General features: G+C 44.9%; 3 protein-coding genes across 5 annotated transcripts; 1 reads left to right on the top strand and 2 right to left on the bottom strand.

The window, feature by feature from the left end:
• Positions 1 to 13,181: 13,181 nt before the first annotated feature.
• On the bottom strand, positions 13,182 to 15,992 carry LOC138647983 (dynein light chain Tctex-type 5-A-like). Of its 2 annotated transcripts, none has more exons than XM_069737412.1 (2): positions 15,855 to 15,992; positions 13,182 to 15,089 (listed from the first exon to the last, which is right to left on the bottom strand). In XM_069737412.1, the coding sequence occupies exon 2, from the start codon at positions 15,080 to 15,082 to the stop codon at positions 14,510 to 14,512; it is 573 nt and encodes a 190-aa protein (XP_069593513.1). In that variant the 5' UTR covers positions 15,083 to 15,089; positions 15,855 to 15,992; the 3' UTR covers positions 13,182 to 14,509. The 2 variants fall into 2 exon arrangements, with proteins under 2 accessions (XP_069593513.1, XP_069593512.1); XM_069737411.1 differs by having other exon boundaries at positions 15,790 to 15,928.
• Positions 15,993 to 22,731: 6,739 nt separating this feature from the next.
• On the bottom strand, positions 22,732 to 38,524 carry DBT (dihydrolipoamide branched chain transacylase E2). Its single transcript, XM_069737407.1, has 11 exons — positions 38,374 to 38,524; positions 36,851 to 36,959; positions 36,553 to 36,628; positions 31,682 to 31,863; positions 29,413 to 29,537; positions 27,827 to 28,070; positions 26,663 to 26,829; positions 25,691 to 25,768; positions 25,409 to 25,600; positions 25,234 to 25,305; positions 22,732 to 23,559 (listed from the first exon to the last, which is right to left on the bottom strand). The coding sequence occupies exons 1-11, from the start codon at positions 38,422 to 38,424 to the stop codon at positions 23,392 to 23,394; spliced, it is 1,464 nt and encodes a 487-aa protein (XP_069593508.1). The 5' UTR covers positions 38,425 to 38,524; the 3' UTR covers positions 22,732 to 23,391.
• Positions 38,525 to 38,877: 353 nt separating this feature from the next.
• Positions 38,878 to 63,155, top strand: RTCA (RNA 3'-terminal phosphate cyclase). Of its 2 annotated transcripts, none has more exons than XM_069737409.1 (12): positions 38,878 to 39,014; positions 41,655 to 41,736; positions 43,137 to 43,237; positions 45,067 to 45,210; positions 47,068 to 47,191; positions 56,043 to 56,101; positions 58,171 to 58,312; positions 59,388 to 59,512; positions 59,847 to 59,905; positions 60,051 to 60,145; positions 60,891 to 60,995; positions 62,214 to 63,155. In XM_069737409.1, exons 2-12 carry the CDS (start codon positions 41,686 to 41,688, stop codon positions 62,304 to 62,306), a joined length of 1,098 nt encoding a protein of 365 aa, XP_069593510.1. In that variant the 5' UTR covers positions 38,878 to 39,014; positions 41,655 to 41,685; the 3' UTR covers positions 62,307 to 63,155. The 2 variants fall into 2 exon arrangements, with proteins under 2 accessions (XP_069593510.1, XP_069593509.1); XM_069737408.1 differs by lacking the exon at positions 38,878 to 39,014 and adding an exon at positions 39,371 to 39,405 and having other exon boundaries at positions 62,214 to 62,450.
• The last annotated feature ends 505 nt before the right edge of the window (positions 63,156 to 63,660 follow it).

Genomic DNA, 63,660 nt, shown 5'->3' with positions numbered 1-63,660 from the left:
TTCTAGGTAGTAGGGCTAAGAATGCTGTCTCAGGGCAATAGGGATAAGAGCGCTGTTTTCCTGACCGCACCTCCAAAAATCATACAATGATCTAATGCCACTAGGCAAAAATATATATAACTGAACATGAGGTTCTTAGTTTAACATTCTGATCAGACTGTATGAAGCCCACTGCCACGTCATGGCAAACCTCATAGTGGGTCCCTATCGCTCTAACCAAGCGGAGCCGTGTGCCGACCACCGCTGCAGCACCAATGAACAGGCAGGGCGGACGGCCTGGTGCCCCACAGCACTCATGCTGCAAAACTGAGTCCCCATGACTCAGAGCGCTGTTATTGGGTAGTAGGGCTAAGCACACTGTCCCTGGGTATTAGGGATAACAGCGCTGTTATTGGGTAGTAGTTCTAAGAGCACTGTCCCCAGGTGGTAGGGCTAAGAGCGCTGTTATTGGGTAGTAGGGATAAGAGCTCTGTCTGTGGGCAGTAGTTCTAAGAGCGCTGTACCTGGGTAGCAGGGCTGTAAGAGAGCTGTCCCTGGGTGGTAGGGCTAAGAGCACTATCCCTGGCTTTAAGATTATGAGTGCTGTCCCTGTGTACTAGGGCTATAAGAGCGCTATCCCTGGGTAGTAAGGCTAAAAGTGCTCTCCCTTGGTAGTAGAGCTAGGAGAGAGCTGTCTCTGGGTAGTAGGGCTAAGAGCAGGGTCCTTGGGTTGTAGGCAGAGGCGTAGCTATGGTTAGGGTTTTGGGGGGGGAACTTATGAGTGGGCCCCTAACCAGGTAACCTTACAACTGGGTGACGCACCCTAATAGTGGATGTAGGAGAACCTCAGCAGATGACCGCACTGTTACTGAAAATAATTTCTATATAAAGACCAACATAGATATTACCGCTATGTGGTCAGTGGTAGATATCGGTCCTATGGAACATATAAGAGATTAAAGCATAGTTATAGATGGTGACTTACAGCTGACGATCTTTCTGATGGAGTCGTTCACTTTTCCCGCCTTTTCCATCTGGCCCAGACCGACATGACAACTTATTTCAGCAACAACTCGGCTACAGAGATTACAACAAGGACCCATTTCACGTCTCATATTTTCAGCCCCATCACCATCTATTCCCAACCTGCACAAACTCCTCATCCTGCTGATTCTCCAATGCTGAGCCGCTGCTGCCGTATGTGTCCCTATTATTGCACCTGATACCCCAATACTGAGCCACTGGTGCTGTATATGTCCCTATTACACCGTGTTCCAAAAGTATTATGCAAATTGGATTTAAGTGTCATAAAGATTTAATTGTTTTGCTTTTCAAATAAACTCGTGGATGGTATTGTGTCTCAGGGCTCAATGGATCACTGAAATCAATCTTAAACAAGTGGGATAATTAGTTTTCCAGGTGATTCAAATAAAAAGAAAAACTACTTAAAAATGATGTTCCACATTATTAAAGGGAACCTGTCACCCCCCAAATCGACGGTGAGCTAAGCCCACCGACATCAGGGGCTTATCTACAGCATTCTGGAATCCTGAAAGATGAGAAAAAGAAGTTAGATTATACTCACCTGGGAGGGCGGTCCGATCCGATGGGCGTCGCGGTCCGGGGCCTCCCATCTTCAGAGGATGACGTCCTCTTCTTGTCGCCACGCTGCGGCTCCGGCGCAGGCGTAATTTGTCTACCCTGTTGAGGGCAGAGCAAAGTACTGCAGTGCGCAAGCGCCGGGAAAGGTCAGAGAGGCCCAGCGGAATAAAGGAATAATGAGGAAGATTTCTGCCAGACAAATTCATTGGATTAAGAGAGCAGCTGCCAAAATAACATTGCAAAGCAGCAAACAGTTATTTGAAGCTGCAGGTGCCTCTGGAGTCCCTTCAACCTCAAGGTGTAGGATCCTTCAAAGGATTGCTGTGGTGCATAAACCTACTATTCGGCCACCCCTAAACAGTGTTCACAAGCAGAAACGGTTGCAGTGGGCCCAGACATACATGAAGACTAATTTTCAAACAGTCTTGTTTACTGATGAGTGTCGAGCAACCCTGGATGGTCCAGATGGATGGTTGGTTGATGAATGTCCACCATGTCCCAACAAGGCTGCAACGTCAGCAAGGAGGTGGAGGAGTCATGTTTTGGGCCGGAATCATGGGGAAACAGCCGGTAGGGCCCTTTAAGGTTCCTGAAGGTGTGAAAATGACCTCTGCAAAGTATATAGAGTTTCTGACTGACAACTTTCTTCCATGGTATAAAAAGCAGAAACGTGCCTTCAGGAGCAAAATCATCTTCATGCATGACAATGCACCAACTCATTGGCTGCTATGGGCATAAAAGGAGATAAACTCATGGTGTGGCCACCATCTTCCCCTGATCTCAACCCTATAGAGAACCTTTGGAGTATCATCAAGCAAAAGATCTATGAGGGTGAGAGGCAGTTCACATCAAAACAGCAGCTCTGGGAGGCTATTCTGACTTCATGCAAATAAATACAAGCAGAAACTCTCCAAAAACTCACAAGTTCAATGGATGCAAGAATTGTGAAGGTGATATCAAAGAAGGTTCCTATGTTAACATGTAACTTGGTCTGTTAGGATGTTTTGGAGTTAAATAGCTTTTGGTTCAGTGAATGTGACCTCCTAATGCTGAAAATTCCACAAATGTGCATTTTCAGTTCTTTAAAACATATCAAATGTTTAGAAATTCTACTGTGCCTAATATTTTGGAACAGTGCATTTTGAGTTTTTATTCATTTTGGAGATTATACTGTTATCATTGGGAGCTTTCTTCAATAAAATTCGATGTATACTCTAACGGGTGATGACTTTTATTAGACTGACTGTCATTTAGGAAAATCCGAGAAAAATATCATTTGCATAATAATTTGGAACATGGTGTACTGCCGCTACTGTATGGCACTATGCGCCTTCTAAATTCTAAAGCAACCCTCTAGAATATAGTAATGCCGGGTGCAAGTGCCCTAGAAAACAGTGCCCATAGTTTGTACCCTAGAAAATAATAATGCCATGTGTGCCCTTTTGTCAGTCACAGTAACCTGAGTTCCCCTATAACAATAAGTGCACAATTTACATTTAATAATGTCCCGAGTCTCTACCCCTGTACAGCTCCCCTATACATAGTATGATGCTCTCTTATACACAGTATAATGCCCCCTCACTGTATACAGTGGGGCAAAAAAGTATTTAGTCAGTCAGCAATAGTGCAAGTTCCACCACTTAAAAAGATGAGAGGCGTCTGTAATTTACATCATAGGTAGACCTCAACTATGGGAGACAAACTGAGAAAAAAAAATCCAGAAAATCACATTGTCTGTTTTTTTAACATTTTATTTGCATATTATGGTGGAAAATAAGTATTTGGTCAGAAACAAAATTTCATCTCAATACTTTGTAATATATCCTTTGTTGGCAATGACAGAGGTCAAACGTTTTCTGTAAGTCTTCACAAGGTTGCCACACACTGTTGTTGGTATGTTGGCCCATTCCTCCATGCAGATCTCCTCTAGAGCAGTGATGTTTTTGGCTTTTTGCTTGGCAACACGGACTTTCAACTCCCTCCAAAGGTTTTCTATAGGGTTGAGATCTGGAGACTGGCTAGGCCACTCCAGGACCTTGAAATGCTTCTTACGAAGCCACTCCTTCGTTGCCCTGGCGGTGTGCTTTGGATCATTGTCATGTTGAAAGACCAAGCCACGTTTCATCTTCAATGCCCTTGCTGATGGAAGGAGGTTTGCACTCAAAATCTCACGATACATGGCCCCATTCATTCTTTCATGTACCCGGATCAGTCGTCCTGGCCCCTTTGCAGAGAAACAGCCCCAAAGCATGATGTTTCCACCACCATGCTTTACAGTAGGTATGGTGTTTGATGGATGCAACTCAGTATTCTTTTTCCTCCAAACACGACAAGTTGTGTTTCTACCAAACAGTTCCAGTTTGGTTTCATCAGACCATAGGACATTCTCCCAAAACTCCTCTGGATCATCCAAATGCTCTCTAGCAAACTTCAGACGGGCCCGGACATGTACTGGCTTAAGCAGTGGGACACGTCTGGCACTGCAGGATCTGAGTCCATGGTGGCGTAGTGTGTTACTTATGGCAGGCCTTGTTACATTGGTCCCAGCTCTCTGCAGTTCATTCACTAGGTCCCCCCGCGTGGTTCTGGGATTTTTGCTCACCGTTCTTGTGATCATTCTGACCCCACGGGGTGGGATTTTGCGTGGAGCCCCAGATCGAGGGAGATTATCAGTGGTCTTGTATGTCTTCCATTTTCTAATTATTGCTCCCACTGTTGATTTCTTCACTCCAAGCTGGTTGGCTATTGCAGATTCAGTCTTCCCAGCCTGGTGCAGGGCTACAATTTTGTTTCTGGTGTCCTTTGACAGCTCTTTGGTCTTCACCATAGTGGAGTTTGGAGTCAGACTGTTTGAGGGTGTGCACAGGTGTCTTGTTATATTGATAACAAGTTTAAACAGGTGCCATTACTACAGGTAATGAGTGGAGGAAAGAGGAGTCTCTTAAAGAAGAAGTTACAGGTCTGTGAGAGCCAGAAATCTTGATTGTTTGTTTCTGACCAAATACTTATTTTCCACCATAATATGCAAAAAAATGATAAAAAAACCAGACAATGTGATTTTCTGGATTTTTTTTTCTCAGTTTGTCTCCCATAGTTGAGGTCTACCTATGATGTAAATTACAGACGCCTCTCATCTTTTTAAGTGGTGGAACTTGCACTATTGCTGACTGACTAAATACTTTTTTGCCCCACTGTATATACCAATCTTTTATTATCACTCAAACTGTTTGATGGCTCCAACACTGTATAATGGCCCCATCACTGTAATCTCCACACTTTATGATGGCCCACTAGATAGCCTCTATATAGTATAATGCACCAGATAGTCCTCAGTATAGTATAATACACTCCCCATAGGCCTCCATATAGTATAATATACTCTCCATAGGTCTCCATATAGTATAATGCACCAGATCACCCTCAATATATATATATAGTATAATGCACTACCCATAGGCCTCAATATAGTATAATGTACTCCCCATAAGCATACTTTATATTGTATAATGAATTCTACATAGACAGACTCTATATAGTATAACACACTCCCCATAGGCAGACTCTATATAGTATAATGCACCCCCCTATAGGCAGACTCTATATTGTATAGTGCACCACCCATAGGCAGACTCTATAGTATAATGCACCCTCCATAGGCATACACTATATAGCAAAATGCATCCCCCCATAGGCCTCGACCAATCAGGGACGGGCACAGCGACGATGATGTCATAAAGGACGTAGACATCCCACGTTTCTGATTCAGCGACGGGCACAGTATCGACGTAGATGTCATAATGGTTGCCATGGCGACGATGATGTCATAAAGGTTGCCTCGACCAATCAGCGACGGGCACAATCTGCCGCGAATTCTGGAATCATCATTGTCCATATACTACGGGGACATGCATATTCTAGAATACCCGATGCGTTAGAATCGGGCCACAATCTAGTATAGTATAATGCAGTTCCCATAGGCGGACTCTATATTGTATAATGCTCCCCTATAGGCAGACTCTCTATTGTACAATGCACCCCCCCCCATTAGGCAGACTCTATATAATATAATGCATCCCCATAGACAGACTCTATATAGTATAATGTATCCCCCATAGGCAGACTCTATAGTAAAATGCAGCCCCCCATAGGCAGACCCTACAGTATAATGCACCCCCCATATGCAGACTCTATAGTATAATGCAGCCCCAATAGGAAGACTCTAATATAATGCAGGCCCCATAGGCAGAATTTATAGTATAATGCACCCCCCACAGGCAGACTCTATAGTATAATGCAGCCCCCATAGGCAAACTCTATAGTATAATGCAGCCCCCGTAGGCAAACTCTATAGTAAAATGCAGCCTCCCATAGGCAGCCTTTATAGTATAATGCACCCCTATAGGCAGACTCTACAGTATAATGCAGTCCCTCATAGGAAGACGCTATAGTATAATGCATCCACCATAGGCAGACTCTATAGTATAATGCAGCCCCCCATAAGCAGACTCTAATATAATGCAGCCCCCATAGGCAGACTTTATAGTATAATGCAGCCTCCCATAGGCAGACTCTATAGTATAATGCAGCCCCATAGGCAAACTCTATAGTATAATGCAGCCTCCCATAGGCAGCCTCTATAGTATAATGCACCCCCTATAGGCAGACTCTACAGTATAATACACACCCATAGGCAGACTCTATAGTATAATGCAGCCCCCATAGGAAGACTCTATAGTATAATGCATCCACCATAGGCAGACTCTATAGTATAATGCAACCCCCCATAAGCAGACTCTAATATAATGCAGCCCCCCATAGGCAGACTCTATAGTATAATGCAGCCCCCAGTAGGCAAAGTCTATAGTATAATGCAGCCCCCATAGGCAAACTCTATAGTATAATGCAGCCTCCCATAGGCAGCATCTATAGTATAATGCACCCCCTATAGGCAGACTCTACAGTATAATGCATCCACCATAGGCAGACTCTATAGTATAATGCAGCCCCCATAGGCAGACTCTATATAATATAAAGCATCCCCCATAGGCAGACTCTATATAGTATAATGCACCCTCATAAAAAAATAAATACATCCAATACTCACCTCTCCTCCTTTGCTCCAAGTGCCCTCACATCTTCGGACAGCAGGCGCCGAGTAGTGACATCATCGCAACCCCTGTCAGTGTCTGCATCAGGGACATCAGATACTGAGAGGGGGATGATGGGAGAGGGAGAGTGACACTCTTTCTCTCATTAATGCTGTCAACTGTATCGGCATCTAGCGGATACAGTTGCACTTGCAATGATTGGCGGGGGCTCACTGCTGGCAACGGGCCCCCCCACCCTAATAGATCCTGATCAGTGGCCATGCGCATTATCCAAATACTGTCATGCTGCTCTGTAGATATATACATCAGGTAAGTCAGTGTAGAAAATAAACATATTACCAGAGTAGCTGAATGGAACACAGCTATATGGATAGACACCAGTCTACCTCCTCACCCCAGCATACGTTTCGCCTTCTGCTTCTTCTTGGGGTGCCCTAGTATTTGGATAATGCCCTTGGCCACTGATCAGGATCTATTAGGATGTACAGTTTTTATCATCTATATTAACCTCAGGCTTCTTTATATTATTTATACTTTGCATATTTAGCATAATCCTTACTTGTATTCCTGGTCATATTGAAGTTGGCAGGTTGGGGCACTTGTGGGTGAGAGGTCACTTGACCTTGATATATGTGTATATTGTTTACTTAAGTCATATACCCTCTAGTTCACCTTGTAGCTCTATAGGACAGTTCAATGTTCCTCCCCCCCCCTTTTGGGCGCTCTTTTTCTTATATATTTTATTTGTATTTTATTCTACATTGTTTTTAAGGGATTAAATAAAGATTGCTTATTTTATTCTATTTCCTGGTTCTCTTCATTCGACTCTTCAGTAGGTTAGTCCGGATTTGGTTTATGCATTGATTTAAAGTGCCAGTTATTTACTATATGGCCACCCTGGATACATTTATTTGATCAATTCATTAAAGACGTTATTTCCAGGTTAAAAGGATTGTCTAGAATTAGAAAGTCCTGGTTATGGGGGACTTTAACTACCCGGATATTAACTGGGAAACAGAAACCTGTGAAACCCATAAAGGCAACAGGTTTCTGCTAATAACCAAGAAAAATTATCTTTCACAATTGGTGCAGAATCCAACCAGAGGAGCAGCACTTTTAGACCTAATACTATCTAATAGACCTGACAGAATAACAAATCTGCAGGTGGTTGGGCATTTAGGAAATAGCGACCACAATATTGTGCAGTTTCACCTGTCTTTCACTAGGGGGACTTGTCAGGGAGTCACAAAAACATTGAACTTTAGGAAGGCAAAGTTTGAACAGCTTAGAGATGCCCTTAATCTGGTAGACTGGGACAATATCCTCAGAAATAAGAATACAGATAATAAATGGGAAATGTTTAAGAACATCCTAAATAGGCAGTGTAAGCGGTTTATACCTTGTGGGAATAAAAGGACTAGAAATAGGAAAAACCCAATGTGGCTAAACAAAGAAGTAAGACAGGCAATTAACAGTAAAAAGAAAGCATTTGCACTATTAAAGCAGGATGGCACCATTGAAGCTCTAAAAAACTATAGGGAGAAAAATACTTTATCTAAAAAACTAATTAAAGCTGCCAAAAAGGAAACAGAGAAGCACATTGCTAAGGAGAGTAAAACTAATCCCAAACTGTTCTTCAACTATATCAATAGTAAAAGAATAAAAACTGAAAATGTAGGCCCCTTAAAAAATAGTGAGGAAAGAATGGTTGTAGATGACGAGGAAAAAGCTAACATATTAAACACCTTCTTCTCCACGGTATTCACGGTGGAAAATGAAATGCTAGGTGAAATCCCAAGAAACAATGAAAACCCTATATTAAGGGTCACCAATCTAACCCAAGAAGAGGTGCGAAACTGGCTAAATAAGATTAAAATAGATAAATCTCCGGGTCCGGATGGCATACACCCACGAGTACTAAGAGAACTAAGTAATGTAATAGATAAACCATTATTTCTTATTTTTAGGGACTCTATAGAGACAGGGTCTGTTCCGCAGGATTGGCGCATAGCAAATGTGGTGCCAATATTCAAAAAGGGCTCTAAAAGTGAACCTGGAAATTATAGGCCAGTAAGTCTAACCTCTATTGTTGGTAAAATATTTGAAGGGTTTCTGAGGGATGTTATTCTGGATTATCTCAATGAGAATAACTGTTTAACTCCATATCAGCATGGGTTTATGAGAAATCGCTCCTGTCAAACCAATCTAATCAGTTTTTATGAAGAGGTAAGCTATAGACTGGACCACGGTGAGTCATTGGACGTGGTATATCTCGATTTTTCCAAAGCGTTTGATACCGTGCCGCACAAGAGGTTGGTACACAAAATGAGAATGCTTGGTCTGGGGGAAAATGTGTGTAAATGGGTTAGTAACTGGCTTAGTGATAGAAAGCAGAGGGTGGTTATAAATGGTATAGTCTCTAACTGGGTCGCTGTGACCAGTGGGGTACCGCAGGGGTCAGTATTGGGACCTGTTCTCTTCAACATATTCATTAATGATCTGGTAGAAGGTTTACACAGTAAAATATCGATATTTGCAGATGATACAAAACTATGTAAAGCAGTTAATACAAGAGAAGATAGTATTCTGCTACAGATGGATCTGGATAAGTTGGAAACTTGGGCTGAAAGGTGGCAGATGAGGTTTAACAATGATAAATGTAAGGTTATACACATGGGAAGAGGGAATCAATATCACCATTACACACTGAACGGGAAACCACTGGGTAAATCTGACAGGGAGAAGGACTTGGGGATCCTAGTTAATGATAAACTTACCTGGAGCAGCCAGGCAGCAGCTGCCAAGGCAAACAGGATCATGGGGTGCATTAAAAGAGGTCTGGATACACATGATGAGAGCATTATACTGCCTCTGTACAAATCCCTAGTTAGACCGCACATGGAGTACTGTGTCCAGTTTTGGGCACCGGTGCTCAGGAAGGATATAATGGAACTAGAGAGAGTACAAAGGAGGGCAACAAAATTAATAAAGGGGATGGGAGAACTACAATACCCAGATAGATTAGCGAAATTAGGATTATTTAGTCTAGAAAAAAGACGACTGAGGGGCGATCTAATAACCATGTATAAGTATATAAGGGGACAATACAAATATCTCGCTGAGGATCTGTTTATACCAAGGAAGGTGACGGGCACAAGGGGGCATTCTTTGCGTCTGGAGGAGAGAAGGTTTTTCCACCAACATAGAAGAGGATTCTTTACTGTTAGGGCAGTGAGAATCTGGAATTGCTTGCCTGAGGAGGTGGTGATGGCGAACTCAGTCGAGGGGTTCAAGAGAGGCCTGGATGTCTTCCTGGAGCAGAACAATATTGTATCATACAATTATTAGGTTCTGTAGAAGGACGTAGATCTGGGTATTTATTATGATGGAATATAGGCTGAACTGGATGGACAAATGTCTTTTTTCGGCCTTACTAACTATGTTACTTACTATGTTACTTACTAACTATGCACTCTCTTACGGTGGCTTCCACCTTTCCCACACACCCCGCCCCAGCAGCAAACATGGCGGAGGAGTTGGTTTTCTCCTGTCAGATAACTGCTCCTTCACTCCAATCCCACTGCCACCCTCTGTTACCCTCCCTTCCTTTGAGGTGCACTCTATGCGCATCTATTCCCCCACCAACCTCCAACTGGCTGTCATTTACCGCCCCCCAGGGCCAGCCACCATCTTCTTTGACCACTTCACCACCTGGCTACTTCATTTCCTTTCTGCGGACATCCCCACTATCATCATGGGCGACTTCAACATACCCATTGACACTTCCCTCTCAGCTGCCACTAAACTTCTATCTCTCACTTCCTCCTTCGGCCTCACTCAATGGTCTTCTGCAGCCACTCACAAAGACGGTCACACACTGGACCTCATCTTCACCCGCCTCTGCTCTCTATCTAACCTCTCTAACTCACCTCTTCCTCTCTCTGACCACAACTTTCTCACATTCTCATCTCTCTCCACTCCATGTCTACAATCCCCACCCCACAAACTTTCACACCCTCGCAGAAATATTAAACATCTTGACCTACATTCATTCTCTGAATCCCTCCTCCCCCTCACAGGCATAAGTTCCATACACAATGCGGATGACGCTGCTGCTCTATATAATACCACAATAGCTGTAGCTTTGGAATCTGCTGCCCCACTTACACATACCAAAGCTCGCAAAATCAACAGACAGCCCTGGCACACCAGCCTGACCAAAGAACTTAGGCGAGCTTCCAGAGCTGCTGAGCGCAGATGGAAAAGATCCCACTCTAACGAGCACTTCATCGCATTCAAACAGTCCCTCACTACTTTCAAGACCACACTTGCCACAGCTAAACAAACCTACTTCTCATCTCTCATATCCTCCCTCTCTCACAACCCTAAACAGTTATTCAACACCTTCAATTCTCTCCTCCGTCCCCCAGCACCTCCTCCCTCCCCACTTATCTCTGCTGAAGACTTTGCCTCATTTTTCAAGCAGAAGATTGATAGCATTAGAGACAGTTTTGGTCAACAACCCCCAGAGCTCTTCCTCCCGATTTCACAGCCCTCCACCTCCAAAACCAACTTCTCCACCATTACAGAAGATCAACTCTCCACTCTACTCTCAAGATCACATCTCACCACCTGTGCACTTGACCCACTCCCATCCCACCTCATCCCAAACCTCACCACAATCTTCATCCCAACCGTAACCCATCTCTTCAACTTATCTCTAACAACTGGTGTTTTCCCCTCAAGCTTTAAACATGCCTCCATCACACCTATCCTCAAAAAGCCCTCTCTTGACCCATCCTCTGTATCTAGCTATCGCCCTATATCACTTCTCCCCTATGCCTCCAAACTACTGGAACAACACGTTTACCTTGAACTGTCCTCCCATCTCTCTTCCTGCTCCCTCTTTGACCGCCTACAATCTGGCTTCCGGTCACACCATTCCACCGAAACTGCCCTAACTAAAGTCACCAATGACCTCTTAACCGCCAAGAGCAAGCGACACTACTCTGTCCTCCTCCTCCTCGACCTGTCGGCTGCCTTTGACACAGTGGACCATTCCCTATTATTACAAACCCTCTCATCCCTTGGCATCGCAGACTTGGCCCTATCCTGGATCTCATCATACCTAACAGACCGGACATTCAGCGTCTCCCACTCACACACCACCTCCTCACCTCGCCCTCTATCTGTCGGAGTCCCACAAGGTTCAGTCCTTGGGCCCTTGCTCTTCTCCATTTACACCTTTGGCCTGGGACAGCTCATAGAATCTCATGGCTTTCAGTATCACCTCTATGCTGACGACACACAGATCTACATCTCTGGACCAGATATCACCTCCCTTCTAACCAGAATCCCTCAATGTCTGTCCACTATTTCATCCTTCTTCTCCGCTAGATTTTTGAAACTTAACATGGACAAAACAGAATTCATCATCTTTCCCCCATCTCACACGACCCCCCCAACGAACCTATCAATTACAGTAAATGGCTGCCCACTCTCCCCAGTCCCACAAGCTCGCTGCCTCGGGGTAATCCTTGACGCTGATCTCTCCTTCAAACCACATATCCAAGCCCTTTCCACTTCCTGCAGACTGCAACTCAAAAATATTTCACGAATCCGTTCATTCCTCAACCATGAATCTGCAAAAACCCTAGTCCATGCCCTCATCATCTCTCGCCTTGACTACTGCAACCTCCTGCTCTGTGGCCTCCCCGCTAACACTCTCGCACCCCTCCAATCTATTCTAAACTCTGCTGCCCGACTAATCCACCTGTCCCCCCGCTATTCCCCGGCCTCTCCCCTCTGTCAATCCCTTCACTGGCTCCCCATTGCCCAGAGACTCCACTACAAAACCCTAACCATGACGTACAAAGCCATCCACAACCTGTCTCCTCCATACATCTGTGACCTCGTCTCCCGGTACTTACCTACCCGCAACCTCCGATCCTCACAAGATCTCCTACTCTACTCCCCTCTTATCTCCTCTTCCCACAATCGTATACAAGATTTCTCTCGCGTATCACCCCTACTCTGGAACCCTCTACCACAACACATCAGACTCTCGCCTACCATCGAAACCTTCAAAAAGAACCTGAAGACCCACCTCTTCAGACAAGCCTACAACCTGCAGCTACCACCGATCGACCAAACCGCTGCATGACCATCTCTACCCTCACCTACTGTATTCTCACCCATCCCTTGTAGATTGTGAGCCCTCGCGGGCAGGGTCCTCATTCCTCCTGTACCAGTTATGACTTGTATTGTTTAAGATTATTGTACTTGTTTTCATTATGTATACCCCTCCTCACATGTAAAGCGCCATGGAATAAATGGCGCTATAACAATAAATAATAATAATAATAATAATAATAATAATGTTACTATGTTACTATGTTACTATGTAAAATAAGGTCAATAAACTGTCCCTGGTATTACAGCTATAAAATAAATTAGAGTACATTTTCTTTATCTTGTATGACATTGCTGCAGTTGTATGCAAAGTAAGATTTTAATGAATATTTCACTACATATAACAATATTTTCCAAAAGTTTGACAAGACTGAGTTTCACAGAACATTTTTTTTTACCCATAACATGAAATTAAGGTTAATAATATAACTTTCAATACAAAATCTTCTATTTTACTCCAATTAGTTGATGCCAAAATTAATACACCCCACATCAAATTACTACTACATTTAGTATTTTATATGACCTCCATGATTTTAAGGACACTACCAAGTCTTTTAAGAATGGAATTAACAAGTTAGTGACTCAGTGCCATATCTACAGTATATTTCTCCGTTCTTCAAGAACAAAATCTTTTATAGCTTGGATACCGGATGGAGAGTGATGCTCAACTTGTCTCTTCAGAATTGCCCATAGGTGTTCTGATCAGGAGACACTTGGCCACTGAATCACTTTCACGCTGTTCCTCTTCAGAAATGCAACGGTGGCCTTAGATGTGAGTTTTAGATCATTGTCATGTTATAAAAGTGCACATCTACCAAGGGCACGGAGTGATGATAGCATCTTCTCTTTGATATAGAGCAGTACATCTGTGAGTTTATGATATTATCAATTAAATGTAGCTTTCCGACACCAGCAGCGCTCATGTAGCCCCACATAAGGGCACTGACACCACTATGTTTCACTGTAGGCACTATGTATTTTTCTAAATTAATTTTTATAAATGCGTACAATCCAGCACAACTGAACAAGGTGAGCGGTTAAGCAATTGATCTCTGTTACCAGATAAATCTTCATTCAAGAACATACTACTCTATGAGGCTCTAATATCCTGCTTTTTCTCTCCTGCAGCACTTGTATACATTTTCCACATGGTTTGCCTAAACTCTAAAACTCCTGCAATATTTGTAATTGAGTTATACATTTTGCATCTGTAGGACTCGTTCATACATCAGTTTTTCTCGTTTTAGAGCTTTCTGTTTTGTTTTTTTTTCACAGATAGCACTTGTGATATTCTTTGGGGCTGTTTACATGTCCAATTTTTCATGGGACTGTTTACATGTCCGAGTGGTCCGTGGAAAATTTTAGAGACATGTCAGATTTTGATTCGAGCGTCGGATGAAAGTCGTAAATCAAGTCTACGGGTCTGTGGACAAATCGGACCGCACTCAGATGCCATCCGAGTGAGGGTTGATTTTCATGACCACTATATAGGAGAAGGTGGAGAAACTTTTTCTTTCCTTTTGCTTCTCGTACAAGAAAAACTGATGCCACTCTGATCACACTCTGATTAGAACAATTGGTCCGCTTTTCTTGTACGTGGAAAATACTGATGTCTGAATGAACCCTTACTCATAATATCCGGCATACACAATGCAGAGTGCAAATAGAGACTGGTTCTGGAACAGATATTCCGCATATGTATCAGAGTTTGGACTCCACACACTTCTGCTGCAGCAGTACATGGTTCCCCCTGATACTGGACCTAGCACTACATAGCAGACAAGCTTGTACCTCTCATACCCAAGGTCCCTCACAGCTGATTTCACTAGCTCTGCAAGCTCCATTGCTCTTCTCTGGCTTTCTGTGGCCTCGTAAGCACAATCTCGCAGCTCTAAATCTAAAATGGACTTTATTACTTTTGTTGCTTCTTCCGAAGAAAAGATTCGACTAGGCCGCGGGTGCAGGTCAAAATCTGGATCCAAAGTGCTGTATTCCACGACTTTGTGCTTTGATTGCCTGCTGGATTTAGCATTATCCTGAGTAACAATTTTCCTTCTCATCCCGGATTCCTGGCACCTCGGGCAGCTGGTGAGCAGAGGGGTCACTGCTAATGATCTCAAGGCTTCACCGTCGCTCCTCTTTGGGTGCGGTTTTGGCTTAGTAAAAATCCAGCGTTTTAGGTCACTTTCATGATCCATTTCTCAACTGTAAAATAAGATTTCAAAGAACTTACTCACATTATTAAAACTGCTCTCAACAAGGCTGCTTAGTAGATTTCATAGTCAATAACATTATCTCAATTGGCAATTAAGTCATTTGGGTCTTGAAAAAGCAACGACTGGAGACATAGTCAACCATAACTTGGTGGCCACCTCAACTAGGCACATACAGCCAAAAATGGTGTATGACCGAGCACACTGTGACCCCTATCTGTATCATTATGATCAATTGCCCCAATGATGCCCACCCCCAACCCCTAAATGCCTTTTTTTTTTTTGCATGGGTTGGGACATAAGCCTCAACGGAGTCACTGATCGCAGTGGCAAACACTTTGTGAACTGAGCCTAATGGATAATTCTGGATCAGAAGGCTTTCAGGATAAAATATCAGTGAGCTCCGCAGATTTCTGTTTAGTTGTGTCTGTAGTATTCACACCCAGAACACATTTCCATCAGTTGGCGACGATCACGTTGTACCACAGCTGAATAAATCATGACTATAAATAATTAGCGTAGATCCGTATATTAGGATAATCTGTCTCCTAGTATGACCTTATACAATCCCTAAACCTTTAGCCATCAGCGATGTAATGATTACTGATATATGATCCTCCGATACAAATATCACTCACGCTACACATAACACCAACCATACAGATGTGCAAATGGTTTACGATTTCACATACCAATCTTATGATCTAATTGCCTTCCCAAAAAAATAATGTCTCCTCTTCGGGTGCCTTGACGTTACCTTCTGCTCCTCAACTTATAGTGAAGTCCCCAAATCTTGAGCCACCAGAGCGCTGTCATTGCAGTCGATCTTTCTTCTTCTTCTGCGTATGGTTTACTCCGGTGTTTATCCACAGTCCTTCTTTGTTGTCCTCATCAGTCCTTGACGTTCTCTGGTACTTTGACTTCAAGCTAGAAATGAATAAAGCTGCCCACTCCCACAACTGGATGCTATTCCAGCATTATGATGTTGCCATGAGACCCGGCGCCCTTCCTCCCCTCCTCTACATATATTGTAGCTCAAAACACACAGTCATGAGGAGTGGACCCTTAAAATAAAGCTTCAGGTCCTACACAAAATCTACCCCCATCCTATGCATTCAGTAAACACAGTTACCATTTATTCCCACACGGCCTCATTTACAAGGCGCTTTACAAGACCATTTATTGTACCCAGTCTGGTACACATTGGCAAAGCCAGCAGGCTGTCAGTCTGGGCAGACATTGTAATTAAGGGAGAGAAATGCTGGAAGGAACGCCATGGGTTTGTAAGCTTATTTACATCTTCACACGTAGGGGGATATTTCTGCACAAATGTGTTAGCCGGGAATTTAGCAGTGGATTCACACATACCTTTGTCGCCATTGTTTTCGGTTAAAAAAAAAAAAAAAAATTTGTGTGTGCTTTTCTAAATGCATTTATTGTAACCTTTCTTTTGTTCCTTTTTTTAAATTAAATTAATGCTTTATTACATGCATTTATTTCCTCCTACAGGAAAAAAATACCATTGTGGAAGAAGAAAAAAAAAACAAAAAACAAAAAAAAAGCTAGCCCATACTGCATTTTCTTTTACAAAATGCAGGAATAAAAAATAAAAAGCACAAGTGAAAAATAAACACCTGAAAAAAAAAACACAAAAAAAACACTAGAATAAGATGTGCTTGATTTATACATGGTGCACACTTCTTAGTAGATTAGGTTCCTCGTGTGCTGTGTGTGCCCAGAAAATCAGATCAATACCAATCATGGGCTGATGTGGGTTTGCACTAGAATTTATGTCACTGTCTGGAGTAATAACACCAAAAAAGCGCTACGCTAAGGACCAGTAAAATATGTACATTTTATATATAACAAAGATAAAAAACATACATATAATAATGCATATAAAATACGGAAAAACAAAAAATGCAGGAACAACCGGCAGGTATGGCTGAACAAGTGGTAATAATGAATATAAAGTTACCTTCAAAATAACAATATCACTATAGTAAATGTAACCACCTGTTGAAAGACCATATAGATATAACCGACAATTCACCCAACGTAGCAGCTGTTAATGATCATGCACCACATGAAGAAAGTGCATATATATCATAACATTATGACTAAGAGCAGAAAAATGCGGCAGCACTCACCCTGTAGTGGTCCAATGCTTTTATTCAAGACATGAGGATTTACAGCTTCACGGTCCGAGGGAGTGCAGGTGAACGGGAGGTGAGCAGGGAACGACGACGGCCGTTTCACGCTGATCAAGCGCTTCAACAGGTCTCAAAGAATATAATCACATAATCACAATATAGCAAAAAGAAGGAACAGAATTACCTGATGTAAGCCACCAGCCAGGGACCCACGACACCCGACGCGCGTTTCGCTAAGGAAAGCTTCGTCCACTGTCTGGAATAAATTATAGCAGATTGCTCAGGCCATATGTGGACTCGCACCCTTCTTCGAAGCTCACTTTCTAGAAAGCCATGAGCAGCTGAGAAACCTCCAAAAAGTTGCAAATAACGGCATAAGTATGGTCTTTGTAATAAATTGCAACTTTTTTTGTACACCAGAAAACCTACCTCCGTGTGTGTACTGCGTTTCATTATTATTTTTTTTTTAATCTGGCTGTAGCCTTTTATGACCAAATATATAAAGAAGAAAAAAATTGTGATGAAAAACAAACAAACACTGCGCTAAGTAATGAGGCACACACAGATAAAAAAAAAAATAGTCTGAGTTTGTTGGATGTAAAATGGACAATTTTTCGTATGCTCATGTGAACCCGGCCCTACCGTCATTGCACCAAGTTTAATTTCAGGTTTTTTTTTTAATGTTCCATGCCATGCTTATTATTTAAAAAAGAAAAAAGCACAGACATTTGGAATTTTTTCCCATGGTGCATTTTAGTGCTTTCTGCGTGTTTTTAGTGCATTGCATGTTTGTTGATTGCATACATTAATGCCTTTTTTTTTTTAAACGGGGTTCTGCGATCATCGAAGGGCATAGTATTTTTAAGTAATCTCTTCTCTAAGCTCTGTGTCAGATCTACGGCGCCAAAAGAGTATTTTCCTTATATTTTTATTGAATTAAAATACTGCACAAGAGGCTTGAGGAACTTGCTGGCGAAGGGTTTCCATGGTGTGCTGGGATTACTGGGAGCTTTACATTTTCCTACAGCTTACACAGACTAATTACCTTACAGTGGGGCACATAGCGACATATGTCACTTCCATACACACTTATAGGATCAGCAATATACACAACTATGAGCATACACAGAGGTCACAGCAAGGACTCCTAGGGCGAGTAGTCACCCAGGAAACCTGTCCCTGCGCTGCTCCGGGTGCTCTCGCCAGTGTCTGCATTCTCTGGTCGCTGCTTAGTCACCACCAGTATCGGCATGGAAAGGAATACACTGTATACAGGACCAGACAAGAATATTCAGTATATATCTAACCAGGCACAGTCAGTGGAAAGATTTGCCTAAGGACTTGCACTTGCTCTCTTTGCGAGGACCTTCTGCACACAAATGGGTCCACCTCCTAAATGTCAAGATCCACAGGCCCCAATTCATCAAGACCAGGACTTTGTATGCTAGCCTTGAAGTTTGCACTGGAGTAAGATGTGTACAAGAGTTGTGGCCCTTAATGAATTTGATACATCTTTCAGGTGCTGCGAGCTACAGCGAGAAATGTACACTAGTGACTTGTGTTTTTTTATGTCGCAATCACACTACTTTTGGAGCAAAATATCATGACATTGTTGGGCTCACTCAAACCCACCTCCCCCATCCATCCCTTGCAAGCTCTGACCACTTTTCAAAAAGTTGGCAGAGTTGGCATAAAAAATGTTAAAAGTTGCAATAAAAAATGTGACCTATTACAGAGATGGAGAAATGAAGTGCAGAACGCTGACAGTGTCACTGTAAGAGGTAACATCAGCCTGCTATAACATATTCCATAACACCCACCGCATCCTCCCTACTAGCAGCCTCCTTTACCCCTGGCACGTGTAATTGTGGCCTCTGTAGTAGTCCTACCTGGATGGCTGGTGCCAGTGGATGTATTCTTGCTACTACTTGTGGTTCCCACATGATTACTGTTTGATGCCTTATTATGGATTTTTTTACTACAATAGAACTTTTTGTTTTTTTTCCCCAAATAATCTTTATTGGATTTTAACAATTAACTGGGCAGGAAGGGAAAAGGAAAAGGGGGGATGAGGGGAGAGGGGAGGGGAGAAAAAGGGAAGAAAAAGGGGAGAGAAGACACTTGAAGTAAGCGATAACAGGTAACCATATTTGTCCAAAGATAAAACAATGTTTGGAAGGTGAATAATTAGGATACATTTGATCACGAAAGAAGGGTGGACTCACTGGCCAGTCCTGAATTACAGACACTTTAAATCAAAGTCCGGATCGCTTTGTGACAATTTCAACTGTAAATTGCTAGGGGAAAACTTCTTCCCAACGAGCCCATTTTTTTGAGCATTTTTTGAGGCTGTCATTATTTAGGGCGAATTTTTGCTCGTAAGTTCTATGGAGGTCAATACGATCTCTGATCTCCTGGAATGATGGAGGTTTAGGCTTTTTCCAATTGTATGCGATGGCATTTTTGGTGACCAAAAGAATATGAATGACCAACGCTTTGAGAGGAAAGTTTGTGTCACTTAATCCCACAGAGAGCAATGCCATCTGAGGAGTCAAGATGAAATTTTTATTCAGAAGTACTCCAATCAGGTCAGAGATTTTAGACCAAAGTGATTTTACAATAGAACTTTTTGAACCACAATTATCTCCTCCCAGAATATGAAAACTGGAGTAAATAGCTTGAAGAATTGACCACAAAAAATACCGTACTAGACATTTATGTTCCTTTATTTTTTTTGCATGAGGAATTTTAATCAGACTTTCCTCAATTTCAGCAGAAAAATGACCAACTGCAAACACAAATCTACTCCGTAAGAGTTCTAACAATAAGGCCGGGGCTATACGGCATCTATGGCCGTGACAAATGTTGTGTGACAAAGTTCTCTATGTATCGCTGCCACATCACAGTGCAGTACAAGTTAGGGTCTCATTGTGACAAGAAAGTACTGAACAGAAGCCCAACAGAAGCTGATTTTTTCTATTTATTTGATTCTCATAGTACCATGAGGATCGCAACACAGCCCCATTCCCTTGTATTCAAGATGTAGCGACAACAGCCAAAGTCAAGGGCAGGCACAGCACAGGCTAATTGGGACGCGCAAATTGGTGCAGATAACCCTTCTATGGGAATATATATATATATTTTTTTTTTTTTCAGGCTTGGTTTCCCCATTAACACGTTGATCAGGCAAACACACAAACCGTGTGAATAAAGGGCACAAATGTTGAAGCGATGCATATTTTTTGGAGACAACAATAGAAACAAGTAAAAAATTTAATTTGTTGGATTATGAAAGAGGTTGTCAGAGACTAAACATCTGAAGTGAAGATGCAGGACCCGGCGGCAGCCATTGAATCTATAGAGCTGCTGCGCTCCATGCCATACGTTACATCCAGAAGACGCCGGGGCAGACTTCAGCCGATTTGTTGGGGCCCTGGCTGTCAGACACCCACTTATTAGTGAGGAGCGAACGTGCATGAATACGGTGTTATCTGAACACACTCGAGTGTCTTTGGTCTGCTCGAAAAGTATGTTCGAGTCCCCACGGCTGTTCGACATCCGCAAAACACGAGGGATTGCCGGTTTGTTAGTGTTAGTGTGGTCACAAGATGGTGCAGGGCTGGAGCGGTGCCAGGAAGAGCAGAAGATAGCGTCTGCTGAGTATATTACCGGGGACTAAAATCAAACGCTGGACTGCTGCTTTAAAATTACTTTGGCACAAAACATGTTGGTCCTTATTCATCAAAGAATTGGCAGAATTCTGATGTAAAGCTGCTTAAAATATATTTTTTTTGTCCAATTTGTAGATGGGGCAAAAAAGTGGTGACACTTGCTTTTTTTTTTTAATGCAAATCCCATCCAATTCCTTTTTTACAGAAATGGTCAAGTACGGACATCAAATTAATCATAATTTAACCCACAAAAGTGACAAATTTACCGTACTTTAAATCAGAGACTGGAGTGCCGTTTCTGAAAACCCATATGATTTTCATCCATATTGTTATCCATGTATCTGTAATTTCCGTCAGACTTACATATTTATACATCATTAATCTTAATTTGTACATGATCGAATACAGTTTCCTAGGTCAATCATTGCAATTCATCCTTAAAAATAAATAAATTGCATGCGATATGGATGTCCTGTGTGGGAGCCAATTTTTATTATTTTATTTTTTGGCTTACTCAGAATGAAATGGGCGACGGTCCACATATGAACAACCCTATTGAATTACATTGGTCTGTGTACTGTATGAACAAGCCCAAAAGCTTGTATACTAGTGATGAGCGGACAATCCTTGTCGAACATCCACAAGACATGCAGCCGCGGGGATTTGAACGGTGTTTTTCGAGCACGACGTTGTTTTTCGAGCATGAGCGTGCTCATAACACCTTATCCGAGCCCGTTTGCTCATCACTTTTCTATACCCAGCAGCTATTCCTGTCACTTCCGCTATAAACCAGCGTGTTCAGATCAGCTGAAGAGGGAGCGTGGCCATCTCTACATTAAATCGGGTAGGACCTGAACCTGGCATTTACAGCAGGCCATGTGGATATTTCATATACACTCAACATTAGAACATCCTCTAATCTAATGTGAATGCTTAGCTTAGTGCTTAAGACCAACATCACTTTTAATGTATTAAGTATTAAAGGGAATGTCAGTAAGAACAACCACCTGCCCCCAAAACTACATATATGGATATGCAAGTCTTTGACATGTAAATCCATAGACACCTTTGTAGCTTCTATCTGTTGCTGCATTCCCAATAGATTAAATTAAAATAATAGATACAAATGAAGAGCCAAGTGCTGTAGGCACGATGAGCGCTTTCTGAGCCTCTGCCTTTTGAGGCAGTTACCCTGCTTAGTTCAGCGTCTGATACCCATGCCCAACCTCAGGAGGCAGCAGACCACGAAACACTGTCATACCCAGAGCACTGAAAGAGGTAGTCTGGGACTTTTATACTGATGGCCTATTAGAATAGATCACCAATATCTGATCCCTAGAGGTATGACAACTGACACCCCTGCCCATCAGCTGTTCTGTGCCGGACAGCAGTGTTCAGCTGTAATACACAGCTGGGTCGACTGTATTGAGGCTGGGTAGTATATATCTGGCCTTTTTCTAACCAATAGGGGGCAGATATGGAGTTGATAGAGGTTCTGCAACTTAGCACATCTGAACACAGCTAGATGTCACACCCCCACCGATCAGATATCCTAAGTACTGGACAAACTCTTGCATATGAATGAAAATACCATTTCTTGGGAATGCAGCAACAGATAGAAGATATAAAGGTGTAGATGGATTTACACTTCAAAAGACCTGCAGGGCCAAATATGCAGTTTGAAGGTTAGTAGGGGACTTCCTGAGATTCCCATTGACCAAATTGTCCAAATAGCTGGAATCTTTCTAATGAAATCAACCCTAGATCGGACGGCCATATAAGCTTTTAAAAACAGACAAAAAAAACAAAACATTTTTCAAACGGTCCCATTTTATTCATTTGCACCAGCAGCATTGAGACATACGGGGACATGGAGTGCAAGTCTCTTTTCGGTATAATTTTGCACGGTTCTACACATTTCCCACAGTATAACAGACACAGGAACAATCAGCACAATGATCGCAGGTTTGGATTGATTGGTCAGCACGTAGTGTAACAGTCTGGGGTGCAATCCTCACACTGAATGACCAAGAACCTCAATGTCTGAGGAGGATCATGTCACAACAATGGCAGTGCTAGGTTTGTCCTGCCGTAAGAATGGGCTCCAGATCTTCCATGGCTGGTTTATAACACTGAGACTTACAGCCAGATGTCCATATTGGAAGAACACAAGAAAAGAGGTAAAACTTACATAGCGTGTTGTCCTGCATGGACTTTGCCTGACGTCCATGTAGCAGATGTCCTTTATGCAACATTTTCGGTGTAAGAACACATACTAAGAGTTAAAACGAACTAACCTCCGAGCAGCGGACAGGTAGTTGTGCTTATGAAATACGTGCCCGTAAAGGCAACCAGATTTAGGTGGCTCCCACTGGGTGGGAAAACGAGTTGAGCTCTTTTTCATAGTGGGAAGAGACCCCAATCCCTGCTGATGGCGGAATAATAAACATCTCCTCATTTCACACATATTTCATTTTAAATCCAGGAGCATGGCGGAAGGATTCTCCAAGTAAGATTTCCATAGGTTAGAAAACCGGGACATCGTCGCACCGTCGATGATCCTGTGATCTGCGGACCAGCTGATGTTGAGGATTTGGGCCTTCACAACCTGCCCCTGGGAGTCAAACCGCGGTACAACCTGTAAGAAGAAAAGTGGGAATTATTAAATATGGATATACCGGTATATTTTCCTTTCCTTTATACAGCCTTATCCACAAGGGAAAAAAGGAAAAATACTATTACAGAAACATAGCAAATATAAAACAACAGTAACGCAGAACCTAAACGATCGCAGGCAGATTAATAGGCAATTAGTGCGTAGCTGGGGGTTGGGGTCCAACATACAGCGAGTGAGGGGACAATGGTGAACACTGCATTCCTGTACAATTGTGGATTAGGATTCCTTACAAGTCTATTCTGCAGTTCCTCAGTTATTCCTCCTGGCAATGTATGAATGTATTAACAACGGAGTGTTACCATTCCCATCGCTGATAAGACGTTTCATATACAGTTTTTTACTAATTGGACATCTTCTTACTGAAGACAAAAATCACAGCACTCGGTTGTCATAAGCAAAAATAACGGGGGAACTGTACAGCAGCGCTCCAGAGAAGAAGTGAAGGAACGCACCAAGTCCCTAGGACCATGTAATCAAAGGGCATTTCTCCACTAAATACAATTTTCACTAATCTTCGAGAACAGTGTCCCCAAAGTCATCTGTATAAATGGATCAAAAGCTCAACTACCTCTCCAGGCAGCACTATGGACTGCCAGGACTGTTCTCGAGATTAGTGGGGGTCTTGGTAGGGGGACCCCAAGTTATCAAACATTCATCTCCTATTCTGTAAATAGTGGGGAAGCTCAACACCACTATTCAAATAACCAAAAACTGAAAAAAAAAAAAAAAAAGGGTATTCATCCATGCTGGCTCTGCCGCTATTCCGGTGAGGCACCCCGACGCTATTCTAAGTAGGAAAAACCCCAGCAAAGCTCAAAGTGAAACAATTAGTCAGAAAACCAGGACTTTACGAATTCCTCTAGTAGTTGTATCTGGAGGAGAAGAGAAGGATTGTATATAAACTAGAAGTGGTGGGAACAGATTCACAGGATCCAGTCCATCGACCACATCAGTAATCTGTGGTAACTGGACGGGGCCAGATAACCACCTCTTGCCTGACCGCATCTGTGGCTCTTCTTTTAATTAGCGGACCTGGCGCCATGTCATCATCGCATGTCCATGTGACATTACAGCAGGCTGACTAATCAAGGGTCGTGGATGCAGTCAGGCACCAGAGACCACAGACTACCAATGTTGCAGATGGACGGAGTCGTGGGAATCAATTCTCTAATACTAGACAGTGTAGGTCACGGCAGGTGGAAATATGATTTTGAACAATCAGGAAGATCACCCCGCTTTAAAAAGCAAATATTTTGGATCTTGAATCCTGCATTTCTAGAACCAGAACTGTAATTTTTCCATTGATATGACTGAAATATAGCTTGGTTTTTTATCTTTTTGCAGGATGAGATTGATTTTCAGCCAAGGCACGTGTATATCCAGCTCATCCTAGGCTGAATGATGACACTGCTGGAGCTCTCCACTTCTGTACCCCACCAGTACGATGCAGTGCGGCTGCTAATAAAGGCAGATGAGATTTTCTAACAGTCATATCAGCATGTGATTTACCAGTCCGGCTGGCTTACAAACATGTGCAAAAGAAAATTAAATGAACAAGAACATTACTGTACAAAAAAAATGAATATAGTTAGTGTTATAAACACAAAATTGTGAAAAAAAAAACAAGTTACCCACCTGCAGCTTTCCAATGGCTCCAATTGCCACTTCTGGGGGCATAATAACAGGTTTTGCATATGTGCCTCCAATCTACAAAAAAAATCAAGCATAAAAAGAAAAGCATAGTTATTACCCTGGGTTAAGATTTTTGCACTTTTGTGTGTGGATATGATGATTGGAGCAGCCATCTCACCGAGCCAATGTTGGAGAGAGTAAAGGTGCCTCCGGTCAGGTCCGCAGCCCCCAGCTGTCCTGAAGACCCCAGATTCTGCAAGCGGTTCAACTCCACAGCAATATCGAAAATGCTCCGGACTTGTATGTTCTTCACATTAGGGACAATGAGCCCCTGTTGGGTATCCATAGCAACCCCAATATTATGAGCAGCCTACGAGATACAATATCTTCTTTAATGACCTCTCACAATTTAGACTCCGATGGATGTGACAAACGTTGGGTTTCAGACTTAAAGACCAACCTTATAGGTGATATTCTGACAGTTTTCATCCACTGAGGCATTGAGTATTGGGTACTGCAAAAGTCCAAGGCTGGCTGCCTGTGGAAACAACGACCAGAATAACAAGGTCAAGTACAACTTATGCCAATGGGGGTCATGTACTAAGGGTTGTCCAATCTGTGCTTGGGATAGAGGTAGGTCTCAGTGATGAAGCCCACATCTATCACACATACATGGCCAATCGTGCCAAGCATCCAAACCATTAGACCTCATCATTAAAGTCCCCACTAGTGTTGAGCGAACGTAGGTTTTATCCCAGCATGCTTGGGTACTAACCGAGGGTCCTAAAATGCTCCAAAAATATGTTCGAGTCCCAGCGCCTGCATGTGTCGTGGTTGATCGACAGCCTCAACACATGCAGGGAATCTCTCTGTGTGTTGCGGCTGATGTACAGCAGTGAGAAATGCAACTGCAGGGACGCAAACATATTTTTCGACCAGGCCAAGGACACTATTAGTACCTGAGCATGGTCAGATAACAGATTATCCGAGCACGTTCGCTCATCACTAGTCCTCTCTAATTTGCTGTTTCTATGGTGCGCTGCCTTTTCTTGGGAGGTTCAGTTGTGAGGACCTTGTGTCTTGCAACCACCCAGACTCTCATACACAAAGATTCTCCATGTTTCCATCATTGATATATACCTTTTTCCTATACTAAAACCTATGGGTGATGCATGGCAGATGAAGGTCTGCCAACACATGAAAACATTTTTTATATAAAAGCTTTAAAAAGAATAACAGTCACAGACATCAGGATCTGGATCAGCTGCCCATAGGAGCAACCAATGAAGTAAACTCATACATTTCTACATGCCGTCGCATATTTCTGTGCAGCGGTATCACACATTATTGTGAGAGCTGCATGGATTCCTTCCATGTTATCAGCACTGCTACGGTATACATATTTATTTAGGACTGTTTGCTTAAAACTTACCTTGAGGAAAAAAGGCATAAACGACAGCCGGGCTCCACGAGATTCAGCCCAAGGCTTGAGGTCCTCTCGGAGCTTGACAAGTGCGGTCATATCCACCTCATCACAGTAACCAAAGTGGGGGATTTTTAGGGCTGAGGTCATAGTTTTCACCATGGCTTTGTGGAAGCCTGAGAATAAAGAATACACAGGAAGACAGCATTAGAGAAAACTAGCACGAGAAAATGCTAGTAGGCAACAAAACACAAGGAGACCGACAAGTACTAGGTGTGATCCACCATACATTCACCATCACAGTAGCTTTCCTCTAGGCTCACAGGGGCAGTTCTATTAATGTGAATCAATGGTAAAACTTTAGGAGCCCACAGATATAATGCTGTTTGCTAACCCACTAATGCCCCCACAATACACAGTCCGGCCAGCTGGAGTTAGCAGTAGTAGGTCTGCTACATTACACCTAAATCATGTCGGAGTTTAAGACTACGTTCCCACGATAAGTATTTGGTGAGTTTTTGATGTTGCAGATTTTTTTGCACCTGTTAAGTAAATTAGGTTACTTGCGTTTTTTCATTATGTTTGAGTGATTTTTTAATCACATTTTTTGCCTCTTGTTGGCATGTCACGTTTTAAACAAAGCCGTTTTATTCATAGTAATGGTGGAATTGTACCAGAAACATTAGTTAGGGGTTAATAATCGGCAATCAATGAGTAGGTTGTTTAAAAGTTGGTCATCACCTATTTAAAAAAAATGTATATTATTTTATAACAGGAGGAGAACATGTTGCTAGGAAAGCTTAGCACATTATTATGCCACTAGATTGTGGCCCGATTCTAACGCATCGGGTATTCTAGAATTTGCATGTCCACGTAGTATATGGACAATGATGATTCCAGAATTCGCGGCAGACTGTGCCCGTCGCTGATTGGTCGAGGCAACCTTTATGACATCATCATCGCCATGGCAACCATTATGACATCTACGTCGATACTGTGCCCGTCGCTGAATCAGAAACGTGAGATGTCTACGTCCTTTATGACATCATCGTCGCTGTGCCCGTTGCTGATTGGTCGAGGCCTGGCGGCCTCGACAAATCAGAGACGCGGGATTTCCAGGACAGACAGACAGACAGACGGAAAAAGCCTTAGACAATTATATATATAGATTACCTTTCAAGGGCTCGGTGACATCCTTTCCTGAGAACACGATTGGTTGGGTAAAGGATACGGGAATGGTGGGAGCTTTTTCCTTCTGAATTGGTTTGGAGACTTCTTTTTTGGGAGGCGGTTGTATGATGTCCATTTTGGGAGACGGTGGCAATATGGCGCCTGTTTGTTTAGCCAAAAAGTTAAGAATGTCATCTTTTAAAATGCGTCCATCGCGGCCGGTGGCCACCACTTCACTAAGCTTTATCTGAAGAAATTGAACAGAAACACATAAGACACGGTAAATATATCTACCCAAGAGCAAGAGTGAATTTTACATGGTATCAAGTATTAAGTCATTTATTATTATCAGTGTGCCTTAACTAACATTCTAACGATCTTCTGTGGATTCCGCCACTTTTGCAAGCAGTAAAACCCTGGCAGCTTGCGGTGGCACCAGATGGCATTCACTGGAAACGTATTCCTATGGATAGGTTAGAATTCAACATGGCGAACAGCCAGCAGTAATTATGGTTGCATTTACATTTATATTGAGAGATAGCCAAGACAGAGTAATAAACAAAACAACCATGGAGATTAGTCATCAGTATTACTATTCATAATTTTCACTCCTATATACTACAGTATTAATGTATGAAACCCACAAGAATAGATTTGGGTAGTAGTAGTGAGGATGTCTCAGTGGGTTTTATTTATTGACCGATTCCTCCACAGAATAACAACTTAAAATTCAAACAATGCCTCCCAACAGGTTTCGCCTGTCCAGGCATCTTCAGGGGTTACTAGGTTAATAGAATGGTAAGGAATGCAGCCAGTGATTTTAAGAGGTCATATTTCATGTCAGTCAAATCTGTCTGGTTGGAGAATGATTGCATGACCTCCATAAGTGGGACAAGTAATATAAACTTCTAACATACACAGCGGGTGGATAGTACAAGATGTCACATAATTTGCCGAGTTGCTTGAAGTGCCAATCAGCTATCACAGGAGGGAGAATCCCAGTTTAGGATACGATTAGCTAGTTTCCTTACTGACACGAAACACAAACTCTTGAAAAGGGTTGGCTGCATCTTCTTCAGTATCCCCTGAAGAAGCCTGGACAATGATACATGTCAAAGATTAGTGTGCTGAATTTTAACTGGACCTATAACTAAACAAATGATGCACTGCAAATATATACTACAGTGATTGCAAGTTTTCATTCATTGCAGGAGTGAAAATAAAATGAATATGAAGAAGTAAAGCGCCATGGAATAAATGGCGTAATAATAATAATAATAATAATAATAATAATAAAAGTAAAACCGCTAACTCCAGGGTGTTTCTTAATCACACTTTCAATTTAATTGTAAATAAAAAGTTAAGTTTTATTACAATTGACAAAACGATATTAAATAGGAGCAGGGATAACAGATAATTTTTGGTTCAGACTACACTAATGTCAACTAAAATTAAAAATGGCATGCTAGACTTAAATAGATGGAGGACTTTGAGCCAGAATAGCCATCATTGGCAGCAATCAGGAACCATGCGAATCTTCTCATCTATTAATCATGAAGCCTTTCCTAACGGAAACCAAGGGCACTTACATTGTTCTCCATCGCGAGGCGTCTGACGGCAGGAGTGGCCAGCGTTTTATGCCCCTTTATTTCTTGGTGTGTGTGTTCCTGGCAAATTGCTGGAGTCTCCACCACATCTTCTTCAGATGCAACAGCTAGGGAGCATAAATCATTTTTTAATAAGATATATGCAGAGAAAACATGGCTTATACATGGCTAACAGATCCAGAACGTTCGACTTTACCTATGAGGAAATATATACCGTACATAAAAGTCAGGCCTGCAATACTCAACTACAAGGTGCGACAAAATCTGATATTCCATGTGAAAAGCTATAGAACTGAATTAGAGGCCTTCTAAAATCTTCACCAGAAACCACAGCCATCACATTTACTGAATGCCCCCCATAAAATTTCATTAAGGATGGTGAAGGGAAAAAAAAAAGTGTGCAGAGCGTGTGTCCCTGATAAAAAGCAGAGACAAATTGACTGTCCAGTGCATTATTGGGTTTAGTCATGTAAAACTAAAAAAATGTTGGTTTGAGGATCACAAGTAATAGGCAGAATAGCCGAAGAGACACTTCTCAAAACGATGGAAAATGGCCGCAATTGGGCATCTGCAGTGCGGCCACAAGATCCACAATCAGATTGAGATTTGCGGCTGTAATATGGCCGACTAATAAAAAGAATCCTGTCAGATTGTATCCTCCTGTTCTCATCTCATTCTTCTTTCCTTACAGAACGTGTGCTGAACACATATTTACTATCCTCACATGACAAGACTCATTTTAATTATCATTTCCAGTTTGTTTTTCCACTTCTTTCTGCACATTTCACCTTTAACGAGAAAAATCTGACTAAAAAGGGTATTGCCATCTTTAGTCTTACGTCACAACGGATATGCCTCTTCTAGGCCCGGTACTGCAACACAACTATGTAGGCGAAGGTGTTGTTTGTAACGTGTGGGTGACCAAAGAGTCTCTCTGCAGGGGGTAAAGGAAAGAAAGGAGCCTCGGGATTTACCTAGCGATATATCGCCATGTTCTAGGGATTAGTGGGGGGGTTTGTGACCGGGGCCTGTAAGAACGAGTGGATCGAGGACAAAAGGAGGCCCAACAATGGCCTGCACCATTTCTAAATAACCACGCATCCTGGAACGCACGGTTAAAAACTATTGCGTAGAAGTGTGAACCTGGCTCCCTGCCCCAGCTAGAAAAACTAAATGCCAAAAATAAGTACGCAGCACGGACAGTGTACCATCAAATGGCTGCCCAAAACATCACTGCATTGCACATGTAAAAGATGAAAGGCGTCAAGAAACTCATAGTGGCAGAAGGGACAGGGGAGGGGCAAGTGTTTTGATTTTTTTTTTTTTTTACATATTTGTTAGCGCATAAGGGACACCATTATAAAATGTCATGGAGGCACAATATGGGTCATTAGGGCTGGATGAGAAACACAAAAAGGAGGACATTATCAGTGCATAGGGTCACCACAATATGGAGAAATAAGGTGGTCATTACAACTATATGGGGGCCACAGGGTAGCATCATTACTGTATTAGGGCATAAAAGAATTTAACATTTGTTTAGGGGTATAAAAGCATGAACACTTGATTGGGAACACAGGACACTGTTTATACTGTGAGGTGGGCTCAAAGAGAACATCACTACTGTAAAGCATTATATTCTTGAGATACTGTTACTGGGGGGGTGACAAAAGCAAGGTACTGCCGCGGTGCAGGGCACCAGGGTGGCAACAAGGCATGTGGGGGGTGAAAAAGGGGTTCGCTGGAAGTGATCAGCCATAGAGGTCTGTGTGTTACATTCTGCAGAGATGAGTCGTGGCTGGAAGTACGGTAGTTATAGCGGTCTGTGCTAGATGGAAAAGAAAATCTATTACTTCACCAGGAGACATCCCTGGATTTATCTGTACTGAATACATATAAATGCCTGCATGCCACCTGTGTATAATGGATATCTACCTCCACACGGTCACGGGGGTAATATTGTTCTAAGTTCTGGGGTTTTTGTGAATAATTAGTATAATGGTGTTATTCGGTCATCAGTGTATAAATTGGTAACTTTTCCTACAAATTGTTCAGATTTGTATTTTCACTAACTGAATGCTGTGTTAAGAGCGGGGCCTATATTGCAATTCCTGAGAGCGATAGGATGGGAATGGTGGAGTCTCATTCTGAAGTAAGCTATGACTGTAAAAATCAACCCAAGCTGGAGAATCTTTCATTCGATTAAAAATGTGGCTGAGACGTCTGACACAGGGCAAGCTCATTGACAAACCTTTCACAACATCTGTTTCAATGTCCACCAGAGGTTTCCCAACCAGAGCCGTGTCCTCGACATTGTAATACAGCTTCCTGACAACCCCATCATAGCGGCTGGTGATGGTCACTGAGGCTTTGTCACTCTGAACTTCACAGATACTGTCAAACTGGGACACTGTATCGCCTTCCTTCACATACCTAAAAACAAAAAAAGGGAGGAAGCAGAACTTGGTAAGTAAAGAGGTTGTCCACTACTTTAGCAGCTACAACAGCTGATTGATGGGGGTGCCGAGTGTCAGACCCCGACCAATCAGACCTTAGGATAGGTCATCAATGCTAAAGTAGAGGATAGCCCCGCATCACACATAGAACAGGTTACAAAATCCTGAAAAAAATATGTGATGAGAGGCAAACATTTTTTTATATTTATACTCCACAGATGAAGACATAAATGTTCATAGTCGTCACTGAGGTCTTCTCTTACCCAACCCTTGTCAGGTACATTAGCCTTACACCTAACTGGACATCTAAGGGTATGTTCACACGTTCAGGATTTCCATCCTTTTTTTTTCAGGACAGTTTTTTTAAAAAACTGCAGCTCTTGGCAGAAAACGCAGGTCCTTTTTTTGTCCTTTTTTGATGCGTTTTTGATGCGTTTTTTGATGCGTTTTTTTATCCTTTTTTTACTGTGTGTTTCCTAGGAAGCTTTTTAGGGCTAAAATGGCTGAAAATACCTAACCCTACCCCTAACCCTACCCCTAACCCTACCCCTAACCCTACCCCTAACCCTAACCCTACCCCTAACCCTACCCCTAACCCTAACCCTACCCCTAACCCTACCCCTAACCCTACCCCTAACCCTACCCCTAACCCTAACCCTAACCCTACCCCTAACCCTAACCCTATTCTAACCTTAGTGAAAAAAAAAAAAAAAAAATTCTTAATTTTTTTTATTGTCCCTACCAATGGGGGTGACAAAGTGGCGGGGTGTCATTTACTATTTTTTTATTTTGATCACTGAGATAGGTTATATCTCAGTGATCAAAATGCACTTTGGAGCGAATCTGCCGGCCGGCAGATTCGGCGGGCGCACTGCGCATGCGCCCGCCATTTTGCAAGATGGCGGCGCCCAGGGAGAAGACGGCCGGACGGACACCGGGACGCCGGGTAAGTATAAGGGGGGGAGATTAGGGCACGGGGGGGGCATCGGAGCACTGGGGGGGGGCATCGGAGCACGGGGGGGGGGGGCATCGGAGCACGGGGGGGCGGGATCGGAGCACGGGGGGGCAGCCACACTCCGCCCACGCACTTCCGCCCGCTCCCCCGCACTTCCTGCTGCAGCGGTTCTGCACATCAAATCGCAGTAAAACCCGCAGATATATTTTTGATCTGCGGGTTTTACTGCGATTTTGACCTCACAATGGAGGTCTATGGGTGCAGAACCGCTGCGGTTCAGGAAGAAGAATTGACATGCTCCTTCTTTTTTCCGGGAGCTATTCAGCGCGTCTTTTTTTTTACAATTTCCGGACCATGTGCACAGTGTGTCCTGTTTTCCATAGGGTACAGTGTACTGTACCCTGCATGGAAAACAGCTGCGGAACCGCAGCGGCAAAACCGCCGCGGTTCCGCGGTAAAAAACGCACTGTGTGAACATGGCCTAAATGTATACGTTTGCAAATAAGGGGAAATGGTATTTTACCCATTATTCACTCCGTGCCATACAAAGAAGTAATAATAAAGAAAAGGGATCCTGGTCCAGCAGCCATGTCAGTATTTTGTGGTCACCAGTCAGGAGTCCTGCAAATGGCCTCCTTCCTGCCGGTCTCCTCGGCCCTTCTTCTGATTGTAGGCCTCTAGCTTTGTCATTGTTGCCTAAAAATCATAAGAGGCAATAAAGATGCTGGCAGTTACGCTGTTCCCAGGGCTCCCCTCTGGAGACCACAGAATACTAACATGACCGGGTCTTGGGAATTGAATTGCTCATCTCTACTGGCCATGTGTTGGAAACTACAGATTAGCTCAACGTTTCTCTTCCAACTTCTGAAGCCTCAAAATACAATTTATCCATAAAAAGTACCCATAAAATACAGAGTATGAAAATAGGAATATACCGTAGTTCCCGCCAGGATTTTTTTTTTTTTTTACAATTTCTCTTTTAGCCTTGTTTTATTGCATGTATCCAAGATAGGTGAAAAGATTGGCATCCCACATCTGGTGGGCTTACCGGTCTCCTAGACAAGGAGCGCAGCACTTCCAAGCTCTCGATTACTGTATGTAAGCAATGCACTGAAAGTGTCCGAATTGCTGAATCTGGCAAACTTCAGGACCCCCAAAGTCTTGTGATGTAGAGGAAAAGCTCTGCTTGCAGCATCAGAGAATATACAGGTCAGGCCAGCAGGGCAACTATGTAAGACTAGATGGTGGCCCGATTCTAACGCATTGGGTATTCTAGAATATGCATGTCCACGTAGTATATTGCCCAGCCCACGTAGTATATTGCCCAGCCCACGTAGTATATTGCCCAGCCACGTAGTATATTGCCCAGCCACGTAGTATATTGCCCAGCCCACGTAGTATATTGCCCAGCCACCTAGTATATTGCCCAGCCACGTAGTATATTGCCCAGCCACGTAGTATATTGCCCAGCCACGTAGTATATTGCCCAGCCACGTAGTATATTGCCCAGCCACGTAGTATATTGCCCAGCCACGTAGTATATTGCCCAGCCACGTAGTATATTGCCCAGCCACGTAGTATATTGCCCAGCCACGTAGTATATTGCCCAGCCACGTAGTATATTGCCCAGCCACATAGTATATTGCCCAGCCACGTATGTAACAGGTTAAAAAGACTTAAAATAAAATATAAACATACTCACCTTCTGAAGGCCTCTTGTAGTGCTGGCGCCTGTGTGCGGTGCACGCGGCAGCTTCCGGTCCCAGGGTTGGTATGAGCGCAGGAACTGTGATGACGTCGCGGTCACATGACCGTGATGTCATGGCAGGTCCTTCTCGCATAGCATCCTTAGCACCGGAACCTGCTGCTTGCACTGCCGAGGACAGCGCCACGTCGGAGGGTGAGAATAACGTTTTTTTTTTGTAACATTAGATCTTTTTACTATTGATGCTGCATATGCAGCATCAATAGTAAAAACTTGGTCACACAGGGTTAATAGCAGCGGTTACGGAGTGCGGTACCCGCGGCCCGTTACCGCTGGCATTAACCCTGTGTGAGCGGTGAGTGGAGGGGAGTATGCGGGCGCCGGGCACTGACTGCAGGGGAGTAGGGAGGGACTAATTGGACTGTGCCCGTCGCTGATTGGTTGCGGCAGCCGTGACAGGCAGCTGGCGAGACCAATCAGCGACGCAGGATCTTGAAATTCTTTATTAGTGCATATAAGTATAGCGTGATTAAAATCCTTGCTCAAAGGTGGATGCAGTCATGAGGATAGACAACGCGCTTCGATCTATGCGATCTTAATCATGTCTAACATATGAACATTGCCAGTATTCATAGCACTAAGAATCCAATCACTGTGGATTTCACAATCATGAGGCATAAATATAGTAGGCAGAAGAGCTCCAACCATAGGGGACATAATTTCTCCAAGTCAATATACATCCACATCCAGATCCAATACATGGTTGGAATGCAAAGGCTTCTATAAATGCAGCACTATCGCATGTAGCACATGTGCATCTAGCCAATCAGGCAATATATTTACTAATTATGACAACTCCAAAAGCTATAAAATTAGAGACTTCATAAATTGCCACTCTAAAAACGTGGTATATAAGATCAATTGTAGACAGTGTAAAGTTTCATATGTGGGATGTACCACCAGAAAGCTCAAAAACGAGAATCTCTGAACACATAAGAGACACAAGTAATTTTTATGGTGGTAATAGAAATGTATCCATGGTTGCCAGACATTTTGCTACTTGCCACGGAGGTAACATTGCAGCGATGGCTGTTCAGGGCATAGAATTGGTTAAATGCTCTAATCGTGGTGGGGATATCAAAAGTCGCCTCCTTACCAGGGAGGCGTATTGGATATACACTTTACAAACAGGATCACCGTTAGGTTTAAATAAGAAAAACAAAATATTATATCATTATTGTTGAATGATTTTTATTTATCTATACTTAGTTTTATTGTTAGATGGTTATGTAGTAGGACCTGCGACTTTTCAATCATGTGATTGTGAAATCCACAGTGATTGGATTCTTAGTGCTATGAATACTGGCAATGTTCATATGTTAGACATGATTAAGATCGCATAGATCGAAGCGCGTTGTCTATCCTCGTGACTGCATCCACCTTTGAGCAAGGATTTTAATCACGCTATATTTATGTGCACTAATAGAGAATTTCAAGATTTTAGGAGCTGGAGTACACACCTTTTTCCTCATCTTCCATTGCTGCATGTCTTGGTCGGGACGAAATCTCCGTGCTCCTTCGGTCTGTCGGTGAGCTGGCTGTGGCTTTTAGCCTTATTTTTCTATATATTAGGGCAACTATGTGTCTGGTACAAATAGTCAATCAGGAGGTAGGCACAAAGCAAGGAGGCTGGGGAGCAGTGCGCTCCTGAAGATTAATCACGAGAACAACAAGGAAAGGCACAAAGCAAGGAGGCTGGGGAGCAGTGCGCTCCTGAAGATCAATTATGAGAACAATCCGTAGGCACAAAGCAAGGAGGCTGGGGAGCAGTGCGCTCCTGAAGATTAATCACGAGAACAACCTGTAGGTGCAAAGCAAGGAGGCTGGGGAGCAGTGCGCTCCTGAAGATTAATCACGAGAACAATCCGTAGGCACAAAGCAAGGAGGCTGGGGAGCAGTGCGCTCCTGAAGATCAATCATGAGAACAACCCCTTCTAGGAGCTTACCAATCCTTCACTGTAACCTCCCGGATTCCCTCTCCAATGTCTGACAACTTGAACTGTACAATCGCACCATTCAAGGCTGAAAAACAGAGACAGATCATCAGATGCTCAATAATTATTATGGTAAGGGTTTGAGCGAAAACTCAATAGTAATGAGCAGATAGTTCTGATAATGTGACATCCCTGGGAAATTCAGCTTATAGCATAATAAAGTCTGATGGCTGCCAGTACAAGGTCACTCCTAGACATTTCACTATAAGTCACACATGTTGCTGGTTACCGACAGACATTTGGTGCTTACCGGAGGCGGTTCTGAAGAGTCTTGGCTGCAGAGGCACGGAAGGAGGCTGCTTCTTGCATGACTTCTCTAGTAAAAACTGGTTACATAGGATCACTTGTCTAAAACTGGTCTGGGGAGGCGAGTGTCCAAGACGGTGATCAATGGCAAAAACATGAGAAATAAACATGAAACATAACAGAAAAGGTGAACTTTACACCGCCATCCCCTTCTAGTATACCATCGCTCTATATGTGCTGTAATAGTAGAAACGGTCCAGACGAAGGGGAGTAACATTCTGTCCAGCTTTATTTCGCATAGGTCGCTCATTCAGCATAGAGATCTCTTTCCCGACCACCATGAAAAATGCACGTTCTATTTGGCAGGGCGTGCATGTGTTTTCAATGTGCTTCAACCTCACGCCACAAAATTGATAACAAGGGTTAAAGCTTCTGTAACCGGCCTGACAGCTACAGGAGCAAATAGGAGAGGTTTATGAGAGAGCACAATGCAGCCAACAGAACTGATGCTGATGCTTGTGTATGACCTGGAAATCACATGATCGCTGGTCCCTGTGGACATAGCAGAGCTGCGGGGTCCTAGCTGACCCAGATCACCTTTGTCAGGGGACTTCTCTCACTATAGAGCATTGTTCCCTGTATCTGGGGCACCACAGGTGACACATAAATACGGTAACTGTTTGCAAAGTGCAAAAGGGACCTCTTATGACTTGCTTTCAAAATGGTTTTCTTCTGCACTAAGCTGCAATAAGGGTCAGATTTGTGGAGCATACGAGTAATAGTTTGTCTGTGGACAGATTCTCCTCCTGAGTTGTGGATCTCTGCAGCTCCTCCACAATGACCATGGAGCCTCTGCTTCTCCACTGGACGGCCCACACTGGCTTTACACAGTGTATGTCATCCTAATGGAGGCATCAAAGGTAGGATCCTGCTGTAATTAAATCTGCCGGAGGCAACGAGAATCGCCGTATCGTGGCTGCCAGGGACATGAATTGGCCAATTAACCCTGCTGTTGTCTTCGGTCTGGGGAGACAGATTTTGAACTTTGGTATTTTTGGGGTGTTCAAGATGCGGTTCTGAAACTTGTGGTTGATTGACTTAAATGAGGATAGGTCGGTCGGCCAAGGGTTTCAGAGCCGCATCTTGAATATTTTAGAGAATATTGAAGTTCAAGGTCGGTCGTTTTTGACCGAAGACAACAGCAGGGTTAATGTGCTAAGCATTCTCATTTTTCCCAATTTTCTAGAGCAGTAACGCAATTCATATATCATACATGTCATGTTTGCATGCTGTACTGCTTCTTTATTGGTTGGTTAAAATATTAAGCGATTATGACAGCAATGCCCCCGGCTGCTCGGCACTGATGCCCCCCAGCTCACCCCCAATGCTCAGGTGAGCCTCAATAACACAAGCTAGGTCTCCTTGGACCATACGGGCACAGGAGCCTGGTGTACTGACACTGACAGCTGCCCACCACATCTGCAGCCTCCTCACACCTCCCCCAGTGCACACAGCTGCCGATCTCACCAGGAGGCCGAATGACCGGTTGCAGCTCCTCAGCGCCCTCACAGCCGCCATGTTATCCGGAAATCCTGGGAGCACCAATCCCGTTAGGAATATTCTCCAAACAGCCAATCAGCGGAGAGCAGCGGGAACAATGTGTCAATTCCAAGGAGAAGGGGGCGGGGGAGAGGTGTGAGAGGCCGGCAGCCAATCAGAGTGTGTGACTACACCACTGCCCGGCTGTCACTGACGGGGCGTCTGATCGCTACATTAGTGGGCGGTGTCATAGCCATGTCGCCGGACTGGGCGATGGCCGCCATGTTTTTGGCTATCTATAATTGTGACTGTAATATACATGTTTGATCACACTATGCGGATGTTACGCGTTACGTTTCTTGTCCTCACAGACGGTCTTCGCTCTTCTCAAGGACACAACTCAGCGCTAAACATAGATGTGTGGCTGCGTCCCGTGATCTCGGCCTTCCTATAATGAGGAGATTGCTCTATTTAGGTCGATGCGGCTCAGATGTAACCCCCGGGATTATCTCCGGAGAGACAGCAGATGTCCGGTATATCCGGAGATGAGAGGGTTAAGCACCTAACCGGAAGAGGCGGGGACTACAAGTGTCAGGAGCCGGCGGCTGCAAAGAGCGGAGGGCCGGGAGGTGAGTGCAGGCTGCCGGCATTATAGCTGTGTGAGCCGGGAGTGTATACATGTCCCCCAGCATGCCCCGGCTGTAGGTGTATACACTGTGTAGTATTAGAGCCCCCCTTACAGGAGCCGGCACCCTGCTTCCCCCTTTCCTAAGTTCTATAGTCTGCCATATGGAAATATATCTGATCATTGCAGTGATGTCCGCACTGTGTCTCCCGCACATGTGGCGTTAGGTCATGTGAGCACTGCAGCCAATCAACTGTCGCTGATTGGTTGCAGCGTTCTGTCAGGCTGCAGCTCATCAGTGGCAGATAATTGGCTGCAGTGCTCACATGACCTAACGCCACATGTGCTGGAAGACACAGTGCGGACATCACTGCAATGACACAGATCCAGGAGCGGTCAGATATATATATTTTTAATTTTATGTGGGGGACCTGCATGGTCGTTGGCCGGCGCATGGACCCGCACGGTTGTTGGCCGGTGCATGTTTTGGGCTTGCGCGGTTGTTGGCCGGTGCATGTTTTGGGCTTGCGCGGTTGTTGGCCGGTGCATGTTTTGGGCTTGCGCGGTTGTTGGCCAGTGCATGTTTTGGGCTTGCGCGGTTGTTGGCCGGTGCATGTCTTGGGCCCGCGCGGTCGTTGGCCGGCGCATGTTTTGGGCTTGCGCGGTTGTTGGCCGGCGCATGTCTTGGGCCCGCGCGGTCGTTGGCCGGCGCATGTCTTGGGCCCGCGCGGTCGTTGGCCGGCGCATGTCTTGGGCCCGCGCGGTCGTTGGCCGGCGCATGTTTTGGGCCCGCGCGGTCGTTGGCCGGCGCATGTTTTGGGCCCGCGCGGTCGTTGGCCGGTGCATGTTTTGGGCCCGCGCGGTCGTTGGCCGGCGCATGTTTTGGGCCCGCGCGGTCGTTGGCCGGCGCATGTTTTGGGCCCGCGCGGTCGTTGACCGGTGCATGTTTTGGGCCCGCGCGGTCGTTGGCCGGTGCATGTTTTGGGCCCGCGCGGTCGTTGGCCGGTGCATGTTTTGGGCCCGCGCGGTCGTTGGCCGGCGCATGTTTTGGGCCCGCGCGGTCGTTGGCCGGCGCATGTTTTGGGCCCGCGCGGTCGTTGGCCGGCGCATGTTTTGGGCCCGCGCGGTCGTTGGCCGGCGCATGTTTTGGGCCCGCGCGGTCGTTGGCCGGCGCATGTTTTGGGCCCGCGCGGTCGTTGGCCGGCGCATGTTTTGGGCCCGCGCGGTCGTTGGCCGGCGCATGTTTTGGGCCCGCGCGGTCGTTGGCCGGCGCATGTTTTGGGCCCGCGCGGTCGTTGGCCGGCGCATGTTTTGGGCCCGCGCGGTCGTTGGCCGGCGCATGTTTTGGGCCCGCGCGGTCGTTGGCCGGCGCATGTTTTGGGCCCGCGCTGTCGTTGGCCGGCGCATGTTTTGGGCCCGCGCGGTCGTTGGCCGGCGCATGTTTTGGGCCCGCGCGGTCGTTGGCCGGCGCATGTCTTGGGCCCGCGCGGTCGTTGGCCGGCGCATGTCTTGGGCCCGCGCGGTCGTTGGCCGGCGCATGTCTTGGGCCCGCGCAGTCGTTGGCCGGCGCATGTCTTGGGCCCGCGCGGTCGTTGGCCGGCGCATGTCTTGGGCCCGCGCGGTCGTTGGCCGGCGCATGTCTTGGGCCCGCGCGGTCGTTGGCCGGCGCATGTCTTGGGCCCGCGCGGTCGTTGGCCGGCGCATGTCTTGGGCCCGCGCGGTCGTTGGCCGGCGCATGTCTTGGGCCCGCGCGGTCGTTGGCCGGCGCATGTTTTGGGCCCGCGCGGTCGTTGGCCGGCGCATGTTTTGGGCCCGCGCGGTCGTTGGCCGGCGCATGCTTCGGCCCTGATAATCGTTCGCACTGTTGCTATTACTGGAGTATTTTGCCGTTCACCCAGGCGGGTGAGCTGATTGCTCCTACTTCAGATCCATATTTCATAGGAGCATTTCCTGCAGCTGTCGATCACACAGGACTTTGTAGAGGAGATTTTGTGACCGGTTCTCTGGTGCAGCTGTGTTGTGACTTTTGTCCTCCATCTCTATACCTGTGTCTGCCCATGAGCTCTACCATAACTGATGCGTCGTACTCCACACGTGCAGTGGGACCGGCCGACGTCCGCAGTCACGGCGTAACCGCACCAGTTAGGACAGTGGTGTAAGTCTGTGCGCTGCAGTGTGCTGTCATTGCATTCCCTATATTCAGTGTAGAAACGTTGTGAATATCATCCGCGCGGCTGTGAATAAATGAATGTCCAGGCATATTGGAGATGAAGGTTTATTCTCAGTCACTTCTTCCTCAGGAGGGGTTGCCATCTTGATAGCATGGCTCCTGAGGATGAAGTCCTAGTGACTGAGAATAAACCATCATCCTTCATCTCCATTATGCCTGGACATTCATTCTTTCACAGCAGCGCGGATGATATCCATAAAGTCTCTACACTGACTATCCTCAGTCAGTCACTAGGTCGACCAGTGGATCTGTGGCAGACTGCCGAGTTTTCTAGGTTATATTCTTGGAAACACTAGGTGAGTGCAATCTCCTGTTATATCTCAAAATCTCCATCAGATAAGACCCTATTGTGCTTTTCTCCTGTGGTGTCTGATTGTATTCCCTATGTCATGGCCGCTTCCATTCTATCCGCAGATACGAAGCATCAGACACAAATCCTGGGACGATGGCAGAAGAGGGTGGACCAGTGGACGTTGATGGCAGCATTATGGAGGGGGTGAGGGAGCGCAGATTTCAAATCAAAATCAGAACACGTTCCCTTTGGTAAACTTATGACCATCTACTATAGAGACGTTAAAGTGATCCAGTCTTTGTAGTGGAGCTGTCAATTTATAAAAATTCTTATATATTATTACAGAAACTGTATTGTGTTGCTGATTGGTGGGGGTCTGGATCTTGAGACCCCCGCCAATCAGTTAAACCACAGCTCTGAAGTGCGCAGCTTCTGTATGAGCCTCGAGTACAGACACTGTATGGGTTGATTAGTGAGTCTATGGGTCTGTACATTAAATGGGTATTCCCATCTCCAAGATCCCTATCCCTCACAGTAGCATCAGAGGCATAAAGTACCAGACCTGTTTTATATAATGGTGCTATAGGAAAATGCAGATGTGAATGCAAACCTACTGGGATCAGATGTGGTAGTCTAAGGGTATGTGCCCACGTATCTGTGAGGGCTGCGGATTTTCCTGCGGATTTATCGCGGTTTCTATTGTGGATTCCGCTCCGGGTTTACACCTGCAGTTTTCTATTGGGGTAGGTGTAAACCCGCAGCGGAATCCGCACAAAGAATTGACATGCTGCAGAATGTAATCCACTGCGTTTCCGCGCGTTTTTATCCGCAGCATGTGCACTGCGGATTTCGTTTCCCATAGGTTTACATTAAACTGTAAACGCATGGGAAACCGCTGCGGACCTGCAGTTGCGGATCCGCAGCGTGTGCACATACCCTAAATCTGCCCATACAAAAAGAACCGTCTATGGATCACATAAACATCCTAGATGAAAAGGTCTTAATAAGATGCATATTGTGCAGGAAGAGTGGTATAAACAGTAAGTGAATTATTTCCAAAGGTATATCTTCCAGAGGGCACTCATTGCAAATTCACAGGCAGTTATTTAGGCAGTGTCACAAGTGTTAGTATAGTCAGTTACTCGGTAATACCGTCATAGTGATGGCACAGACATGAATAAATAAATTGCAGACTTGTACAACCTGAGGTTGAAGGTAGCCACATTGAGCGTTTCGCATTAGCTTCTTCTGGGGGTATGTACACCCAGACCTGTGGAAGCGCTAGAAAAGCGTGAAACGGCCGTTGTCCATAGATCACCCTGAATCCTCCCACTTACCACTTAATGTCCCATTAGTATTGAAATAAAGGACATTATTTTAAAGGAATGGTGAGTGCTGCTTTTTCTTAAAGACTTTATGAAATATATTTGAGTAAATGAACCAATGAGCTCACAGAAGGGTATTAGGCACGTGTTTTTTTTTTTTTGTTTTTTTTTGTTTTGTTTTGCTTCGTGGCACAGTTCTTCTGTTTGGACATGTGTATATAGTACAGTTGGCGATGGCTCACATGCTTCTGTTTTTTCCTCCTTCTCGTGGTGTTATAGGGAGGTCAGATCCTGCGTATCTGCACTGCCCTGAGCTGCCTTCTAGGTATTCGAGTCCGAGTGTCAAAGATCCGAGCAGGGCGAAGCACGCCGGGCTTAAGGTAAGGTGTCGTTACAGGAAGGACGGGGTCACTGCTTAGTTTTATGGTTATTGACTTTTTTTTTTAAGGAAACAAAGGAAATATGCGATTTCTCCAAACGCCGGCATTTTTCTGGCATATTTTCTAAAAGCTTTGAACGAAAAACACAATAAATCTGCTAGATATACAATACAAACTCCCCATTTATAATATGTGGATAGAATCCCCTGCTAAATGTAACTTGACCATGTTCACACGCAACAGGTTTATTTTTATTTTTTTACATTAAAAATACTGTGTTCAAAACTCCTTTTTCAAAGTATTTTAGCCCCTTTTGTTGCAGTTTTTTGGCTGCAAATAACACTTGTGCTTTGTCTACACGACGTGTCCAAGAAATGTTAATTTTATTAACCAAAAACACTTAAAATAAAGTTTGCAGTTTTTAGAGCATTTTTTTTTCCATTTCTCATTGCTTTCTATGTGTAAATAACTGCTGAAAGAATTGACTCGCTACAGTTCTCAAATTTAGTCAGTGAAAAGAGATCAAGCATGTGAATGAGATGTTTGTAATCTTATAGCTTTTGCTGTTAAATTCAGCTTTTTATTTTGCATAAAAAATTTTTTTTTTTAAAAAAGCGCTGCATGTGAACATAGCCGTATAAATCTTCCACATCTCTCTGCATATGACAAGGCTACATGAATTTAAAGGGTTATTCCAAAAAAATCACTGTGTGGTCTCATAATAATGTACACATACATTTATTAATTTGTGCCAATATAACTCCTTTTGTAATCTGGTGGGTTTTGCAAATATGAGCACCTAAAGGCTGCCCCTCCATGCCTCATTTGCCCACTAATTACCATTAGAACCATCCTGCTTCTGCTGTTCCAGTGCTCCTGGTTGTTGATGTTCAGTGCCATGTATCCCAGCTGGCTTCCTGCCAGCATAGCACGGCTCTACCTCCACTTCTCACATAATGTATGCTATGTGTAGAATACACTGCTCCTGAGCCCTTTATGCTCCTGTAGAGGACCCTGCCTGACCCATTTTATCTTCTGCCATCTACATCCGAATTGCTTCCTTGTGCTTTTGTATCATTAGTTGGTATTCAATAGAGCACCACTGTCCTCGGCAGCAAAGCTTGTAATAACTTGGCTCAGCAGGGCTGTCACAAGCTGAGCTGTGTTTGATGTCTGTAGCAGACCGCTTATTGATGTAAAACTGCAAATACTGCTCAACTGATGCATATGGTAGAAGATAAAATTGGTCAGATAGTTGTATACATGGCCATATACTGCACAGGAGAATAGCGGGAATTCTAAACTTAGATGGTGTGCCAATTATCTGTGATAGGTGCAGCTGAGTTATCAACTGAGTGGTGGGGTGGTCACTAATATGCAGGAGAGGCAGGGGTCTGCAGCACTGAGGAGGAGCAGGGTGCTGCTAGTCTTAGCAGTGTAAAAATTGGACTGCGTATTCATCTATATGAAGCTGGATTCACAGAGGCAAAAAAAAAGTACAAGAAACATTGTTAGGCTGAGTCTGCATATTAACAATAAGTATGCCTTTATTGAGTTTTGTGAAAAAATAATATAATTGGTGGAATAACCCTTTAATAGTCTCGCTGGCGGATTGTTTATTAGCTGGGCCATCCCCCTTATTTGTCTCTGTATTTGATTTGATGACCCTCTCTGATGCCCACTCTGCCGCATATTCTCCTCTAATGTTGTATAAGAAGCTTCAATGTGATGACTACCGGCCATTTCCCACCTCCTTAACACTGATTGATTCCGGGGGGCACGGACTGCAGATCTGTTTCCATGTTTATAAATCGTCCATTTCTTCGTAGGCCACAACATTTATCGGGACTGGAGACTGTTCGAGATTTGTGCGCTGGCCAATTGGAAAATGCAGCAATAGGGTCTACAGAAATAAACTTTACCCCGGGAAGAATAAAAGGGGGGTCTCTGATTGCTGATACAAAAACTGCCGGGTTAGTAAACACATTCACTTACGGTACTTAGTTTTGTTTTGTTTTTTATTTTATTAAAATTGAAAGTGTTAGTAGTAGTATACAATTCTAAAATGTGTTTTCCAAACTCCTAAATGAATAGATTTAATTATTGTCGTGTATTTGTCACCAGATTTCCAATACAAAGTTTAAACTCCATTTCCTCCCACCGAGCCTGACAGATCCTCAATGTCCCTCCTCCTGTAAAGATCTCTCCCTGCTCAGTACAAGGTGCAGCTGTCAGTCAGGCTGGGCTGGAGGAGATGGAATACACTGACTTATTAGCTATTTTTCCCCTTTTAGTTGGACTCATAAAATGCTCATTTTTTAATATCAGGATTGTGCAGACATTCTAACATGGATTTTCAGAGTAAGTTCTACAGTCTCATTAGGTCTAAGAAATCGATCTAATAATGTATGCAGTTTATATTGTGAAATCTGAAGGTTCTGGCTTAATATAGAGAGATGTAATCTGGTGATAACGATCGTATCTTGTGCAGCTCCATATTCTTGGTAGTCACATGGCAGGAAGGCAAGCGGATACCGCTGTGGGGTCACTCCTCTTCTCCATCTTGTCTGCCAAATGATGAATAGTCCTAGTGAAACAAGGGCACCTTTCTTATCAATTGTATATTGTAAGGGTACCGTCACACAGTGCAATTTTCATCGCTACGACGGTACGATCCGTGACGCTCCAGCGTCGTAACAATATCGCTCCAGCGTCGTAGACTGCTGTCACACTTTGCAATCTACGACGCTGGAGCGATAATTTCATGACGTATGTGCGATGTAGAAGCCGTTGGTTACTATGCGCACATCGTATACGATATATGTTACACCATGCAATCATGCCGCCACAGCGGGACACTAGACGACGAAAGAAAGTTTCAAACGATCTGCTACGACGTACGATTCTCAGCGGGGTCCCTGATCGCAGGAGCGTGTCAGACATTGCGATATCGCTCGAACGTCACAGATATATCGCTCGAACGTCACGAATCGTGCCGTCGTAGCGATCAAAATTTCACTGTGTGACGGTACCCTAAGTGCCTTCATCTTCACTTTACACACAGGTAGTAAGAATTTCTTGTTTATTTAGGACCACGCTTTGTCAGCAAGAAAACATTTCTCAAATTGTCATAATTTGCTTTAGGGTTACCGCCATCTTCATAGAAGCACATTGTCAGATGGCGATTGTAAAATCAAGCACTTCTTGAGATATTAACACTTTTGTTTACAGCTTGTTGCCTAGGAGACCGACCACCGCTGCGGTCTAGTTTGTAAGCACTGTGATGATGCTGACCGCGATAATAAGATAACAGTACGCTTCTATGATCCCCCATCTGCTTCAAAACATTTACACAGACGCTCCATAGAAAACCGCTTTAAAGCAGTGCCCATGTTCTGTTGCCTACCGGCGGTGGTCATTTACCATGGCAACGGTTCCAAATTTTAATAAGCACATGTAAAGCGCCATGGAATAAATGGTGCTATAATAAAAAATAATAATAAGCAGCCAATTGCACAACTGCTTCTGTTTACAAGCTCTATTCTACAATACCCATTTATGAAGATGGGAATAAACTCTTAAAGGGGTTGTCTCATCACATACATTGGTGGCAAGGATAAAATGCCACCAATTTCTGATTGGCAGGGTTCCAAGTACTGAGATCCCTTCCTAGGCTGAAAAAGGCCAAGCGGAACAGGGTACTTTTCTATCAAGGGTGTGACTTTTTTTTTTATAGCGACTGAGGGTCAGACATTGCTTCACCAGATATAACTAGTCTCTTTAGCGGACTATTGCTTCTTCCACTGCTGATCCTCTCGCTGTCTTTGTAGGAGTGTGTGCCTATTACTGCAGGTCTCCCTTCCCTGCGTCCTCTTTGCTGAAACACCTTCGGAACTGATCTTTAAAGGCGGCACAAATGCCGAGATGGCCCCACAGATTGACTACACCACAATGGTTTGTATGCGGCGTGAAACTTGCTTTACCGTCCTATTTGCTGTATTGTATGAATACAATAGGATATTACTACAGTGGGGAAAATACATTTTTGATGCACTGTCTTTTTTGCACGTTTACCCACCTACATAGAATGGAGAGGTCTAACTTTTATCGTAGGAATACTTCAACTGTGAGAGACAGAATGTAAAAATAAAATCTAGAAACTCGTATTATAATTTTTTTTACATAATGCACTTAAATGCAAATTAAATAAGTATTTGATATAATACAAAATCAGAACTTAATGTTTGATACAGAAATCTTTGTTTGCTTTTTATGGAGCCACTCCTTAGTTGCCCTGACTGTGTGTTTTGGGTCATTGTCATGCTGGACGAACCAGCCATGATCCATCTTCCGTGCTTTTACTGAGGAAAGGAGGTTGTTGGTTCTTGCGATACCTGACCCCATCCATCCTCCCTTCAATACGTTGTAGTCATCCTGTCCCCATTTGCAGAAAAGCCCTTCCAAAGCATGATGCTTTCCCCACCATGCCTCACGGTTGGGACAGTGTTCTTGGAGTTGTACTCCTTTGTTCTTCCTCCAAACACTGCGAGTGGAGTTGATACCAAAAAAATTCTATTTCTTTCTCGCTTCATTGGGTGACACAGGTAACCATGGGTGTATGCTGCTGTCGCTAGGAGGCAGACACTATGCAAATAAGGAAAAGTTAACTCCTCCTCAGCAGTATACACCCTCCGACAGGCACAGTGCAACTCAGTTTTTGCTTAGTGTCTGTAGGAGACAGACCTGGATCTAACCACCAGATCTGCATTATGTCCTTTTACAGGGTTTTTGTGTTTTATTAATCATTTCCCTTTCAGATTCACTTCTTCGGGTAACAGGGTGCAGATTCTCACTCTGTTTTTTCCCCCTTTTAAGCGACAGAGAGCAGTGTGGTACTCCCCACATTGCCCACTCTCGGACCCGCTGGCAGGACTTGGTCCCCTGTCACCCTCACGGGTGTTTCAGGTGATTTCTTGGTGGCCAGTCCTCGCCTTTTCCCCTCCTCACCCCTTGCCATGGAAAGGCTGAGAGGAAGACGGTGGTCATCTATGGTGACCTCCCCCTTCTTGTAAGGGGTGACGCCGTATTATGCCACCGTCCAGAGATGGTGTAGGAAGGAGGATCTTACTTCCAGGACCCTCTTCTCCGAGGGATTCTGACTCGATCCTCATACACCAAGGAGCCGGATTCAAGCAAGATAGCAAGTGGACTCTCCTCCTCCTCCTCCTCCCCCCCCCATCCCCATGGCAGCGCTCACCGATCTCTAGATTTCAAATTTCCCGCCTAATGGCGCGATTCCCGGTATATTGCAGCCTTCTCCTTTCCTCTTTAGGCCACGCCCCCCCTTGTCGGTATAGGCCTATCAGCGCCGCACTTTCTACAGTGCCGTGCATGCCCCCTCTGCTGTGCACTGCCTCGGCTCTCCACTCCGACACGCCTCCCCAGGCGCATTGGCCTATGAGGACGCCGGTTTCTTTTTCTTGTGTACGAACACAGATTTGCCCGCCCACCGCTCGCTTCAGCATCGCATGGCCAGAGAGAACTGCGTCCATTTTGGCAGGCTCCTGCAGCGTCTTCAGGATTCGGAGGGGAACACAGCACCTGCGCTGCTTCTGCAGTCGCTGGGTGTCTGGTAGGCTCTGCATTCCCTGCCTCCTTCCTCGGCTCAGGAGTATCGCCGGCATAGCGTTCTGCTACAGCCCTCTTCAGCAGTATCTCCTTTATAGCGTCCTGCTGCAGTCCTCATTCAGGCTCTACCTATGCCCAACCCCACACAGGCCTCCGGCTACAAACCCATGGTCGCCCACTACGCTTGTGCCCGCTGTAAGATAAAGTGGGCTTCAGGCCAGCCGTCACCTTTCTGTCTGTCCTGCAGTCCTTCCACCATGTCCGTCCCTCAGGAAGCTCCTATTGCTCAGGATGAGTGCACTCCCCCCTCCCCCGGAGTGGGCTGTTGCTATGTCTGTCAGTCTCAGACCCGACAAGTGTCCCCGTCCCTGGTACAGGTCCTGGAACGCTTGCCGCTTCTATCTTCTGCCACCAGTGCCATGAACGCCTCCCACGGCGATTCGCTCGCACCTGACCACAACCCGCACAGGGTCAGATTGGAGAAAGGATCAAGAAAGAGGACTGTCTAGCTCCTCATCCACCTCTCTGGAACCCGCGGCACTATCTAGAATACCCCTCTCCACCCGTTCCCCCTCCTCTGAGGCAGACGTCGGGTCGGATGTACTTTCGCACTCAGTCTGATTCAGATACAGATCAGACCTCTGGCACGCAGGACATGGTAGATAGCCTTATTTCGGCTATTATTCAAACCCTTGAACTCGAGGAGGATTCCACCTCCCAGGAGGACTCCGTTTCATTGAAACGGCCCTCTAGAGTTTTTCCCAACCAAAGAGTTTGAGAATACTACCTGTAGACACTGGGAACAACCCGGAAAACGTTTTCCAGGCAGAAAGCGTCTGGATATCTTGTACCCTTTTAATCCAGACCTAGTTAGCAAATGGTCTGATTCCCCTAAGGTAGACCCGCCTGTCTCTCGTCTATCCACGCAGACAGTTCTGTCTATCCCTGATGCAGCGTCTCTTAAAGGGACTCTGTCACCTGAATTTGGCGGGACTGGTTTTGGGTCATATGGGCGGAGTTTTCGGGTGTTTGATTCACCCTTTCCTTACCCGCTGGCTGCATGCTGGCTGCAATATTGGATTGAAGTTCATTCTCTGTCCTCCATAGTACATGCCTGCGCAAAGCAATCTTGCCTTGTGCAGGCGTGTACTATGGAGGACAGAGAATGAACTTCAATCCAATATTGCAGCCAGCGGGTAAGGAAAGGGTGAATCAAACACCCGAAAACTCCGCCCATATGACCCAAAACCAGTACCGCCAAATTCAGGTGACAGGTTCCCTTTAAGGATGCTACAGATAGGCAAATTGAGGCTTTAACCAAATCAGCCTTTGAGGCGTCCGGCGCCTCTCTCTGCCCGAATTCCGCCTCCTTTTGGGTGGCGAAAGCAGTGCCTGCCTGGGCTAAGATACTTCACAGGGGCATCGTTGCTTCGGCTCCTTCGGAGTAACTAGCTGATTTAGCGGGCCAGATTGCACACGCGGGGAAATATGTATTAAATGCCTCCTTGGATGCGGCGGCTTGTTGCAGTTTGCTCTTGTGGAACATCATCGCCATTTGCCGTTTCCTTTGGCTGAAGGCGTGGAACGCTGACCCCGCTTCTAAAAAGTCTCTCACTGGCCTTCCGTTCTAGGGCTCCAGGCTCTTAGGCAATAAGCTACACCAGATCATCTCCGACGCTACAGTGGAAAGAGCACCTCTCTCCCTCAATCCAGGCCTAAGCGCCCCTTTAATCGTAGGGGACCCCAGTCGTTTTGTCCCTTCTGGCCCTTCTCCTTCTCAGGCGGTTCCTCCCAGCAGGAGCATTCTTCCGCTCAGGGGGAACGCAGAAAACCTTCCTTCAGGCCCACCCCTCACTGGAGGGCTAAGGCTACTTTCACATTTCCGTCGGTACAGGGCCGTCGCCATGCGTCCGCCCGACGTACCGACGGACGTTGTGAAATAAATGAACAATGGGGGCAGCGGATGCAGTTTTTCAACGTATCCGCTGCCCCATTGTAATGTCCGAGCCGCTGCCCTATTGTAATGTCCGGGGAGGAGGGGGTGGAGTTCCGGCCACGCATGCGAGGTCGGAAATGGCGGACATGTCGCACAAAAAGTTACATGGAACGTTTTTTTTGTGCCGACGGTCCGCCAAAACACGACGCATCCGTCGCATGACGGATGCGACGTGTGGTCATACGTCGCAATGCGTTGCTAATGCAAGTCTATGGAGAAAAAACATCCTGTGGGCAACTTGCAGGATGCTTTTTTTTCTCCAACGATGCATTGCGACGTAGGCACTTTGACAGAAGTGTGAAAGTAGCCTTAGAGCTGCTCCTCTAAACCTTCCGGATCTCACGGCCACAGATTCTCTTCAAAATCTTGCCAGGGTGGGAGGCAGGCTTCTTCTGTTCACAGAAGCTTGGTTATCAGTATTTGACGATACCTGGGTCAGGGAGATCGTCACATCAGGCTACAAAATAGAATTTTCTTCACCCCCAGGAAGATGTTTCTTCCTCTCCTATCCACCCAAGCAGCCGTCCCATGCCCCAGGGCTCCTCCAGGCCGTCTATGCCCTCCTCACCTCAGGAGTGATCGTTCCTGTTCCTTGCCGCGAGCGATTTTCGGGTTTTTACTCAAATCTGTTCGTGGTTCCGAAAAAAGACGGCTCTCTCCGCCTGATTTTGGATCTCAAACAGTTGAAACACCACCTTCGGGTCCTACACTTCAAGATGGAGTCACTGCGCTCGGTGATCGCTTCCATGGAACCGGGGGAATATCTGTGGTCCGTGGACATTCGGGATGCGTGCCTGCACATTCCGATTTTTCAGCAGCATCAGAGGTTCCTTCGTTTCGCAATCCAGGAACAACATTACCAGTTTACAGTTCTCCCGTTCAGCCTAGCGTCCGCCCGCAGGGTCTTTACAAAAGTAATGGCAGCGGTCATGGCCATCCTTCTTTCATAGGGGATTATCTCGACGACCTTCTGGTCAAGGGTCCGTCTCACTGACACTGCGACCAGAGTCTCCAGATTACTCTGGACACGGTGATCCGCCTTGGCTGGATAATCAACAGGGACAAGTCGACCTTGGTTCCAACTCAACGCCTCGAGTTCCTGGGCATGGAATTCACCATCCAAGCTCGGGTCTTCCTCCCGAAAGAAGTTCCTCTCTTGACCAGGGCATCAAAGCCTTAAAGCATCTGGTTCCTCTGCCTCTACGGCTCTGTATGAAAGTTCTAGGGAAGATGGTCGCTTCCATGGAAGCAGTACCTTACGCTCAATTTCACTCTCGCCCTCTCCAGCTGGCTCTCCTGTCCGCCTGGGACAAGAACCCACTTTCCCTAGATTGCCCAATTCGCCTTCCTCTCAATGTGAGACAGTCTTTGACTTGGTGGACGCTTTCCGCCTCCATCCTGCGCGGGAGGTCATTTCTTCCCCCTCCGCTGGCAGATAATCACCACTGACGCCAGTCTTCAGGGGTGGGGTGCGGTCTTTCTCCACCACACAGTGCACGGTCGCTGGAAGGTTCAGGAGACCCTTCTCCCCATCAATCTCTTGGAGATCAGGGCGATCTTCCTCGCCCTCCTCCGCTGGCAGCCCCTCCTCGTGGGAAATCCGGTCCGCGTTCAGTCGGACAACGCCATGGCCGTGGCTTACATAAACCATCAGGGAGGGACTCGCAGCAAGCTGATCGTGAGGGAGGTGTCAAACATTCTACGCAGGGCAGAGAACAACGTTCCCGCTATCTGTTGTCCACATTCCAGGGGTGGACAATTGGGAAGCCGACTTCCTAAGCCGTCAGAGCCTCACGTCAGGCGAATGGTCTCTCCATCCCACCGTCTTCAACCAAATATGTCAGAGATGGGGAGTTACGGACGTCGACCTAATGGCCTCCCGAACAAACCACAAGGCTCCCCAGTATGTAGCCAGGTCTCGGGACCCGATGGCCTTGGTTGCGACACCCTGGTGATCCCGTGGGCCCAGTTCCACATGCCCTATCTTTTTCCTCCTCTTCCCTTGATCCCAAGGGTCGTAAAAAAGATAAAGGCAAAGAGGGTCCCCGTTCTCTTAATAGCTCCAGATTGGCCTCGCAGGGCCTGGTATGCGGAGCTAGTAAACCTGCTGTCGGATGCCCCCTGGAGACTCCCAGACCGTCCGGATCTTTTATCGCAGGGGCCCCTCTTCCACCCGAATTCTCAGGCTCTGAATCTAATGGTATGGCCGTTGAGGCCGCAGTTCTAAGGAGCGCAGGTTTTTCTCACAGCGTCATACAGACCATGATGAAAGCTAGGAAACCGGCTTCTTCGCGCATCTATCATAGATGTTGGAAGGCCTTTTTCCGATGGTGCGATGACAACAGCTTGTTCCCTATGGTTTTTCCCTTCCTTCAGTCCTTGGCTTCCTTCAAGCCAGTCTCGATTCGGGCCTTTCTTTGAGTACTTTAAAGGGCCAGGTCTCCGCCCTGTCCATCCTTTTCCAAAGGGACTTAGCTTCCCTTCCACAAGTCAGGACCTTCCTCCAAGGTGTTGCCCACATAGCACCTCCTTATCATTCCCCGGTTGAGCCATGGGATCTCAACCTCATTCTCGGCGCCCTTCAACGTGTGCCTTTGAACCAATCCGGGACATTTCCTTCCTTTTCTCTCCTATCTTGGAAGGTGGCCTTCCTGGTCGCCATCACCTCTATTAGGAGGGTATCCGAGTTAGCGGCATTATCCTGCCGTTCTCCTTTCCGAATTCTGCACCAGGACAAAGTAGTCCTGCGGCCTGTTCTTCCTTTCTACCAAAAGTAGTTTCGGCTTTTCACATCGAGGACATCGTCATTCCTTCCTTGTGCCCTTCCCCGGTGCATCCCTTGGAGAAATCTCTCCACAAGCTGGATTTGGTCAGGGCTCTCCGAGTCTATCTTACCAGAACTGCTTCTTTTCGCCAGTCCGATCCTCTGTTTGTCGTCTCTGAAGGTCGTCGAAAAGGGCTCCCCACTTCTAAATCCACTATTGCTCGTTGGATTCGTTTGGCGGTTCTGGAGGCATACCGCGTTCAGGATAAACAGCCTCCTCTCGGGCTGAGGGCTCACTCTACCCAGGCTGTGGGAGCTTCTTGGGCCGTTCGTCACCATGCTTCAGCTTTGCAGGTTTGCAAAGCTGCAACCTGGTCGTCCCTTCACAACTTTGTACGGTTCTACAAGGTGCATATTCAGGCTTCTGCGGATGCAGGCCTGGGTAGGAAGATACTGCAGGCGGCGGTTTCCCACCGGCCAACCTAAGTCTTCTTTTCTCGGACTATTTTTTTTTTTTTTTTTTTTCCCCCCCACCCTTGGCACTGCTTTTGGACGTCCCATGGTTACCTGTGCCCCCCAATGAAGTGAGAGGGATTTTTGGTTCTTACCGTAAAATCTTTCTTGGAGCCTTCATTGCACCCTCCCTTTATTTTGTACCGAGTTGGCTAACGTGCCGATATTTTGGGTTGGTAAATAGTGAGTTCCTTATATTTACTCCTACGACTGCTTTAGCACCAAACTGAGTTGCATTGTGCCTGTCGGAGGGTGTATACTGCTGAGGAGGAGTTAACGTTTCCTTATTTGCATAGTGTCGGCCTCCTAGCGACAGCTGCTTACACCCATGGTTACCTGTGCCCCCAATGAAGGCTCCAAGAAAAGACTTTACGGTAAGAACCAAAAGAGGGATTTTTGGTTTCATCTGACCACATGACCTTCTCCCACACCTCCTCTGGATCATCCAGATGGTCATGGGCAAACTTTAAACGGGCCTGGACATGTGCTAGTGTGACTAGGGAGACCGTGCGTGCACTGCAGGATTTTAATCCATGATGGTGTAGTGTGTTATTAACCATAATGATTGAGACTGTGGTCCCAGCTGTCTTCAGGTCATTGACCAGATCCTCCCATGTAGTTTTGGGCTGATTCCTGACCTTTCTCAGAATCATCCTTACCACATGAGCTGAGATCCTGCACAGAGCCACGGACCAAGGAGGATTGACAGTCATCTTGTGTTTCTTCCATATTCTAATAATTGTGCCATCAGTTGTTGCCTTCTCGCCAAGCTGTTTGCCTATTGTCCTGTAGCCCATCTCGGCCTTGTGCAGGTCTACAATTTTGTTCCTGATGTCCTTAAAAAGCTCTTTAGTCTTGGCCATAGTGGAGAGGTTGGAGTGTGGTTGATTCAGTGTTGGACAGGTGTCTTTTATACAGGTAACGAGTTCAAACAAGTGCAATTAATACAGAAAAACTAACATGTCTGTGAGAGCCAGAATTCTTGCTGGTTGGTAGGTGATAAAATACTTATTTCATGCAATAAAATGCAGTTTAATTATTTAAAAATCCTACAATGTGGTTTTTCTGGATTTTTTATTTTTAGATTGTCTCACAGTTGATAAAAATTACAGACCTCTCCATTCTTTGTAGGTGGGAAAACTTACACGGCTGATTTTTGCATCAAATACTTATTTTCCCCACTGTATCTGGAGTAAGATAATTACACAGGCTGGTCTTGCAGGAACGTCAGACCATGTGTCCTATCTCATTCCCGACCAGACCATGCCACAAACATTTTATTTCTTTTTTTTAGACCTTTTTTGTTTCTTTTTACGTAAGCGCGTGTATTTTGGACTGAATATAATTTTTACTATTTACCGTAATTTCATTGAACATTTCTACCATTTTTGGCTTTTATGGCTGTTTATTTCTCTGCAAATTGCTGGCTGCAGAATGAGATGAACTGGGAATCCGCCAGTGAAATCGTTCTGATGGGGAGATTGTAACTCTTGGGTGTTTTTTTTTTTTCTGAACCCCTCTATATAAATTTATGGGCACAGATCGCAAGAAAAGAGCCGAACATTCATACGATCAAAAATCAGCTGAGGAGCTCTGTAAAGGACAGATATAAGAGCTACACACTGTCCGTCAGAACGAGCGCACTGACGGATTCTTAGAAGTGATCATGCAGCCAGCAATAGACAGCGGAGCACAGGGGCTCAGAACAACATTATTAATGAGACCTAGCTGGATAATATAACTTCAGATGCCCTCAATTGGGGGTTTATCTGTCCATTATTGCTGCCACTTCCATTTTGATAAGGGAGACCCTGTATGTATCTTGATTTATACACTGGGTTTTATTTGCATCGTTGGTTAATGGTTATTTTTTTTTAAATTTTTTTATTTTATTTCTTCTTCAGGTTTTTAAGCCGATGGCCGAACATTTCTCCTTTAAATTAGATTGTGACATCCGGAAGAGGTGAGAACCGCTACGTAAGGCTACTTTCACACTAGCGTCGTACGACGCACGTCGCAATGCGTCGTTTTGCAGAAAAAACGCATCCTGCAAAGTTGTCTGCAGGATGCGTTTTTTTTTTTTCTCCATAAGCTTGTATTAGCGATGCATTGCCACACGTCGCAACCGTCTTGCGACGGTTGCGTCGTGTTGTGGAGGACCGTCGACACCAAAAAACGTTGCATGTAATGTTTTTTGGTGCATTGTGTCCGCCATTTCCGCCCCCTCCTCCCCGGAACTCACAATGGGGCAGCGGATGCGTTGTAAAACTGCATCCACTGCCCCCGTTGTGCTGCGCTCTCACAGCATGCGTCGTACGACCGTAGTGTGAAAGTAGCCTAAAACAGTTTGGAAATGTGGAGACGTGCTCTGCAGTGACCAGTGACTGACATTGGGAAACCATTACATCCCAGTTCAAAGGAACCTGTCATAATATTATTATTATTATTATTATTATTAATAAGCTTTATTTGTATATAGCGCTAACCTATTCTGCAGCACTTTACAGTTTGCACGCATTATCATCGCTGTACTCACTGGGCTCCCAATCTAGATTCCCTATCAGTATGTCTTTAGATTCATGCTGCCCAATTCTCGGGTAGAATGAGTCAACCCGGCTACTCTATTACCGTATGATATTGTTTTCGACGACGCTGTAAAGCAAGGAAAATGGTAGCAGGTGAGTATGACAGTAAGCGCCACTCCAGCGGTGCAATTAAGGTGTCCGACCACTGTACTGGAGGTGGACTTTTTCTCCAGAGAGTTGCCGGCTTTCAGTCATGCAAGCTTTCCAGCACAGCTACTGTCACCACTCGCAGCCCTGATGGTGGCGGTTACCACCACGCCCCACCACTGAGTAACAGCCGGCTCAGGCATGCATTGGCACAGAGCTGGCTGTCAGTCAGTAGCAAGCTAGTTTGCTGCGGTCAGTGCTGAGAAAAGGAACTGTAGCCATGTCTGCATGACTGAAATTTAGCTGCTCCCAGGAGAAATAACTCCAGCACAGAAGCTGGGCACCCTCATAACACTACTACCCTGCGGATTAACCTATATGCAGGTTATTAGTATTATCGGACATGTCTGGCTTCCTTTAATCCAGCTATACATGAATTCAATGAACATCAAAAGGAGAATACAAAGGCAAAGTCTGCACGAGCCACAATGCAGCTGAGATTATAACTGATTACTGCTTTGTAGCCCCACAGTTGTCATCTTCATAGGTTTCTGCCTCCCAGTGCCCCCATAGCGATGCTCATCTGGATCTACCAGGGCCTGCACTAACATGTCTGATCAGTGCAGGGATAGGAAAGTGCTCATCTACTGGCTGCACGCATTAGTAGAATGGATTCTCCATACTGATGAGCGAACGTGCTGGGATAAGGTATTATCTGAGTATGCTTGTGTTATTCAGCTTGCTCTAATATGTTCATGTCTCGCGGCTGTTAGACAAACAGGCAATCCCTGCATGTGTTGTGGCTGTCGAACAGCTGCGAGACTTGCAGCCGCGGGGACTCGAACATATTATTCGAGCACGACGAAGGCACTCAGCAACTGAGCATGCTCAGATAACACCTTATCCAGCATGTTCGCTCATCCTTAATTCTCAACCATCATCAATACAGATGGGTTATAGCCATGCCTATGTGTATCGTGATGGTTTGGTGTCGCAGATTGTGCACCCCTGTTCTTGCAGAAAGACCGCTGTGTCTGTGGCAAGCATTAATGACGATAAACTCTCCCTTCTCGCTCTCTTCCATGTTTTGGTTAATTGCAGGGGAAAAAAGTCATTAAGGAAGTATTATTGTGGTAGAGTTCATGGGCGTTGTTGAAAATGGCCCGATTTCTCTAGTCTTTATACTAGTTGAACCCTCTTCCTCTTCTTTCTCTCTTCAGAGCAGGTCGGTATTAAAACTATAATAGACAGAAAAAAGTGTTTCTAAACTCCATGTGCTCAACTTTAACAATTTGTGCCAGAAATTAAAGTTTCACCTGGGCCTCAGGCTTTTTTTTTCTGCTGTGTTTTTGTTGTTCAGGGGCTACTACCCTCGCGGTGGAGGAGAAATCCTAGTGCGGGTTTCCCCTGTCAAATACTTGAAGCCAATTACCCTGACAGATCGAGGATCAGTCACAAAAATCTATGGCCGAGCATTTGTGGCCGGTGTTCTTCCATACAAGGTGAGCGTACGCGTTACCACTAGTGTGGAAATGTGGGTACAACCCCAAATTATGTGTTGCTTTATTCCGGACACCGTGCCTGGGAATCCCATGATCGCTCCTGCCTCGCCTCACGCTTCTGGCTCTTGTGCCCGTGTAACACTATATTTTTTGTGTCGTCCCTGACGTATCTGTTTTTACAGTTAAAAAAAATAAATAAATAAATTGCACTTAAACGCGTACATTTATATTTATATAGCGTGAAGACGCACGTCACGTGTATCCATTTGTTAAAGACTTCCTGACATATGTTTTGATTCGTTTCTTGTTTTGCAGGATGCAAAAAGAAAAGTTTATTGCGCCTTTTTGACCATTTAAAGAAAAACTTATGGAAAATGGAATATGGAAGTCTATGAAGACAGATGTAAACATATTGTCATCTGTTTTTTTTTGTTTTTTTGTTTTTTTTCAGAAAACAAATCTCATGATCTCCAGACATTCCACTCATGTAATTTAAAAAAGGAAAAAAAAAAAACATGTAATCGTATAACAGACTGCCATATTCAATTTTCCATTCCTTGTTATGTTAATAAAATAATAAAAAAATGGATATACTTGCTTTAAAAGGACGCCAGGTTTATGTAGTGCTCCATATTCATGAGCTCTGTGTGACCCCACTACTGATTGGCAGCTTTCTGCCTATGCACCGCACACAGAAAGCTGCCAATCAGCAGAACTCCGCATTCAGAGAACTGCTAGATCTACAGCAGATAACACTTTTTAATCAGAATTGCAGCACCCAGTAAAGTAAGTGACACATTGCAGCCCCTACATAAAATAGGGATATTATGAAAAATCTAAAACAAAAACCACTCAGCCCAGTAACATCTGAGATCGGAATCTCTGCCCCTACATTATTCTGCTCTCCGATGGGGTAGCAAAAACTTGGTGACAGATTCCCATTTAAAATGTGTTTGTTTACATCAGGTTTGGAAAAGATCAGGCTTTTTCTTTTATAATATGAAAACATATAGCTATTAAAGATTACTACAGTGTGGAATATATAAGTGAAGGCTTTATGCTTTAATTTCTTCAGATGGTGAAGGACATGATTTCGGCTGCAGTACGCTGCATACGGCGGGAGCTCCGAGATCTCTATGTGAACATCCAAGGTGTCCAAGAAAGTGGAGACAAAGCCGTAGGAAATGGCAGTGGGATTATGTAAGTTCTTTCTTTTCTTAGTAAGTAGCAAGTGTTCTAGAACCAGAAGAACTAAAGCTGCCTTACTAGCAGCGATCCTCAATGTCTGTGGGCAAAGTACAACTTCCTGAGCAGTATACATTAGGGCTGTGATCATATACTATATCTGACCCAATGAGATATGCAGCATGGAAGCATTCAGTACCGCTAGAGACGTGACACATACTCCTGGGGTACCAGGGCATTAATGATAGAAATGGGGGTCCTACGCTAAGGTGGTTCTTGTATCCTGAAGAAACGTGATGAATAGCGGTATCGAATACAATACGTGATCTACTTTCCTCTTGTATTACAGAATCGTTGCCGAGACGTCTACTGGTTGTTTATTTGCAGGGTCCTCTCTTGGACGGAAAGGTATTTTTATATATATATCTATATCTTATTTTTTTTCCCAAAAGATATATCCATCTTCTCTCTTTCCAAAAGTTGATTTTAGTAAGAAACTGGCATAATGTGAGCGGTTATAATAATATTTTCAATTATTTAAAACTTTTCGTAGGTGTACCCTCAGATCGCGTCGGTGCAGAAGCTGCAGAAATCCTTCTCCGAAACCTCCGTCATGGGGGCTGCGTTGATGAATATTTACAGGATCAGGTATTTTAACTAAAAAAAAAAAACATTACCCACCGTTCTAGAGAAAAGTAGGTTTGTAACAAAATATCTGAACAGAAATGTAGATCGGGCCACTGTCAGCGAATATAAGTAGTGATCTAGTGAGCGCTGTCCACCCGGTGATCAGGCGCGGTGCTGTGAAGAATGGCAGATTGTTACACACTGGTGATGTTGTAAAACTGAAAACCTGGGCCTGTACACATGTTACAGTGCAACGTGTAGGTGCACATTCACACTGGCCATTAACAGACATAAAACCACTGCGCAAATACCCTGCAGTAAGTAACTAAACACTAGTAATACATGTAACGAACATGGAGAACTTAGTTGATGATATTTTGATCAAAAGAGCGTAAAAGCCATCCCACCACAACAAGGTGACCCACCGCGACAAGGTGACCCACCGCGACAAGGTGACCCACCACAACAAGGTGACCCAACTCTAGTGTCTCTCCTCTCTCTGTGCCAGCAGGCATCAAAATAGATTGGCAAAATGAACTGTGCCCAAGTCCATTTTACTCTGTCTTGTTCTCTTCCAGTATGGCTCCAGCACAGACTATAGTGTCGCATGTATGAAAACCAAAACATTCCTTATGTTTGTAGCAACCACTTAGACTCTGAGTTATATCTTCTATAGTTCTACACTTTAAAGGCTAAACTTAAGATTTGTTTTTATAGACAAAAAGTACAAATAACTTTTTTTTTTTTCTCTTTCAATAATCTCCAGTTGATTATTTTTATGGCACTGGCAGATGGGGTCTCACGGATCAAGACGGGACCCCTAACCCTGCACACACAAACAGCCATCCACTTTGTAGAACTACTCACCAAGGTAAGGATTAGTTGGCAAATTTCCTTGTTTGCGGCCTGCCACAAAGTAACCGTTTTTTGAGCTACTACTAGTTTTTCGGCAGTGTAAACCTGGGTTTAAAAATGTTTGACATCTGCAAATGCATTCACGTCCGAAAAATGTGCAGGAGGCCTATGAAGGGATTAGCCTGAGCTCTGGGCTGTGCGCTGCATTTGCTCACTAGCTGCGGTGGTCCTTCAGGCAGCGCAGGGTCTCTTATTGGTGCCAATGTACTGGGAGCTGATGAAAAATATTAGTGCGTTTATTTAGCTGTTTTATGTGGCTGGCGCCATCACTTATATCTACATTTTATCTAATCCAGAAGGAAACTGGGGAAATGCCCCTAATGGAAGATATCTCCACAATGTGGCATAAATCATATTTAAAAAAATGCTCCAGAATGCTTTTTTTTTTTTTTCCTTTGGTCCAATAGTAATTGACATCCAGCAAATATTAGTTCAACTAGTTCTTTGAGTGCTGAGCTCTGTATTACCCCATCCAGAGCCCTGATTGACAGTTTACTGCCTATGCACAGTGAAAACAATTCTGCGAATCAGTGGATGGGGTTGTTTTGACTACCTGATAACAGGATAAGTAGTCCTCTAGTGAGTCTTGCCTGCTGATTTAAAATAGTGGTCTTCTAAAAACTACAGCAAAGCAGCCCAATAAGGGGACATATTGCTGGAATCGGGGTCTCTGCCTCTATATTATGTTGATCCCAGATTAGGTAGAAAAAAACCTGTGACCGATGCTCTTTAAGGCTCCCATGGAGGCACATAAAGAGCCTGGCTTATGGGCCACACAGATGCAGTTGGATTCAGAAAACCAGAATGTGGGTCGTGTTACTAGTGAAGAATGTAGGATTAAGTGTCAGGAGTAAAGCACCCAGCAGGAGAACTAGCGGCACTGCTACTTACTGGATGCTTATTACTATTAGACCAATGTTGAACCTGTTCCCAGCATCTTTATATTCATGTTTTCCAGTTGGTTAATCTTGGCAGGAGAACGTCTTCCTGGAATGTCACCTGCAGTGTAAAGCACAGGGGAAATAACAAATTCTTAATTACTCTCCCCTTGTATCTGTGTGGTGGCAGAAGTCTCTGTATTTCACATAACTATTGATCGGAGTGTCACTACTCGCTGCCTCTTGTTGTATAATCACTATAATATTATTGTATAATTATTGTTTGTTCCCAACAGGCCAAATTCACAGTAACAAAGTGTGACGAGCCAGGCACAGACAACTTCATCATAGAGTGCCAAGGAGTGGGCCTTCAGAATAAGAATGTCTGACCATCGTCCAAGAGCGACGACTGCAGTGTAGCACAGCATGCAGTGACCAAAGCATGACACTAGAGGGCAGTGCACATCCTGGGCTTTATTACTATTCCTCCAGCTTTACCGTCTGAGAGGGAATCAGCGGATTGTCAGCATGGAACCCACTCTGAGTTAAAGGCATCTTCTGCATCTTTATTTTATATGATGTATGGCCTAAATATGCTAAGAAGGGAAAAAAAAGCAGCACATACTCCCCCACGGATCCCCTGCTATTTCTCTGTCCACAGCCTATGGCTGCCGTCACACTATCAGTATTTGGTCAGTATTTTACCTCAGTATTTGTAAGCCAAAACCAGGAGTGGAACAATCAAGAGTAAAAGTATAATAGAAACATATGCACCACTTCTGGATTTATCACCCACTGCTGGTTTTGGCTTACAAATACTGAGGTAAAATACTGACCAAATACTGATAGTGTGACGGCAGCCTATGTCTCCTTTACTTCTCTTCCAGACTAGTCCACGCTTAACCAGTGCAGCTAATTTTATTGGCTGCAGCGATAACACATTGGTCAGCATTGAGACCACTGATCGGCTGCAGCAGTTACACACTGACTAGGTCAGAGGAGGAGAAGAGACTAGTGGGGGACCTGGCTCACGAGATGGAGGGGTAACGAGAGATCCATGGGGGAGTATGTGCTATTTATTTAGTTTTACATACTACAATCAGGCCACACGTTAATTTAAGACTCCTTCTAACATTGTGTTCTTGCCCACATTCCGTGGTCTCTAAAGGGCTTGTGTTCAGACCCCCATAAATCTGGATTCGTATGGGACTGTAGACTATAAAGGTGCTGACAAAGTCCATGTGTGTTCTGTAGTGCATCATTTTCAGGCGTATACCCCTACTGGAGGCGGATGCCCAGGCATAGTAGACTGCGTACGCCTGAGTGCCGAGGGGTTCGGACGCAACGAGAGAGAGAACAAAAAACGTTGCTGTGGACGTTTTCTCCATCCGCCGGAAACGACGGATCCGGAAAAAAAACCGATGAAACGTCAGGCCATCAGGTACAATCCGGTGCTAATACAAGTCTATGGGGGGAAAAAACGGATCCGTTTTCTCCACAAAATTGCTGGATTGTGCCTGAAACAAAAAGGCTGATGTGTGAAAGATGCGGCTGTGGGGACTTAAACCTGTCACTCGAGCACCCGCGATACTCGGTGCATACCCGAGCACTCTCGCAAGCTCCAGTAACAAGCACTTGCGCTCATCACTAGTAAGGAACCTTCGTGTTTTCTCTCCATAGATGGATGGTGTCGGGTGGTGCTTGTAAAAACAAACGCTTTTGCAATTTGCTCCTAATTATAAT

Source organism: Ranitomeya imitator, chromosome 8 (genome assembly GCF_032444005.1).
Source record: "Ranitomeya imitator isolate aRanImi1 chromosome 8, aRanImi1.pri, whole genome shotgun sequence".
Taxonomy (NCBI): domain Eukaryota; kingdom Metazoa; phylum Chordata; class Amphibia; order Anura; family Dendrobatidae; genus Ranitomeya; species Ranitomeya imitator.
Note: the sequence above shows the minus strand (reverse complement) of the source record. Positions and strands in the feature narration are given on the sequence as shown.

Bases quoted from the DNA above. Each gene is read 5' to 3' on its own strand.
- LOC138647983 (XM_069737412.1), bottom strand. From the start codon at position 15,082: ATGGATCATGAAAGTGACCTAAAACGCTGGATTTTTACTAAGCCAAAA.
- DBT (XM_069737407.1), bottom strand. From the start codon at position 38,424: ATGGCGGCTGTGAGGGCGCTGAGGAGCTGCAACCGGTCATTCGGCCTC. The intron at 31,864-36,552 runs GTAAGCTCCTAG...TTTTGTTTTTAG, and splicing joins GAGGTTACAGTGAAGGATTG to GTATGTGAAGGAAGGCGATA. The intron at 25,306-25,408 runs GTGAGATGGCTG...TTTTTTTTGTAG, and splicing joins CTCTCTCCAACATTGGCTCG to ATTGGAGGCACATATGCAAA.
- RTCA (XM_069737408.1), top strand. From the start codon at position 39,386: ATGACACAGATCCAGGAGCG. The intron at 39,406-41,654 runs GTCAGATATATA...TTCTATCCGCAG, and splicing joins ATGACACAGATCCAGGAGCG to ATACGAAGCATCAGACACAA. The intron at 56,102-58,170 runs GTGAGAACCGCT...TTTGTTGTTCAG, and splicing joins GATTGTGACATCCGGAAGAG to GGGCTACTACCCTCGCGGTG.